Below are 72,089 nucleotides of genomic sequence, written 5' to 3'. Positions count from 1 at the left end.
TATTACGGATACCATAGTTAAAAAACCTTTCATTCCCAGTAGAAACAAAAATAGAAGAAAAGAAACGGAAATAAATATTTGTGTTTTGTTTTAAGTTGCCGAGCCCCTTATGTTGACTTTAAAAATTTTCAAAATTAAATAAATAAGGAATTGTTAAACTAAAAAAGCAAAACAATTTGTTACCCGTTTTATAACTTTCTTTCAATAATTCAGAGTTGCCCAATTTTTCATTTTTCATATTTAAAATAAAAAATATTTGTTTTTTTATAGTATTTTATGTTTATTAAGGTGAAAGTTAAGATATATTCAAAAAAAAAATACACAAAAAAAATTGTATTTAACAGTTATGGAGGTGTCCTTTTTTTAGTACAATAGGGTCATGCATACCATATTAATTTTCATTAACATGAACATTTTCAAAACACCTTTTCCAATACATAGTGTTACATTACACATTTCCAATCACCATTTCGATTTTAAAGAACATTGGCGACATCTTATATGATTTGAAATTTTTTTGGGAGAGTGATACCCTTGGTTCTCCACAATGCTTCGCTTGGCTGTGAGTCTAGGTTGTCCTTGGTTCAAAGTATGAAACTGGAGTTAAGGTAGTGTTATTGATCTCGTGAATTCTAGTAGATCGCCTTTGTAGCTGTTTGCTAGCTTGTGGAGCCTCCAGGCATTGGACGTAGTAGACGAGATCATGGCTGTGAATAGGTTAAAACACCACTTTTTACCTCTTATTTCAATGGAGTAAGTGTTGACGTTCCTGACAACATTACTCGCACACAGGAATGGTTGAGAGTTGTAAGTCACTAGGCCTTGGTTCTCAATGGACTGTCGCGCCACCCAATTTTTTTTTTTTTTATTTTTTTAAGTGTTGATGAACTGGTCATGCAGATCATCACCACCCATGTTCGTTTTGTAGTTTTTGAAAGGAAGTGAGTGAGGAATATTCACTTTCTTCTGCTCGTCGTTGCTCCACCATTTGACGATGACGTTTGTGGCCATCGTTACGATGCTATTGTCCTTCCATTTTACAAAAAGCAGAAGAGGACATTTTTTTAACCGATTATCCCGAGCTGTTCCGGTTGCTCTAATTTTTTTTCTTTTAAAATCTTCATTAGACTATAACTAGTAAAAAAAGTTATCGAAATAAATAACATGGTCACTTGGACAGTCAACATTCCTTAGAAGGTCGAGAACCACTCTGGACCTTAATGGTAGGGATTTCAATGAAGGCCTTACGTTTTAAGCCCCGCAATATGTATCGAATTCATACATGTAGCCATCTTTGCTGCAAAGCATCCAATTTTTGAAACCAAATCTTACAGGCTTTCCTCTTATAAATTGCTTAGAAGAATGTCGACCGAAATTTTGATTGATTCGTCTATAGATAAATGCTCATGCATATATTCCCACTTTTGAAACTTTTGGCACAAAATTTACTGAGCGGACGGAGTTTTGCCATTTTATCGTTCATGTCAAGGGTATTATTATCAGTAAAATTAATGAATCGTTTTATTTCCTGAAATCTGTTCCTGGACATACTGTTTGCAATAAGAGGTACATGTGTATCAGCTGCTTGTTTCCAGTACATGAAGGATTCCAATAAAAAATTTTAAGAGTTCATCATTGAACGAAAAGCTGGGTTTATTTTTTTGGCCTGCATACAACATTGTTTGATTTACGATATGTTGCCTTACCTCGACATCAAACGGTTTTTCAAAGACTTGAACTTCGTTGAGGCCAACCAACCTGACTTTCTAAGCTCAGAATACCATCTTCGCTGTCGAATTCACCGTCGTCTTGGGCTAAATAAGATTCCACAAAAATCTCAACCTCACCTTGAACATCTTGTGGTAACTCTATTGTCTTTAAGTTATCTTCATCGATATCCTCTTCATCCGTAACATAGTCCACTGGTGGAAGAATCATGACGATATCAGCGTTGACGTTGACTATCTTCGTATTAATATCAATTTCTTCCAGGGCGGAATCGAGATTGTGGAAACGTTTTCCATAAAATATTTTTGTAGAAATAGATCTAAAATCCATTTTGGATACTTAAAAGAAAAGTGTATGCATGAACGCACTGTCCTTTTTAAAGTACACCTAACCTAAGCTTTATACAAAACTACGTGGGGACTGATTTTTAACTGATCTTTATGTTTATTTTTAATAAATTCTGCAGAAACAATCAAGTTCTCTCGTTGATTGAATTTTTTAAAAACAAACATTTTTGATGGAAGCGAAACTAAGAATATTTTAAAATGCTTTGCGCAAAAACACAATGCAACACACGCCTACTTCCATAAAAAAAAATTGTTTGAAAAATTCAAAAATACTCAATAAAGCCGAAAAAAGCCTTTAAACAGATATTTTTTTATTTCATAGCCTACTTTTATATGCACGTAAAGTAACTGCATTTTGCTGTACTCTAAAAAGGATAGTGGGAGAGAATGGGTTAAATATAAACAAAAAAGTACGCCAATAATAATCAGGGTCGCATATCGGCAAGCTTGTAACTGATAGATAACATGCAAACATGGGCCCCATTGCGAGAGTTTAATAATTTTAAATTTTATGTTGATGATGAATACAGAGTATATTGACAAAAAAACACTTACCTAATTCCTTTCAATTTAATGGGACCCTAGAAAGCCCAATGCCCGGAGGTTTCCCCTTCTTTCACCACCCTCTACGTAGCTGCCACAGCAGCGATATTTAAAGCTGTACGAGCAAAACGAGATGCATAGGCCTTACAATTTCTTCACAATGTTGCCAATTGCTTGCGTTGTTGGACGATTATGTAAACCAGAGTTGAGCGGTCAATTTTTGTAAATATTAGAATTTCAACTGACTGAAAATGGTTTAATAACTTAGTTTGGCCGATTTCGAATTCCAGTCCCATACTTTTAAAACTCCAAAATGGATATGGATGTAATTTATAAAATGCAATAATTCACCTTTGTGTAAAATGGTTAAATAATTCTACACAGAAAGAAGCACTATATTAATTGCTCTAAAGGTACTTACATATTTAATTTAGAATTATGTTTATGTTGATTAGTTAATATATTCAGCAATTTTCCTATAATTTAAAACCATAAAATGTTGAATTAATGATATCGAAGAAAACTTAAATCATCAATTAGTCTTAAGTAGTCCCAGTAAAGATTTAAAGATGACATCTTAACATTTTTTAGTATACTTTAACCTACCTAACCTATCTACACAACATAACTATGGGTGATGGCAACCGAAAATTCAAATTATCTAATTCTTTAATATATTTCGTGTAACTATAACCATTTAAATAAATGAGCCTATTTAACAATAAAACATCACTTTATATTTCATTTATTTAATTAAAATACATAAATTGTTAGAGTTTGTTTAGGCTAAAACCTAACTTATAATGGTTTTGGTAAAACATCAGCAATCCCATGTATCCGAATGGGATTCGGATCGAAGCCATTATTCATCATAACTCCCAGAAGACCCATCTGAACTTTCGTTAACATTTTTAGTACTATATTGACTTGGATACCTACATATTTCTTATATGGAAATTTAACATGGAATAAATTGGTTTTATTTTGTTAATGTTGGAAATTATAATTTTGCTATAAAAATTGATTTCTTCGTTTTTTTTTGTTGAAACATGAATATTTAATAACCACAAATGAAAGACACATAATCTAACTCATTTGACAATAACGGCTACGACGACGACGTTAAGATTTGCTGTCGCAACCCAGACCTATCAATAAATTGAAACGAACAAAATCAATCGATTAGAGCTTTTTTTTAAAGGCACCCTGTTGCGAGCTGGATTTGGCACAAATGTATAAATTATTTCTTTGTTTCGACTTTGACACGTGTGTGAGCTTCGATTGATGTGAGACAGCCAGAAAGAGCCTTCGGGTCCCAAAGCCCTATAGAATCTAGAACTACTTTAGATTCAAAAATAAAGACTTTTTGTGACAATAAATATGGTTGCACTAATTTTGAACTCATTTATCAAATGTAAAACAGTTGCTTAGTGGACCCCTGCTGGTTGCTGCTTAAAAAGTATAAACCCATAATCATGTGAATAATTCAAAACATGGCGAATTAAATTTGTTGTCTAAATTTATGGAAATTGTATAAAATGTCAATTTGTCAAAGCTCAAAATACAATACCCAAAAAATATAAGATCATCACCATTATCGGAGGAGTCCTCATAAAAGTTAGATCATTAGGCCAAACGACCACGTGTGTGTGTTTTGTTTTTCGATAAAAAATGGTATCTGGTCAACAAAGGTGACGGTTGGTGAGGAATCAATTCCAAAATTGATATTGAGAGTTTTTTGAGAAACAAAAATAAAACCATATCCAAACAAAAAAAAGATATAATCGGTCCACAAAAATTTGTGACACTGATGAAATGCACCGAAAGATTGCCCATGGTTTTAGTTTTTTGGATGTGGTCGTCTTCTCTTCTTATTATAACGAGATTGCTTCTTTTGAGCATCACAATAGGTTTTAAGTGAGAGCATTAGTTATTGTCAGGAAAAAATAATAATAATAATCTTGAAACGAGATACTTAGGTGACCAATTTTGGATTTATATCCGCTTTGATTTCGATGTGTCTTTTTCTTTTAGTTATTGTTTATTTTTTTTTTTTTTCGTAAAGCCTTTGTCTGAAAGTCTTTGTCCACATCTGTTATTGATAAATACAGGAAATCAGCATAAGAATATCAAATGCAAAATACCAAAAGTTCTAAACAATGAGTTTTATGTTAAATATTTAGAATAGAATAGAATTAAATAAATAAAAATGAATTCAAGCCAAATAGGAAGAGAAGTTCTACGTGTCACAAATTTTACTTCATGTTCTTTTAAAGTTCACTAAAAACCGAAACCAAATGCTTTTTGATTTATATTACCAATAAAACTGTCATCCAATTTGATGGAGGGTTTGAAAATTAGGTTTGAAAGCAATGTGTCACATCCGATGGTGCCTAAAACCCATACAAAGTTCATATATTGACGTTTCGTCCCGTACTTCCTCAACAGTTAACGAGTGAGAAAACCATCTTAAGACGCTACTCTTGTTTACGTTTGTTTAATCTTAAGTTTCTTGGCAAAAACTTAATGTAAACAATATCTAACCAGTACCTTATTCCATTAACATTGACAAGTGACAATTCTATAAATTTGTTACACTTGTATGACAAGTTTTTGTTTTACGCTTCGGATTCCTTGGGACTTTTTTTTGGTCATCACCTGAGTAAGTGTGCCAAGATTCAAAAATGTTCGATTTTGTTTGAGGTGAAGGCAATTTTTGTCGTTCATGGACTGCACTTAATGACCTGAAATCATTGTTTATTTTTTGTCTAAAAATTTGAGGCACTATCACTTTTACTTTCAATAAAATTGTCACCTTACGACCGAAACTCAATTGCCTGTCACAATTGTCAACTACATACTGACAAAATTGTAATTTGTATTATTTTGTGTGTTGCATACGAAAATTGTGACTACGAATTTGTCGGGGAAATTATGACAATTTTCAAAAAATCCCTGACATTTCATTGTCATGATAATTTTGTATGATCCGAAATCTTGACAAAATTTGCAAATCCCACGACAATTTTACAAAATTGACAATTTTTAATAGGACAGAATTTAAAAAATTGCCATGTTTGACATTTACAAATTGTCACCTCAGGGTATCCGTCCCGGTTGTCATTGTTTATGGTTTTTTGATTAGTTTGAGGATTGCTGGCAGGCGCAGCAACGTTGCGTCGGTGAGATGAACCAGGGTCAGCGTAGAATGCTTAAGCATCTTCGTTGTTGATTTGTATTTTGTGGCTGGATGAGCTACCTACTAGCTTTTTAGTCAAAAGTAGAAGAATAAATTCGGTCGTTTCTCTAATACTTTTGACGCTCACTATTGAAGACGAGTTCAGTGCAGATTCTCAGTATCTTCCTTCGAAATCTTTTAGCTGTCATTGGCAAAGCTGTAACCAATGACTGGTCTCAACAGCTGCTAGTACATCAATATCTTAATCTGTGTGCTCAGCTGGCTTCCCTTCAAACTTTCTAACATGCGGGTTAAACCTTTGCAGATCATATAAATAAATTCTCAGGTACTAAACGGTTCTATTGTTTCTATCGTTTATGAGTTTTAAATTTAAGTTTCTGCAGTTTTTCACTTTTTGCGATGTTCTACAGGCGACAGTTGACGATCTTCTGAAGCAAATAAGTTCCGATTGTAGCACACTTTCCTCACGGCTATAAGTGGTGAGGAGCAGAAGGTCAAGAAATCATCAGCGCACAGAAGTTTCTCGCAAGGGTTAAGTTGGTCGGAATCTATGATGCTATATCGAAACGGGATGAGCTTTAATAATTGGAAAGCTCCAGCCCTGATGTTCTTCATTGACGATGAGAGTTTCTCCAATTGTACGCATAATTTTCTGGAAATAAAAGAAAAAATAATTCCAATAAAATTGCTATAGTAAAACCAAGAGTATGAAGCTTATGGATAAGACCTTCAATCCATACGCTATCAAATGGTTTCTCGGCATCCACAAGGTATTCAACGTTGACACGATGGCTATTAAGGGCTGAGTGGATATTGTGTTGAAATTCCAGCAAAGGATGCAGCATCGAGTATTTTTCCCGAAAACCATGTCAGAAATATTGCTGTTTTCACTGCAGAAGTTTTTGAGTTTCGTGAGTATGAGTTAGCCCAAGAGTTTGCTGATTTTGCTAAGGAGAGATACGGGCCGCCTATAGTTGGAGATGTAATTTCGATATTACTTCTTGGGAATTGTCATGTTTTTAGAAGTTTTCTGTTGGGGAAAGTAGTCATTGTTGGGAAATTTGTTGAAGACGCTTGCCAGGAATACAAACCCTGCTTAACTTAAAATCTATTACTATAGGCTTTTTTTTGGCTCGGGTAGATTTTGGCGCTTCGTGGTGGCCATTTTGTTAAAGTTATATCTGTCAAATCTTTTTTTTATTATTCAATTGCTTATGCCAAATTATCATGGCAAGTTACCCGATTGAACAGAACGTTCAAATCATAAAACGTCATTATCAAAATGAATGTTCGTTAACGCATACGTTGTGAGCATTGCGCCCATTTTAGAATCCTCGACGTTTGGTAGTAAAATATGATAGAACCGGTTCAGCAAGCAATCAGCCAATCCGTTCTTTTAAGGAACGCAAGATCATCCGAGAACATCGCTCCGTGAAATGTACAACAGAACCCTAGGCAGTCTTTTCCTCACCATCCACAAGAACTATGCCTTTCGTAAACTTCAACTTGGTGAATTATCGTCGTGAGTTAGGCCTACACCAGTAGAAGATCCAACGGACCCAGTAGCTCAATGTTCATGAACATAGACAACGCCACCGTTTGTTCACTGACTGGGCTTGGAGTCGTTTGGAAGAGGACCCCAATTTTAGCCGTAAGATCACCTTTTGTGACGAGGCGCATTTTCGGATGAATGGCTGTGTTAACAAGCCAAATTGCTGTATACGGGAAGACACCAACCCACGTGAGGTTCACCAGGTGATAATGCATCCTCAAAAAGTTGGTGTGGATTTTGGGTCGGCGCAGTAATTGGTCGGTACTTTTTTGAAAACGAAGTTGTTGAGGCGGTCACCGTCAACAGTGAGTGCTACATAACGGAGATAACTAATTTGTTATGGCCGAAATTGAACCATACGGACCTAAACAACATGTGGTTCCAGCTGGATGGGGATACGTGCCACACAGCAAACGCCACGACATCTGCACACAACATCTACCCGCCCTTATTGAAAAACTAACTAATTTGTTATGGCCGAAATTGAACCATACGGACCTAAACAACATGTGGTTCCAGCTGGATGGGGATACGTGCCACACAGCAAACGCCACGACATCTGCACACAACATCTACCCACCCTTATTGAAAAACCCTATATACATTTTCATAGAAATTGGAAAATATATACGTAAACAATTTAAAAATCCCATGCTTAACAGTTTTTTTTAATTTTGTAGTTACAGTTCTTCATTATGATGTGCTTTTGTCACATTCAGGGTTCATTCCCTGCCTGTGAGTTTTCTTAACGGATGATACCTCTTATGAGAAATTGGAAAATCCTCCAAGAGTAATTTTTGTCATGAAAAGTGCTTTCTCAAATTAGCCGTTCGGATTCAGCATTAAATCAGTTGGTCCCCTCCATCCCTGCAATGACTCGAAAACAAGAATAGTTGAGAGTCTTAAGTCACTATAGGACCTGGTTCCCTATGGGCTGTTGCTTTACCTAATTTATTTATTTTTTTGTAACAATTTAAAATTAATTTTGTGTGGTTATGTGAAAAACCTTGATTATGAAAGTACCCAACACCTTCATGATTAAAGACCACTTTTTAAGCTTACACCTGTTTCTGTCCAATTTAAATTACAATTTACATTTTCTAAACTTTCTTAAAATTTCTGTTTAACTCTCACTAATTAAGCCAAACAATTAAGCCCATGATCGTCCCCCTATATATTTGAATTAAAACTATAACAACTTGCCACTTAAACACTTTTCTACATGACATTACTTCTTGATTTGGCTGACATTTTAACACTTTCATATATATACACAAGATTGCATTGCTTACCGTTTTGGTACATTTTACCTAACACGTCTCCACCCTACTTAACATGGTTGTTGTTACACCCAATATTCACCGCTAGTATGACCATTGCTGCCGCTTTTTACCCGCTTCTTGCAACAACTCCAACATATCACCACAACCGAGCCGAAGTAGTAGGAAAATCCCAATACCATATGCAACTTGGCATACATCATCAGGCTGTGTGCTTGAGAGATTTAGTCCCCTTTGGCGTCTAAGTCTCCATCAAGACTGCACTATCACCATCTACCTCCAAAATAAACAACAACAACAACCTCAGCAAATGTCCCGCAAAACTAAGTGAAATAATTATAATTCTCGGTGTTACTGCAAAATCAACTAACTTTTCAGGTGCGCACCACCACCCCCTCCCTAGTTTCGTGTTTGGACCAATGCAGTTACCACAAAGTGACACACGAAGATGGTGTTCCGCACTTATGGTGGGAAATTCACACTCTCGCGCTCTATGGTCGAACCATACCTAAGCGAAAATTCCTCAGGTGGGCTGGATTGGCTTGAGTTATATAGATATACCTATGTACCTGGCTGCGCTGGTCCGAAAACCATTTCCATGTGACATATGTGTGTTTGCGAAACAACCCGAAACAACAAATATTATTTGCGAGTTAGATGAGAAACTCAAAAGAAAACAAAAATACGACGAAAATAAATAACTGGAGTTAACTGTCCCACAACTATCGCCGGGAAGTCTTCGTCGTCGGGGTCGGTCGTCGGAATTGGAGTCTTGAAGCATTACGGTGGATCCTAGAAATGGATATGCCAGGTGAATTGAAAATATATCCAAGACGACGACCGACGAGACGATCGCGGACGCACGGATGGACGCAGATAGACGCTCCCATCTCCCATCGCAATCGGTCGCTCAGATTCAAGTCGGTCGAAGAAATTCCAATCATCGCATCGACCAAATAGCCAAAACAACATCTTACCACAAAAAACATCAACAAAATGCGAAGAAGAAGTTGATGTTGGTGCTGTACTGAGTGCATCCCATCATCACCGCTATCACTGTACCATCGGATGGGATGCACTTCTAGGAGGTTAGGATCCTCCACCTTCTTCATCTTCATCTTCTTCTTATTTTTATTCTGCTTCATCTTGTTTTTTTGTTGGTCTTCACACAGGCGTTACGGTGAGAAACGATTTCTTATTAATGCGATAAATTAAGGAAACATTACAGTCATCTGTGGGGTGACCGTTGATACTAAATTTTCTTAACAGCATTGCCAGGACAAGAGGATAAACAGTAATCTTACTTTTTTCACTCAGAATTGTCAAATCATTTTGTAAAACTTCTCAAATTCCAATGCATTAAAAAAAGTGTGTCTATTTGAAGGCAAGCGTCTTGTTTCTGTCTCTTATTTCTATTTTTTACCTATCTCTCAAAACGTTTTTAAAAATCCTAAAATTCAATCAAATTTCTCAACTCAACAAAGACTAATAAACCAATGTCACAAAATCCATTAAATCCATCCATCTGTTTTGCTGGCCCTCAGCTTTTCATAATCATTTCTAGATTCACATCGTTGTCCTTCGGATGTTTTGCAATATTTTATAAACATTAAGTCTTTTGGTTTGGCAATAAGCCCTCTAACAGATTGACATTTTTGTATAGTTAAACATAGTTTAAAATAAGTTAAATTCAAAAAAATATTTAATTATAAATGTATGGTATTGGTTTTTCCAAATAATGTATATATTTTCAAAAATCACCTTCTCTGACTCGTTTTCTATAGTTTAGAGCACTTGTAGCTAGTCCAGCCCCAGTCACCATTCAAAACTGCCATGAGGTCCTCCTTTTGAAGTGTTCTCACTCCAAAGTACATCATTCGAAATTTATTTAAAATAGTATTGTGAGGTGAGGACGATGTGGCACGTAGTTTAAATTGATTAATTCACCTCTTAACATAAAAATAGTCCTTATCATCTCCGTTTTGTTAAGATTATAGTTGACTTTACTATAGTACAACATGTGTAGTGACGATTTAGCTCCATTAACATACCGGTTGTATAAAAACGGTGCTGAGTTTTCCAATATGTTCTGTTAATTTTAAGCTGCGTACTATTTATTGTATCGGAGAGAAAAACAATATCGTCAGAATATATAAGGCCCGGTATTAATACCCTATTGATTTCCACCCATCGTCGTTGCAAATTCTTCAGACAAAAAGTTTCCATCCCACATCGCCGGTATATTATTCTCATACAGAGCCCTTATGACGTTTACTACTCTACTGCTTATACCCATCCTAAATAGATAAATAAAAGAGTGCTCCACATGGGATGGAGTCGAAAGCAGCTTTGAAATCTACAAATAGGGCGTACAGTTTTTTGAACTTTTGTTGGTATGTTTGTTGAAAATCTGATCTACCGTCGAATAATTTTCTCTGAAGCCTGCTTGAAATTCATTCAAAATGTTTTTATTTTTAATCCAGTCTGTAAATCTTTTGAATATAAGCGCTGTAAATAACTTAGAAGCAGTATTCAGGAACGATATCCTTCTGTAATTTCCTGAGTTCCAGAAATCTCCTATCTTATGAAGTGGGTATATGATTGATTTTTTGAAACTCTGTGGAAAATCTGCACTCTCAAACAATCGGTTGAATTTTTTTGTAAGGTTTGAGCAAATTCTATGGTACAATTTTTGAAGAACTCGAAAGGAATTTCGTCTTCTCCTTGGGCTTTATTGGTTTTTGCGTTTTTGATAACTTGAAGAATTTCCGCAAGGTCAAACGGTTGATCAGGATGATCGTCAAATAATTGAGGTTCCACATACTGAATTTTGGGGGAAATCTGTGGAGTATTTAAGAGAGTTCTAAAGTGCGTACATAAATCGTGTGATTGTAGGCCAGTTGCAATTCGTTTTTTTCTCCCATTTAAGAGTTTGACTGCTTTCCAAAAGTCTGATGAGGATCTGCTACTATTTATCATTGATATGTTCTGTTGCTCGTTCTCTAATTTTTTGGCATTGCAGATATTTTTAAATTCTTTGACAGCCTTAGCGTAAAGACTTTTGAAAATATTATTGTTGCAACTACTTAATAATTTAAGGAACACAAAACACTTGATTCTTGCCAACATGCAGCCTTTGTCGAACCACTTTCGCTTACTCTTCCAATTATTTCCTCTAAATTGCGGTGGACGTGGGCGGCTTTTTCAATTATGTGTGTAAGTTGATCGATACTCGGTGTACCTTCGACTGTAATAGATGTAGGAGCTCAAGGTTTAAAATAGTTTGGTAAGTATTTGACATTCTGTCATTCCAAAATAATTTCGGTAATAGATTAAGCTGGTTTGTATTCGAAAAATGTCTATTATTTGCCTATTCAATTGTAACCTCTAAAGGCATAAGGTCCGAGAAAATGTGCTTACCAATCCGAAAATCCAAAATCAGGTTACGCCAGTCTCCAGTTGCAAATTAGTAATCTATAACAGAGCATGATGTTCCCCTAAGAAAAGTATATTCACCTCGTAAATCTCCATCACAACTTCCATTCAAAACTTGACAGACGAAAGCATCATTGACTTCAAGTATTTTGCTTCCCTTGTTGTCACACACTTCATCTTTGGATTGAGGTTGGGAATTCAATATTGCAGAGTTTATTCCGGAAACAAAATTATTTTGAGTGAGTCCTATTCGGCCGTTGAAGTCTCCAATAAGAATCAAGTTTGTTGAATTGAAATTATATAAAAGATCACTCAGTGTGTCAAAGTCATGTTGCCATTTGTTGCAGTTAAGATAGATAGGCAATATGTAGTAATTTTTCTTATCAATTTCAAGCTTAATGAGATAAAAATTACCTATCACCTCGAACTTTAATTTTACTCCTAGGTTCATACGGTGCGCTTAAGGTTTCACTCCACTTGCTCGTCCGAAGATGTTTCTTTTAACAGTAGGTAACCATTTTAGTTCATAATTCGACTTCGTTTCTGATACTCACAACTTTATAAGACTGACTAACCCCTGACTAACCCCTGAGTACCTCTAAACTATAAAAACAAAGCTATTTGTGATAATGGCAAATCTGCACAATTTTTACGAATCCTAAATTGACAGCTGTCATACATACTTGTTTTCATCGACTTCCAAAATCATAAGTACATAAAATGGCGGCAACATCAATTGTGGCATTCAATTCCAAATAACCACGGATGATTTTTTTAGGCTTATTAGTTTTGTGAAAAACCGTTTAAACAACGAAATTCGAAACTGACAGCTGTCAAATAGTTTGACATAAAATCGGGACACATTAAATATGGCATTGTTAAAAATATTACAATCTTTCAAAAACTTATGACGAAGTGTCTCTGTTGTGCAAGAAGTAGATACTACGTCCGTCAAAACAATATTCTGACACCTGGCAACTCCCCAGATGTTGGGGTTAGATGCTGATACAGCTCTGGGAGGAAAATCTGACGAATAGATATGCGTTTTTGAGATTTTTCGTTTTTTTACGGTTTTTCTTTTTTTTTGTCTGATTATCGCACGTAAATCAAGTGACGAATGATTGCAGACGAACGGTAAGCCGCAATATCGCATATAGCACGCCACACGGATGGACACGGACGAACATAGAACTGCAAACTGTAGTGATTAGGATGAAAAACGATAGATGTCGTGTTAGATTTTGCACCGATAAAATTCACTCGCATTCGGGGATACCTAAAGTGTTGTTGTTAGTGGTGGTGTTGTAGCATGTTACCATCTCCCCTCGTTAGGTGTCGCACAATCTGTTGGATATCTGTTTGCTGCAGAGGATTGTGTCACCTTAACGGGTTAACTCTCTACAGATATCCACGAGGATGCGTAGCATTTACTATATCAGGTATATTGTAGGTATGTGCGGCTTAGATGATGATGATGATGATACTGATGATGCTATACACAGGATGGGGAGGTTATGTCTTCTTGTCGCATAAGTCTACCAGTGTATAGTGCAGGCAGGTGTGAGCGCGAGAGAGGGTCATTCGAAGCACGACTTAAACAGAGTTTTCTAGCTTTTGATTGATTTTTCTGTTGTTCCTCGCCAAAAGAACACAACGGACAACGCAACACAAGACCCAACACAACACTTTCAAGCTCGAGAGCGGGAGGAAGAGTTAACACAAATCGCGCCTTTGATTAGAGGAGGGGCTTTTCGTTGGTCGTTCTTGGTGTCTTCAGCGAGTACTCTAATCATTTGTTTAGTCGCATCTAAAGGCTATGATGTAGTTTGATGATTGTAAAATCAAAAACAAAAGACCTCTACTGGTGATGTTCTCTGTTTGGAAACATATTACAGTATCTAAGCTCGCAATGGTTAATGAGGTCATTATGAAACGACCGACCCGACCGGGCGCATAAAGGTACCTTACCTATACTCATCTTGTGCGAGATGGATGTCATTGATGGGCGAGTATAGAAAAGAAGATGCGCCTTTTGATGAGATCAAAGATATTTCTCACAATGGATAGTAAGTTGATTTCATGTTATTTTATTTATGTTGACCTCAAAACTCTGGGACTTCTGCACCAATGTGAGCCCATCTATCCATCCACATCATAATCATAATATAAAATCGGAAGGTAAAGTGAGAAGTGAGAAGTAAGAAGCGAAAAGCATGAAGCCAGTGAAAAATCAGCTTGCTTTTTGCAAAATTACAATTTAATGACAATCTTTTATAATTAAACGTTTATGATGGTGCTGAATGAATTAAAGGGAATGTCTGATGCGATGCCATCCACTGGATGCTTAATGAAAAGTTTTATAATTAATAAAACAGAAGCATTAAAAGTGCATCTGGGTGATGAAAATTAGCAAAGCAATATCTTCTTAGGTATTTCTATATCTATACCTTACCTACGGAGAGCGCGGGAAAATTGTATATTTTTGTATATTTTTTTGTTTTGACTTTAATTGCACGATGCCTAATGGACATGCCATACTGAATCATTTCTGTTTTTGTTTTGCTCAACAACAAAACACTGTGCTTAATCCATGAAGTATTAGTGTAAAGGAAACCATAACGATTTATAAAGTGATTATAAATTTAATGAATTTTTTTTAGTTTAATTAAAAAGAAACAAAATAATAAAGATGAAAAATCACCACTGCATCTGGAAATGTTGTTTTTATATTGTTTTATTGAAAAGAGGTGTTATTTCAAATTTAATGAGCACACTCAAGTATATAGAATTTGTTTAAAAAAAATATAATAAAACTATAATTGTTCTTTTTAATTTAATAAATCACTTCTAACTATTATGTATAGTCATTGATTTGATTTCTGTGAAATGTTAGATCCGTGTTCAAAAAACGTCACTAGAATTTGGTGTATTATAAGTCATTATTGTTGTTGAAAAGGTTACCATCATTGTTATTATCAACTACAATACCATTGTAAGATATTTTAAGTTTTTAGCTTTCGATTGAGGTAATGATTATAAAAACGCACGATTCACTTTTGCATTATTAATACAATTATTTCGGCACCTAGTCTAAAAAAAGCGTAACGAAAAACTTCACTTTATTTTTGAAAGATCACATAATGCGGGATTGAAGTTTAATAAAACTAAATAAGTTTTTAGAAAAGAAAAAATTAAGGATGTGGCGTATTTGATTTCGAGTAAAGAGTTTAGTAAAAGTAAATCAGGATGAAACTATAACGAATTTATTAGTTTCGAAAAGTATCTGTTACGTTATATATTTTTGTGGCTTCGTTATTGTTTTGGTCGGTTTAATCTGGCTTAACTTAAGGAAATTTGTCCGATTTACGGAGTGTTGAGAGGCAAAGGTTTTTCGTTGAAATATTTCCAGTCACGGACCACGGTCTTAGTTCACTTTAATCCGAAACTAACTTAAAAGCTTCACCTGCGATGCAACAAAACAGTTTAAGCGAACGTATTTCCGGAAGAATCTGAACGATCAATAGAATTTACCTCACGTTACCATGGAGATAGAAAGGTATACCACAAATGTCCGCAAGTTAATTACAAAGAAGGGCTTTTCATTTGTCGGCTTTTCAGCATAAAAATGCCATATTATTATTATACGATAACGTACCTAAACCGAATAAAGACTAATTAAAATATTTGAATGAACTTTGAATAAATAACAATGAAAACGGTACCTGATGAAATCAACCATACAATGGCAGAGGCACTAAAGTCGGAAAATAATTAAAAACTTCAAGTAATTGAAGCTTTTGCTCCTTTTTTGAAACGAAAAAATGAACTTTTAGTTGAGAAAATGGTTATTCGACATTCTTTACGGAAATTAATCATGGAAAAATGTTATGATACTAACTGAGCGACAAAATCGCACTTGCAATCCCACGTGTAGCGGCCAAATCTTTACCATAAAGTAGAAGAAATGATGATGAAGATTGCAAAATTTATTTCTATTAACTGGGAAAAACTTATAAAACCGTGTGAGCCATACAAGTTTTTCGGAGGTTATTGTTTCCGGTAATGGATCACAATTTGCCTCCGAGCGCGGTGTATGAAATCTAATGGTATCTTTCGGTAAATTTAAAATTGTTAAGATTAAGAAAAATCTGAAAGACCCGGAATCCAAAAATAATGTCATATCTCGTGCTAGGGGCGTATGTGAAGTATTCATTTGGCAACACCAAACACTTTCCACAATAAAATGCATTAAACAATTTAACGTTTGGATGTCAACTCTTTGGTTTACACGAATTTCTCACTTCTCATCCAGAAGTCAAGTAGAACACTTTTATTTAAAGTGAAAAATAGTTTATGAAAATAATTTATATTAATATCGTTCATTTTTTATCTTTACGACGATATAAAATTTTCCCAAATGATTTGTCTTTGAATGAACAAATTAAAAAAATAAGGGAACATTTTTTAGAATATGTTTAGAGTATTTTTTTTTAAATAACTCCTTTTAAAACAAATGTTTATGCAAAAGTAATTAAAGAATTGTAAGTTTATTTATCTATTGTTTTTAAAATATATCTTGTTATGTATTATTCTTTATTTTTTAATTTTAAAATGGAAAATTCAAAAAGAAACATATTTCATATTAAATTTAAAATAAATAATTCACTTATGCATAAATGAGGAAAATTTTCATTTTGATGTATTCAAAAGTAAGATAAGAAGAATTGGCGTTTTTAAATTTTTGTTTATTTTAAATTTTGGACTTGCACTTTTTTATAACTCTGCAGTTGCAATTATAAAATAATGAAAGATGAAATTTATAAAGATGAGTCTTTGTAGTTCTCCACTCTATTTAATTGCTTTTGGTAAAAGTACCTTTGCGCTCTTTAAAAAACACATTTAAAACCAAATAATTTGTCGGCTAAAATTGTTTAAAGAAATAAATTAACACTAGCTGACCCGGCAGACTTCGTGCTGCCTCAATCGATAAATAAAGGACATAAACTTTTGTATAAATTTATTTCAAAACAACCAAAACATATTGAATGAAAAAGCATTTTTTTAATGAAGCATGAAGTTTTATTATTATTTTCGACACATCATGTTGCTTACTTAGAAGAAAAAACAGAGTTTTCCTGACATACTGGCTATTTATAAGGTTTACATTTTTACTAACAGACACACACTGTTATGGTACAGTTTGCAAATCAATTAAAAGCTTTCTCATAAAATTTGTTTTTGTTTTGTTATGTGGTGCGTCAATAAACAAAGAAGACGGTTTTCTGACGCGCGAACAGGCGACGTATTATTGTCCATGCGCGAAACAGGGAAACTACCAGTAAGTTCCGCAAACTTATAAAGACTACCCTTGCGATTTATTTATTGTCATTGCAAAGGACAGACGTACTGGATATTGGCAGCGTTTAAAAACTCCTTTTTATTTTCCTTTTATGATTGTTGCCTCAATAACGTTATTCATCAGCTTTTTCACAGCCAGTCTTGTTCCATTGCATAGTAGAGATTGATTAATGTTCCGCAGCATGATGATAACTGATCCTCATTTTAACTGCAAACTGTGAGGTGGCCATCCAGGCAATTCCAGTAAATTTAAAAACTCCGTAAAATAGTTGACTACATCATCCTGGTTCATAACGGTATCGACTGATTTGAAGGAAACCAACTGTACTGGAAGACAATTCTGAATGGTCGCATTGAGATCTTCGACATCTTTATTTTTTGCTGCCAATATTGCTCGTTCACCCAGCCAATTATGGTTATTGAACTTTTGTGCTATATCTGTGAAAACACGGTGAATAAGCTCCTCTTTTGAATCGGTTATGTGACAGAAGTCAGTCGGTAATATGATGAATCCGGTCGAGGTGTCCATTGAAACTTTATTATTTCCAATATCTTACAACTAATCGGAATGTCTTTACGTACTGCCCCAAATTCGTTGATTTTAGGCATGCATTTAGTTCATCAACAGCATTTGACCGGAAAAGTCTGACTAAAACCACCAGCTGTCAACAAAATCATGGTCCCACCAAAAATATATTGTTTGTTACGAAGATCTTTCAATGTTCTGTCCAGCGCTTCCAGTGACCTCTTATGGGCCATTGTGCATTCATCACAAACAACTAATTTGTATACCTGTAGGATCTTGGCCACTGCACTATTTTTTGCGAGGTTGCAAATTGGTGTTTCGGTGATTTGCACGTAGCTGTAATCATTACTCAAAAATATAGAAGGATGCACTCATAGAATATCGTAAGGGAACTTTATTGAATAGCAATAAAGTATTGGAAACGCTAAACGTTATATATTTCTCAAAATTTAAACTAAAGTAGTTTATCTATCGATTACATTACTTCACCTTCATAATTTGATGTGTTCAAAGAGTCTTTTATAAAAGTTCTAAATAAAGCAGCTGAATTATCTATTCATAAGATAAAATCCTTTGATACGAATCAAATTATGTTATCCGAATATATGTATCTTACGATTGTTTCACATGCGTTACTTGAAAAAAAAAATGGATTCGATTAGAATCGATACTTTTAAGAATAATGTTAAAATTTTGAACACAAAAATAAAGAAGGAGATAGATACTTTCAAAAATAAAAACTGAAATAACCTCTTATACAGTTTTGATTAACCTTTTTTCCATTTTTGTTAACATAGTTCTGTGAAGGAATTGATTAAACAATTAAAACCCAAAAACTCATCTGGTCTTGATAGAATGAGGTACAGGTTGCTTAACGCCTTATTATCAATGGTTTTTAGTTGTTGCATGATTCTTTTGCATTGCCCCAATGATATCAAACATAATATATAAAGTTACAGCTACCTGCAAAATTGGTAAGGCAAAGGATAATCCTTATAGTTGTAGGGCTATTAGTATATTACGTAAAGTTGCTGTTTAAAAAGCTTATTAATTTTATTCAGGATGGAAACAAATACCGTCATATACACAAGACAGCAAACTTTAAAAATTAACAATCACGTCAAAAGTAACCGTAATTCTAAATTATCGACTGGTCTGGTACTTTAGGACATCCATAAAGCCGTTGACACTGTGTGGCACCTCGGATTTAAAAAATTGTGATGTTTGGTTTTCCGATATGTCTTATGAAAAAAATATACAAAACATAAAATTTGATGTATGCACAGAAACTCTTTTCTTTAGAACTTAGTTAGTGAAGTTCCACAGGAGTCTGTGCTGGGACCCATACTTTTCAACTTTTATGTGTCCGACTTACCATCTTTGGACGTATATACTAAATTTGCTATTTTTGCTGATGACACAAACTTTTTTTCGTCTAGCCAATCAATCGCTTGGTCTAAAACTGGAAATATACTCACTTATGGTGTTCCAGCGTGTTTCTGAAACCCATTTAAAAAAACTACGGAGTGCATTTTTTAGCCATTAGTTTATTAAAACCGATTATAAGAACTAATTAAATCGAATTAACTGAATATTGCATATTAATTCAATTTAACTCTAATGGACACATACCAATCATAACTTTATAAAATCTTCAATTTGAAACTTGGTGAGGTTTAGTTTACAGTTCGTTAATTAACGCAAAACAAAAGGCATTGAAAAACTGACTAACAATAAGACCGATTTAATTGATGAAACTAGGGGTTTGGGTTTTAATTATATTTAAAATGGTCGGTACTTTAATTACAATAAACACTTGGCTTAAATAAATAAATACAGAAGCAACCATTAAAGACCTTAAAACGGGAAAAAATTCCTAAAATATCCTAAACTCGCTTTGCATACCAAAGCCATTACGTAATTCCATATTCTTCCTCTGCCTCCAAAAACATTTTGCCTTAATTTTGGTTTTAATTTAAATTAAGCTAATAAAATAACAGTTTACAGCATCCACACTCAAATACTTAACTATACATATATTTGGGACCAAAAACCCAGTCCCCATATACCAACCTATCCACTAGCTCGAACCCAACCCATCAGACGCATTAAGTTGTTCAATATTGTGTTCCCTAACACGTTAAAAACCATAACAGATGAGCACTAATTACGTGAAACATGTATCACTTTGTTAAGCTTTAATCAGGTCTTGGGGTATCATATTAATTTACCAAATTTTGAAAAAATACCTACAAGCATTTCAGTTCAAAAAATACAACAATACAAAAAAACACATTGTGATGTCCCTGAAACGAGATAACTAAAAATGATACTTCTTCTTTCCGCCTACTTTTCTACCCCGATTCCGGTGACACTGAGGTTAATTTAAATCGGATTTCTTTTCTTTTCGTTTCTTTTTCTTATTTTTGTACCTTCAAAAACTTTGAATATTTATTTCGAAAGATTAAATTAGGAAAATTAATTGGTTCAAATAATTAAAACAGTGTTCTGCGGTTGGATTTTGGGAGGAAAAGACAAGAACAGAAATAACGAAGTGTCTCAAAAGCGACAACACCCAGGTCCAGCGACAAACTGACAGACTGAATTATGATTTCGATTGAAAAATATCCATACAAGGCGTGTTTTTGGACCGCAATTTTGTATTTTTTTGGGATTTTTTTTGTTTCCCAGATCAGACGGTCTTAATGATCAGAGAAAAAAAACTTGTCGTACGATTAAGACCCGACGACCGACAACGACGCCGTTAATTTCAGGGATATTAATTTGATGTGTGATATAGTTTTTGAAGTTACATTCTGTTTTTTAAATGAAATAAACTGACGTAAAAGTTATAGAGGTAGGGTTCTTACTATTCTACTCTATAGCTGCCAACGAACTATTTCAAGACATTTTTAAATTTGTCATATTCTTCGAAAGAAGTTTTTTGCAACTGTTTGTATATGACTTTTTTTTCTTCAAACATTTTGAGTTTTGAAAGTTTCTGAGGCTTTTAAAAACGCCTTGAACGACGTCAAAACCTGATATGTTTGTTTAAAGAATATTGCTTTTCTTTGGAATTCAAAAAGAAAAACACAAAATCTAAACATATATTTTAAAAAGTCTCAAATATAGCAACATATTTTCTTGTTGTTTCTGTTTTTGTTTTGTTTTGATTTTTTAATTTATTTTTTATGTCAAGTTAACATTCGTTATACGTTGTCAAAATTTTGAATAATTAAAAATTATGACAAATGAGCTTTAAAATCGTAAACAAAAACATTCATATTATTTATATATTTTATGGAATTAAGTACATACATATAAACATATGTATTTTGAATTATTATGTATTCGTGTTGTTTTATTAAAGGTGTTGATTTTGATTAAGTATATTGTAAAAATATAGAAAATAAAAAGAAGATGATCTTGAGGCACAAGTGGCATTGATTATATTAAGTCATAGTTTTTAACACAGATTTTTGAAATACTATACAAAGTAGACTCTAGGCTCAAAAGCTAAAAGTCTATAAGTAAACTTGATTAAAAAAGGGTAGGGCATCAATATATGCAAATTAAATGGAATCGTAAACAAAAATTGTTCCTAAGTTGAAAAGTCTTTTGGTTTTTATTACCTGAATAAATCCTTAATTAGGATTTTAAAATAATAATCAAAAACTTTCGTAAGGGGATATTTAGAAGACAGTGTTCTAAATGTATTTTGAAAATAAAAAAAAAAGAATACGTTTTTAAAAGCACCATCTATAGAAAATCAGTCAAGTTAACATCGCTTGCAAAATTTTCTGTTACGTAATGTCTTAAGATCATCGTCAACAACCTGATAACTCCTTATAACTATGGTCTTAGACCAGCAAAGGATAAAGTCGGAAAATACCTAAGAATCCACGAATATCAAATCGATAACCACCTTTTCTTCATTGATTTCAAGGCTACGGGGACGAAGTGTATAGAACCATTTCTAGCTTTGGTATTTCTGCGAAGCTCGTCCGTTTGCTGTCATGGAGAAAATGTTTACAACACTAACGTAAATGTCAAAACACCAGCATTCACAGACGTAGAAAAAATACTTTTACTATCCAGTATTTCTTTGGATTAAGAACGCCTACATTATAAAGCCTCTTCATAATCTTACTTCTTAAGACTTATAAAAGCATGATTTTTTAGCTGAAGTACGTTTCGTGTTTCGTTTCACTGTAAAACAACTTCAGTTTGGTCTCTAATTTAAACATGCAAATTATTGATTATTGTTATTATCAAAATGCGTGCTCTGTTAAGAAAGTTCATAGCGCGCTTTTAGTGTTCAGCGAAGAAGCTCATTTTGGGCTCATTGGGTACTTTAATAAGCAGAATTCTCGATTTTGAAGTGAATATCAGTATGATGCATATATATGTGATGTATAAGTCACAGTTTGGTGCGTTTTATGGGCTGGTTACATCCTTAACGCGTACATTTTCGAAGATGATGCGAATCGTAACGTAACTGTGAATGGTGAGCGCTACCGTGAGATGATATTCAACTTTTTTTAGCCAAAATTCCAGAGCTTGATTTGCATGACATGTGGTTTCAACAAGACGGTGCCACAAGCCACACAGCACGCGAAAAAATGGACTTATTAAGACGCAAATTCGGTGGCGCAACAGTCCGTTGAGAACTAGGTCATAGTGACCTAAAACTCTCAGCTATTCCTCTGTGCGAGTACTGTTGTCAGGGATCCGAACGACTATTTTGAGGATTCACTTTTCATAACAAGAATTACTATCGGAGGATTTGTCAAATCCTCGCAAGAGACAGTACCCGTAAACAAATCATTGGACTGCAGAGGCAGGGATCGAACCCAAAACCTCTGGCTTGATAGTCCAAAGCATTTTTTACATTTATTTTTATCAATTTAATCTTTAACTTATCTTAAAGCTAGACAAAAATTCATAAAACTAGCCTAAATAACCATAACCTAAGATCTATTAAACTTCAATTCAATTTTATTAACTTCCCATAGGAAGTTTTTGGAATGGGTCCGATTTGTCAAATTGAAAATTTTGACATTTCTCGACGTTTCAAGGTCCCTAGAGTCGAAATAAAAGATTTTTTGAAGGATGTCTGTGCGTGCGTGTAAACGAACGTTCGTACGTCCGTATGTCCGTACGTCCGAACGTCCTCCATAGCTCAAGAACCAGAAGAGATATCGATTTCAAATAAATTTTGTTATACAGATAATAAGGCAGAAAGATGCAGAAAGGGCTCTCAAGAAAATTGCGTGGGTGGTTTTTTTACCATAGCAGTTTGACAAAAGGTGAAAATTTTGGTTAACCCCAAATATGTTACGAACCAAAAACGCTAGGGATTTGAATTATAGTATGTATAATATATTGTAACGTGATACAAAACAGGTATATTTTTTGAAAAAAATCAATATAACTGTTTTTTTATAAATCAATAAAACTGAAAAAAAAAAATTGTCACCTCAAAAATTTTACGACTGAAATATGATTTCATCTCTTAAATAATTTTGTGCAACGAAGAATAATGTTTTTGACATATGATAAAATTTTGAGAAAAATCGAATTCAGTTTTTTTATAAAAAATAAAAATCTAAAAAAAACATTACTTAAAGTTCGTAAAAATTGAATATCGATTCAAATATCTTTTCAAAAACTTGAAATTTAAGCTTCAAGCTTATTTTAACTTTTAAGAAATATTGTTTTCAACATTTTGAAAAATGTTGAGAAAAATCGAATTAAAAGTTTTTTTACAAAAAATTAAAACCTAAAAAAAAAATTATAAAAGGTGGTAAAAATTGATTTTCGACTCAAATATCTTTTCAAAACTTTGAGATATTGGCTTTAATTTACTTTTGTCTTTCAAAAAATCTTGTTGTCAACATTCAGTTAAAGTTTAAAAAAAATCGAATTGACAGTTTTCTTACAAAAAATTAAAAACCGAACAAAAAATTAACAAAAGTTGGTAAAAAATGATTTTCGACTCAAATATGTATCTTTTAAAAACTTTGAAATAATAGATTCAAACTAATTTTATGTTATAAGAAATATTCTTTTCAGCATTTGGTAAAATTTTTAAAAAAAATCGAATTGCAAGTTTTTTTTACAAAAAATAAAACTCTAAAAAAAAACAATACTAAAACTTGGTAAAAATTTACTTTCAACTCAAATAGCTTTTCAAAAATAAAAATATTGGCTTCAAACTTATTTTATTTCACATAAAATATTGTTTTCGATATTCAGTAATTTTAATGTAAAAATCCAACAGTCCAAAATTGATGCGAGTACATGTAGAAAAACTTTTAAGCAAGACAAATCGACAGACGGGATGAGAAGTTATCAGTGTGGGTCGCATCCCAGCCTCTTTTTTATTTTAGTATTCATTAGAAAATACAAAAAAAAAATATCAATATCCCTTTTTATTTTTACTGAAAAACTACTTAAAATTAGGTCCTTAAATAAAACATAAAACTGACTTAAACTACGTTTTATACCTATAAACTACCTAAACCTAGAACAACCACAACAGCAAATCTGACTATCTAACACATTTTGTTTTTCATTTTTCATTTTCTATTATCCTTTTTTTTCTTATTCGATGTTATTTTTTATTATTATTTTAATTTTTTGCTGTAATTTTTTTTTGTGCCACTATGCATATTCTACTTAAAACTAAACCCTAATACTATTAAACAAGTATGCAAGCTGGCCAAGGCTTTAAACATCATCCTGACTTCCCACTATCAAGTGCCGATTGAAGCCACCAAAACTGGTTCTTCTGCTTCACACTATCAGTTCGGTCCCGTTCGGACACAGCCCTACTGAACCGAAGGATCTCTGCTCCGCCTTGTTCAATGACGTCCCGATTGTACAGGAGTCGCCTATCCACGGTTCATCGTCTGGAATGGAATGGAACTGCCAATCTATCCTGTATCAGACCGTATCTATCTAAAAAGAGGAGTGCCTCTGGTGGAATGAAGGATATCAAGCGTACACTTTTAAAATACTCGTCGTTCGGATAGAACGCCCGGAAAATTGAATTGTTAGTCGAAGACATAGCTCTTGCAATGTGACCTCGAACGAGTTTTATCACGAAATTGTCAATTCTGTTGATTCGAGGACCTCGTTGGAAAAATAATGCACATAAGAAGACTCGGCTGTTCGATATAAGCCGGTACAGCATTGTAAACACTGCCGCTCGAACACCCGAAACTTCTCCATCTGGGAAGGGGCAACGTTGAACCACACAGGACAACCATAAACGATCATTGGCCGTATGAGGGCCATGTAGCAAATTACCTTCACTCTGGGGTCAAGCCGGCTGCTAAAAAACAGAAGTTTCATAAGAGCGAAGGCTCCTCTGGCCCTGGTCAGAGCAGCATTTATATGTCTGTCGAAATATAAATACCGATCTAACCAGATACCGAGGTCCTTCACTACACTTTTGAATTTTGAAACAAAATTTTCCATGACTTCTTGACATTTATTTCCAGTTTCAGGTCGTCGCAATATCGCTGAATCTTGTCGAAATCACGGTGCAAGAGAATTCTAATAACCTCAACCTTTCGAGTCGTTCTGTACGCAATTTGATCGTCGGCGTACGCAATTGTCTTTGCAAGACTACCTATCAGATCGCTGGTGTAAATGCTGAAGAGAATCGCCGAATTCACCGCTCCCTGTTGAAGACCATTTTTAATTGAGAATGTTGTGCTAGAAGTTACATTGCCACTTTTGACAACAAACTTTATACCGTTAAGCATGTCATGTAACAATGTCTTGCTTATGCCAAGCCTGCTCAGTTTTAGGTAAAGACCCTCTAACCATACGGTGTCAAAGGCCTTCTCTAAATCAACCAGAACAGCACCTGTGCATTGTTGTTTTGATTTATTCCATTGGATGTCAGAAACGAGTTTAGACGCAGCATGAATTGTGTCATGACCCGCCTTGAACCCGAACTGTTTATCCGGAATTATTTTGCTGTCCGCAGCCCACTTAGTCAGAGCCCTATTAATGATCTTTTCGAAAACTTTGCTGATGCTCGGAAGAAGACTAATCGACCGAAGATTAGACGGGTTGGAGTTGTCCTTTCCCTTTTTCGCGAGAGGATGAATCACAGCGGTCTTCCAATGCACTGGATAATATGAGTTATTCAGTGTATTGTTGAAGAGTGTGGTGTAAATGTCGATTGCCTCCATCGGTAAATGTCTTAGTACAACGTTGGATATACCATCGACACCTTCTGACTTTATATTTTTAATTGATTGAAAATGATCTGAAGCTCAACCGGAGTCACTATCAAGGGACTTGGTCCCGTTTGATCAGCGGTTATGGCATTACCAAAGAATAATAATTGAACCTCATGAAACCGCGGTTCTCAAGTCCAACGCACTAACCATTATGCCACGGTATCTACCAAGACTATATACAAAGGATTACAAATTCTTTTAATTCCTTAATAAATTTATGTTTAAATAATGGTTTTATTTCGTTTTACATGAAAAACGAAGGCAAGACAAAAATGTCAATCGAATTTTAAAGTATTAAGGGTCAGCGCATTATGTAAAGTGCGGTTAAATTTTAAGGGCTGATTTTGACACAAGTTGTTTAAGATATTATTGTAATTTTGTATTTATTTTGATAATATAGGAATAGTTTAATTATGAATGGAACAAAATATATGCAAAATGGTTGCCGAGAACTCAGCGGCACGAATCATGCGGCATGCATGAATCAACAACGTCTTCAGGGGCGAAAAACGTTGTCGTCTCATTTTTTTAATGTGCGGGAATAAAAAGAAGTCATTGGGTGCCAAATCAGGACTGTTCGGCGGATGACTAATTAATTCTATTTTTGGGCTGGTCAAAAACTCCTTTGTTTAAGCTGATATGTGAGAGCTTGCATTATCATGATGAAGAATGATTCGCCTCTTCTTCTGCGAATTTCTCCGACGACTTCTGGCTAACAAATTGTCGTATACCATTCTGAATTGACCGAATTGCGTTACTCTAACGCTACTGTCGCCACTTGACCGGTAATGCCGAAGAGACAGGCAACCACTTTCTTCGATGTGCTTCTTCTGCTAACTACTTTTGTTGTATTTGGCTCACCTTGGAAGAGCCATCCTTTCGATTGCTGTTTTGTTTCGGGCTCATACGCATAGATCCATGATTCGTCACCTGTGTAGATATTATACACAGCCTTTGATGCAACTTGACCGTATTTTTCAACTTTTTCCTTGCAGCAATCGACACGAACCTTCTTTTCAGCGTATTATTTTTGTTGCTCGAATTTTAAAGATTACATAACAGAAATAAAAAAAAAACTTCTTATTTCAAATCAAAGAAAATCAACACCGTTTGACTTTCCTACTCAATTTTAATACATTTTGTAAGTTTTAGGGAACACACAAAAAATACTCTTCAATATTTTAATCCAATTTGCAATATAAAATACATATGTATTCTCAATTAAATATCACCAAAAAATATTAATTTCTAAAGTCAGAATTTTTAAACTTGTTTTCTCATTCAACTTCAAGCCCACATTCATAACTCAAATTCTGATATTTTTAAAATAGTGAGTTCCATTCAGCTCAGTCTGATAGCTTTCATTTTATACCTGAACATCACGTATTGTGTTGCCTTGAAGTCATCAGCTTTTGCAATTGACATAGGGTAACTCATATTTGAAAGTTAACTAAACGTTGAATGCAACTTCAAGAATGTGAAATGCTTTGGTCAACTCAATCTCCCTCCAATTTTGATGTTCAGAACTTTAAGACCAATGTGGACCGGTATTTCCTCTTAAATCCTTTCCTATTTTCCAAATGCTCGTACTGTGTTTAAATATAAACATATAAATGATACTAATAACCCCTTGAGTGCCTGTAAATTATATATGTATACAAAAAGACCACATTAAATCTCTTTGCACAGCTGCCAAGTTAGCGAGTTGAAAATAAATTTAAAACAAATTATTTTGGTTATTTCAATACTAATCAGAAAATTGAGGCAACATGAAACTCCATTAAAAAAATGGAAAAATTCAGATTCATAATGGACTCATATCTTCGAGATTCAAAAAAAGAATATTCTATACTCCAGAAATGATTGGGAGCTCCATCGATCCTGAAAAAAGAGGATTGTTGAACTTAAATTAAATATCAACATCCAACATAAAAGCGAAATTATAACCAAAATATATTTTATTAACTTTCCATAGGAAGTTATTGTAATGGGTCCAATTTGTCAAATTGAAAATTTTGACATTTCTCGACGTTTCAAGGTCCCGTACGTACGTACGTCCGTACGTTCGCGACGTTTTTTCGTCGTCCATAGCTCAAGAACCAGAAGAGATATCGATTTCAAATAAATTTTGTTATACAGATAATAAGGCAGAAAGATGCAGAAAGGGCTCTCAAGGAAATTGCGTGGGTGATTTCTTTTACCATAGCAGTTTGAAAAAAGGTGAACATTTTAATTTAATTAACGCTAGAGACTTGATGTAATTTTATATAATAATAAAACAATTTTGTGCAACAAAAAATGATGTTTTTGACATATGATAAAATTTTGAAAAAAATCGAATTAACAATTTTGTTTATAAAAAATAAAAACCTAAAAAAAATTAATAAAAAATGGTAAAAATTGATTTTCGACTCAAATATCTTTTCATATCTTTGAGATATTGGCTTTAATTAACTTTTATCTTTCAAAAAATATTGTTTTCAACATTCAGTAAAATTTTGAAAAAAATCGAATTCACAGTTTTTTTACAAAAAATTAAAAACCGAAAAAAAATTAGCAAAAGTAGGTAAAATATGATTTTCAACTCAAATATGTTTTCAAAAATTTGAGATATGAGCTTCTTTGTAAATTTTAATTATAAGAAATATTGTTTTCAACACTAGGACAAATTCTGAGAAAAATCGAATTGACAGTTTTTTTTACAAAAAGTAAGGAACCTAAAAAAAATGTATAAAAGTTGGTAAAAATTGGTTTTCGACTCAAATAGCTTTTCAAAAATTAAAAATATTGACTTCAAATTTATTTTATTTTACAGAAAACATCGTTTTCAATATTCAGTATTTTTTATATAAAAATCCAACAGTCCCTTTTTTCATAAAAAATAAAATCTACAAAAAATAGTACGCAAATTTGGTAAAAATTGATACGAGTTCATTTAGACAAATTTTTAAGCAAGACAAATCGACAGACGGAATGGAAAGTTATCAGTGTGGGTCGCATCCCAGCCTCTTTTTCCATTTAAAATGATCCTATTTTTAATGCTACAAGATTATTGACTTTAAATATATAGTGAATAATATACCAAAAGCCGAGAACTCTTATCTCAAAAAATTGCGTTTTAATAAATAAATAGTGTATCTCATACCTTATGGCGTTAGCTCTTTTAAAGGGTGCCATTCTTCGTAGCATTCCCGATTTGATCTTGAATACTGACTGAGGACACGTTTTGAAAATTTTACACGTTTTTTTTTATAAAATAAAAATTAAATTGGGTGGCTCAACATTCCGTTGTGAACCAGGGTCAAGTGACTTACAACTCGCAACCATTCCTGTGTGCGAGTACTGTTGTCAGGAATGGAAGGGACCTACAATTTTAGGCCGAATCCGACAGGCAAATTTGAGAAAGCACTTTTTCATGACAAGAATTACTCTTGAAGGCATTGTCAATTCCTCGCAAGAGGTACTGGCAGGGATTGAACCCAAGACCCCTTGCATGACAGTCCAACGCACTAACCATCATGCCACGGGCACTTTTTTTTTAATAAAATGGTTAAATACATCGAAAAAAAAGATCCAATTCTGTTCTGCAAGGAAAAAGATAATCTCAAAAATGTTTGGATTTTAGACCATCCGTAGAGTGTCACATATAAAAGCAATATTTAAATAATTTTGTCACCTTTGAAAGAACCATATGATGAGAAATAGGTCGTTCTTTATTTGAAATTTATAGTAATTCAAAAAAAGAATCACATATTTTCACCTCTTAAAAACCATTAGGTCATAAATCAATTAAAATTTCACCATTTTGTCAATATTAAACTCAATACTGCGTTTTGATTAACATAAAAATATCATTTCCTGATCTTGCATCGGATAAGATTTAAGAAAAACAGATAAAACATAAGAGGTTATAAAACCAACACTAAAACGCCTAAATTAATTTCATTTTAATTAATTTCTTATGTTGATTATAAGAACAGAAGAACAACACATATCATATTTTACTCGTATATATACAGCGGAACAAAGCACCATCAATATTTTCCAAAAGTCAAGGTTTTACGGTACCGATACCGATACTGATACCTACCTAATGTAAAATGAACCATTTCCTAGAGAGATCTCATAAACTAAAAACTTCTTGAATTTGAAGTTCGAGATGAAAACAAAAGCGCCTTATGACTAAGGTATTTCTATCCCACTGAGCGGCTAAGTATCTAGTTTCCCAACCAAACCAACGAACTAACATCTCAGAACATTAACTTGGTTTTAGTCCAATGCATTATTGTGGTAAAGAATACAAAAAATAAAACAATTATTTATTTATGATGCTATACAATATACATTCAAGTCGCTAAAGGGGTTTCGATTAGCACCCAACTTTATCCACCACCAGCTCAGAAGCAGCACCAGCAGCAGCAGCGATAGCAGCAACGGGTCAAACGTAATGTCTATTAATAAACATTAGCTAGAGCTGTGTGTTATATTGTTTTCACCTTTTGAATTTTAATTATTTCGATTTCTAAATTGGACTTGGAATTGGAATTGGAATCCACTATATCCACACTTAGACTTTAGACTTCAGACTCACAGCTCTCAGCATTTTTTCTATGTCTATGAACATTGGTTCTGAATAAAGTTATGTAAATTAACATTAATCCATATTGCTTATGATGGAGAAGAAGATTTTCAAAACTGAGGAAAAAATATTAAATTTAAAATTTTTTGTTTATTAATAACGCTATAAAAAATACGCCCAGTTTTATGGAGAAAATTCATCTTGAAAAAATGTAGATTTAGTCTGATATACCTTCGGGGCTGAATAAGAATTATTATTTTAATTTCTTATTTTTATTGTTTAATTTTTAGGTTTTCTAGTTTATGACCGAAAAAATAGGGAGCTCAAAAACTAGTTAATTAGAAACACAAGCCCATTTAAATCAATGTAAGCTTTTTTGTGAAGTTATTGAAACAGGGAGAAATATGAATAACTGGACATAGATTAAAGTCAACCTTTAACTATTAAAAGAACCAGTAGCCATATCGTAGATTTTTAAAGTCGTGCTTCCTTATTCTCATGTTTAACCTGTTTTTTGGGGGCCATGCAAGATGTTTTTTCTTATTCCTATAAATTAAGTATCACTTGGGTGATGGACTATCATGTCATCCCCAGTCATTTTTCGGAAATTGACAAATACTTGATAAATCCTTCAATAAATATTGGCAATCCTACCACAGAAATAACATAAATCTTTAACAATAAACGTTTCAAATAAGACCTGTTGTTGAATCGGCTAAGTTGATAGTTGAGTGTGGATTTGTTGAGAGTCGTTTTGACAATTACTCTCTAGACATTTGTTATTAAATAAAAGAGACAGATTTCGTCAAAATCACTATTCTTTACGTGCTAACCAAAAAAAAAATGCATGAAGAGTATGGCACCGTCCGGATAGATGAATTGATAAGACCATCATTTTCTTACGCCTTAATTGGTTTGGACCTTAAAATTAATCAAACCTCTTGCAAAACAACATTTCTAGAAAAAGAAGTCATAGCTTTCATATCACTAACAGGACCTCCAAAGGCTTCTGGTTGCAGACCCAACCTTCTCGTACACTTTTTCTTTCAAGAATTTGACAAAAGAATTACTTCTATCTTGAAAAAGTTAATCCCAAATAACAATTTCAACACATTGTAAATATATTTCTTTCATATCCCGAAATCATGATTGAGCACTTCATTTCATAAAACAGAGGCGTTTATTAAATTTAAAGTTATGTCACATAATTTTTGGGTTCCTGGAAATTGCAATTCTTTTTATAAAGAAAAATGGCTCATTTTTGTATATTGTTGAATAAAAAGAATCATATTATAAGAAAACATTATTGTAAAAACAATGCAGTTGCGTGACGTCTTCTTAGTAAGAATTCAAAATTTTTACATATTTCGAATTTGTTTTCTGGCTTTTTCTAGATTCGTATCTGGAAGCATTTTCAACATTTTTTGCTTACTTTTCAAAACCATCATCTTCTTCTTCTAATTTACATACTTACTTAAGGTGGCACTACAGTCCGGGGCGGACCTGGGCCTCAACCAACAAGCGTCTCCAGCCAGCTCGGTCCCTAGCTAGCTGTCTCCAGTTTCGCACGCCAAGTTGGTTGAGGTCCTCTCCCACATGCGTGCGCCACCTGAGTCGCGGTCTTCCTCTACTGCGCCGTCCCTCGGGATTGGATTCGAAGACCTTCCGGGCTAGAGCGTTGATGTCCATCCCTGTACATGACCTAGCCATCTAAGCCGTTCGACTTTAATTCTGCTAACTAGGTCAGTGTCGCTGTACAGCCCGTACAGTTCGTCGTTATATCTTCTCCTCCATTCTCCATCTATGCGTACGGGACCAAAAATCACTCGAAGAATTTTTCTCTCGGAGCATCGGTCCAGGCCAGGGTCCAGGCCTCAGCGCCATAAATGAGAACCGGGATGATGAGTGTCTTATAGATGGTGATTTTACATGCTCGAGAGAGGACTTTACTCCTCAATTGCCTTCTAAGTCCAAAGAAGCAGCTATTTGCAAGAGTTGTTCTTCGTTTGATCTCAGCGCTGGTGCCGTTGTCTGCATTAATAGCAGTGCCTAGGTAGACAAAGTTCTTAACTACCTCAAAGTTATAGCTGTCCATGGTGACGTTTTGTCCAAGACGTCGTTGTTCAGTGTCCTTTTTTGATGACAGCATATACTTGGTCTTGCCCTCATTGACCACTAAACCCATCTTCTTCGCTTCCATCGCAATGCTCAAAAACGCTCCACTGACATCACGCTTTGGTCTTCCAATTATGTCAATATCATCTGCGTATCCGAGTAATTGGATGGATCTTTGGAAGATTGTGCCTCTAGTGTTGACGGTTGAGTTTTGCACAATTCTTTCCAGAACGATGTTGAAGAAGTCGCATGACAGTGCATCGCCTTGTCTAAAACCTTTTTTGACATCAAATGCATCGGTAAGATCTTTTCCGACCTTGATAGAGCAGCGTGCATTTTCCATCGTCATTCTGCACAAACGGATAAGTTTGACAGGGATGCCAAAACTAGACATTGCTCGGTAGAGCTCTTCCCTCTAGATGCTGTCATACGCGACTTTAAAATCGATAAAGAGATGGTGGGTATCGATTTGAAGTTCCTGGGTTTTTTCCAAGATCTGCCGTAGTGTAAATATTTGGTCGATAGTGGACTTTCCTGGTCTGGAGCCACACTGATAAGGACCAATCAGGTTATTGACGAATGGCTTCAGACGTTCACATAATACGGCAGAGAGAATCTTATACGCAATGTTAAGGAGACTGATGCCTCTGTAGTTGGCGCAGTTTAGAGGGTCTCCTTTCTTATGTATCGGGCACACTATGCTGAGATTCCACTCATCGGGCATGCTGTCTTCCGACCAAATTTTGCAGATGAGTTGGTGCATGCTCCGTACCAAGTCATCGCCTGCTGCTTTGAATAGTTCGGCAGCAATGCCGTCAGCTCCAGCAGCTTTGTTTGACTTAAGATTAGATATATTCACTTCGTCAAGGTCGGGTAGGCGGAATTTTTGATCTGCGTCGCCGAGGTTGAGTGGTTCCATCTCCCTTACAGCGGAATTCGGTTCGTCATTGCCGTTATATAATTTGGAGAAGTGATCTTTCCATATTCTCAGCATGGACTGCGGTTCTACTACGATGTTCCCCTGATCGTCTTTACAGGCTTCGGTTCGTGTCTGGTACCCTTGGGAGGTTTTTTTTTACCTTTTGGTAAAATTTACGAACCTCATTCCTGTTGTTACATCCCTCTATATCCTCGATCGCGCGCTTCTCATGCCTCTCTCCTCTTCTGCTCGTAGAGCTCGCGAGCAGCTCTAGTCCTTTTGTGCAGCGCCGTTTTGTATGCCTCTTGTTTAGCTGCGTGAGCTAACCGGCATTCGTCGTCAAACCAGGGGTTTCGCTGTGGTATCCGTGTGAAACCTAGCACTTCAGAGGTGGCATCTCTGATGGCTGCAAGGCAATGTTGCCACTGGTTTTCAATGCTTAATGCAGGCGAAGCATAGGACTCCTTAAGAGGTTATTAGAGACTCGATCGGAAAAGGATATGGCAGTCTCTTGCGATTGTAGCCGTCTAACGTCGAATCTTCTCACAGTACTTCCTTGTTTTGGCTTGGATCGGGATATCCGTAGCCGTACCTTGGCTACAACGAGGTAGTGGTCCAAGTCAATGTTGGCCTCTCGGAATGTTCTGATATCCTGGATACTGGTGAAGTGTCGTGCGTCGATCGCAATGTGGTCAATCTGGTTGACCGTCGATTGATCAGGAGATTTTCATGTCGCCTTGTGGATATTGAGATGCGTGAACTGCGTACTAGCTACCAGAACCTCTCGCCCCGCAGCGAAATCGACCAGCCTGAATCCGTTGTCGGAGGTGGTGTCGTCTAGGCTGTATCTCCCGATTATGCCACCAAAGATGTCTTCTCTTCCTAGCTTGGTATTAAAATATCCTAAGACAATTTTAATGTCATAGCGAGGGCATCGCAGTCTTTTAGTTTGCGTTTGCCCGGTTCATCCCATCGCACTTCTTGGATGGCTGTAATATCTGCCTTGCAGCAGTTTAGGGCTTCCGCTAATTGTTCGGCTGCACGTGGTCTGTTAAGGGACCTAACATTCCACGTACATATACGAAGTTCGTTGTCCTTATTTCGTTTGCGTGGGTTGTCAACAGTGAATCCGTCCGTATCCGAGGCCTATTGGTGCTTCGAAACTCAGGAAGTCACCCCGACGGCACAACCCCCAACCTGGAGGGCCAGATCCTTAGTATAACTCCAAGGAAGGGGAGCCGGATAAAACCGATCATTATAGGCCTGGGCTCCGAATAAGTCGAAGAAGCCCTATAAGGTGTTCACTAAGTAGTTCAACCTTACTGGAACTGTAGACTCCACCGTTGATTCCATCTCGAGAATTCGTCCGCTGCCGCCTGTGTAATTAGAGGTGCCTTAGTGGAAACACCTCTCCACCCCTCTCTCGGTTGCTGCCCCCAACACCTTTCCACTGGGGTTGGAACCCAATCTCCAGTTGAGGTACTAGGCACCCGATGTGAGAGTGAGAGTAGGAGTTGATAGACAGAGGTGGGTTTTGAGAAAAACCTGTGGACGCTTGTGTGCTTTTGAATGCACATGTCTACCATTTGAACATCTTCTAATTTAGATCAGAAAATAATTTCTTTTCGGGCGTTTCTTACAAAAACAAAATTCTGGCTCAATTTCTGGAAGCTTCATTTTTGTATTTGACAATATAACACATTGTGTTATCCTTTCTGAGATTTTGAACAATGTCTTTCCCCTTTATCTTATGGAATTAACATTCCATAAGGTATTGTGGTCCTATTTTTCAAATTTAAAATTTTGACTTTTGAAGACGTTTTATGTTTTAAGTCCCGTAAAACTAATGATTTTTATAGATAAAAGTTCTATGTGCCCTTAAGCGAGTTTTTAATAACTGGATTAGTGACCATCGATGATCAAATGATAGACAGGTGCGTGCATTCAAAAGGACCAAGCGTTTAAAAAATCCACCACTGTTAACTAACTCCTTCTCTTACTTGTAAATCAACTGGAGATGCGGTTTCAATCTCCTTTCATCCGAATGGAAGCAGAGCAAACCCCTAAATTTAATCAATCCCTGGTTTGATGAGGAATGTCGGCAGGCAAATGAAGCGAAAAACAGGCACGCAAACCGGAGCCACATAGAAAGACGGGAGTTGCTCACAAGCTCCGTAAGCAGAAAAAAGCGAGAAACAACGAATTTTCAGAAGAAAAAAGACTGAGCACGAGAAGCGTTGAAAGGTTCAAATGTAGAAATGAACCTCGAAAGTTTTATGAGCAGTTGAAATGACATTCACAAAGACGAAAGTGGAGACGTCATAGCAGAACCGCAATCAATGCTAAGGTTATGGAAGGACCACTTCTGCAGCTTGTATAACGGGGACGACGAACCAAATTTCGCTATCAGGTAGGACGATCCGTTTAATATAGAAGAGGAAAGCCATAACAATCTCGTTTTTCCGACTTAGACGAAGTAAAGATTACCGTATCTAATCTGAAGTCTAACAAAGCAGCTGATATAGATGGCTTAAATGCCGAGCTTTTCAAAGCAGTTTGTGATATTTTTTGTCTGATACTGACAAAGGAGACCCTACAAACTGCACCAGCTTTAGAAGAGTCATCGCTTACAAAATCTTCTCTGCCGTAATATGGAACATATAAGGCAAATCGTCAACAACCTGATAGTTTCTTATCATTGTGATTTATGATCAGGAATGTCCACAGGCAATATTCACATTACGACGGATCACTTCATTAATTTCAAAGCCATATCAATAGCGATGAGCTATATTAAGCAATGTCTAGTTTGGGCAATCCTGCTTAACTCGAACGTTTGTGCAGGATGGCCATGAAGAACTTGCGCTGCTCCATAAAGGTTGGAAATAACTAAACCGAACCTTTTGATTTCAAAAAAAAACTTAAGGTGATGCGTGTCATGCAATTTTCTCAACATCGTCCTTGAAATAATAGTGCAGCTCCCAAGGCAACACTAGAGGCACTATCTTTCAAAAGTTTGTCCAATTACTGGCATATACTAGGAAATTGACACAATCGGAAGTACTCAGCGTGATGTCAATGAGGCTTTTGCAAGTAAAGAGGTACATTTCTTAAAAAATGGGTTAAGCTGTTTATGAGGGCAAAACAGAATACACGTAAGCATGAAGAAAGGACAACATCGACGTCTTGGTTACCATCAAAAGACGTTACTTTAAGGTAATGAAGGACTTTGTCTGCCTAGGCTCCACAATGAACAAAGAAAACAACACCTGGCTTAGATCGAACGAATAATTACTCTTGCTAACCACTGTTTCTTTGGGCTAATAAAGTAAAATGGAAACCAATAATTCGGAACGAAAAGTCTTCGAATAAACTGGGAATTAAACTTACTTAGCTTGAAATGCGGAACTGAAGACATCTACCTATTGACCAAGCTGAATGGATAGTTTTGCTAAGTGAAGCCCTAGTTCACACAGAAATGAAGTGCCATCAAGTAAATAAATCAATAAATTTGAAGTTAAGTGTAAAAACTTTTCAGATCACATGCATATTGTTGTGGAATTCTTATGTGAATCTTCACCAAAAGAAATAAATCTTCACCTGCTACCTCGTCTTTCTTGGAAAAATGAACATCGTAATTTGGACAATTTCTTTTCTAAAAACGAGTTGATTACAGAACTCACAGAAACACTTTCAAATCAACTTTCAGAATATACTCGAAGTTCAGCATCAAACAAAACTATAAGTCAGAACACTTCCGATAAACAAAAGTGTGGTTCAATAAGGACTGCTGGAAAGAAAGGACAAAATCTTATGCTCTTCTGCGAGCCATGCGAACCTCTAACAATCACCGACTAAACATTTGGTACATCGAAGCTAACAAATATTACAAAAACATTTTTCTTCAAAAGAAAATTGAATTTGAAAATCTACAAGCAATTGGGTCAAACAAGATTTCTGGAAAATCGAGAGGGAGATCAATGGGATGAAATAAAAAATAGGCGTAGGCGTATCTGCTGAAGATCTTTCTGCTCAATTCAGGCTCCTTCTTTACAACAATTCTAATTTAATGTTCTCCTCCGCTGAACCATTCACTGTTGATGACACATTAGAAGCTGATATATCAATAGATGATAGTGATCTTAAATACGAAGGATGGAAAAGCTCCAGGTGAAGACGGGATTCCATATGAGTTTTTAAAAATGCTACTCCTACAATCTTTAGCAATCTTCAAAATCTGTTCAATAAAGTTTTCTTCAGAGCTGAAATCCACTCTTCTTTTAAAAAGTCTTTAAAATTTCCTATTCACAAAAAGGGCACTGTGAAAAATTAGAGATTAATTTCTTAATGAATGTAATAGCGAAAAGATTCTGTGCCGATCTTGTAGAGGGAGCATGAGAAGCGCGCAATCGAGGAGATAGAGGGATGTCACAACAGGAATGAGGTTCGTAACTTTTACCAAAAGGTAAAAAAAAACCTCCCAAGGGTACCAGACACGAACCGAAGCCTGTAAAGACGATCAGGGGAACATCGTAGTAGAACCGCAGTCCATGCTGAGAATATGGAAAGATCACTTCTCCAAATTATATAACGGCAATGACGAACCGAATTCCGCTGTAAGGGAGATGGAACCACTCAACCTCGGCGACGCAGATCAAAAATTCCGCCTACCCGACCTTGACGAAGTGAATATATCTAATCTTAAGTCAAACAAAGCTGCTGGAGCTGACGGCATTGCTGCCGAACTATTCAAAGCAGCAGCCGATGACTTGGTACGGAGCATGCACCAACTCATCTGCAAAATATGGTCGGAAGAAAGCATGCCCGATGAGTGGAACCTCAGCATAGTGTGCCCGATACATAAGAAAGGAGACCCTCTAAACTGCGCCAACTACAGAGGCATCAGTCTCCTTAACATTGCGTATAAGATCCTCTCTGCCGTATTATGTGAAAGTCTGAAGGCGTTCGTCAACAACCTGATTGGTCCTTATCAGTGTGGCTTCAGACCAGGAAAGTAAACTATCGACCAAATATTCACACTACGGTAGATCATGTAAAAAAACAGGAACTTCAAATCGATACCGAACAACTCGTTATCGATTTTAAAGCCGCGTATAACAGCATCCATAGGGAAGAGCTCTACCGAGCAATGTCTAGTTTTGGCATCCCTGTCAAACTTATCCGTTTGTGCAGAATGACGATGGAGAATGCATGCTGCTCTATTAAGGTCGGAAAAGATCTTACCGATACATTTGATGTCAAAAAAGGTTTTAGACAAGGCGATGCACTGTCATGCGACTTCTTTAACATCGTTCTGGAAAGAATTGTGCAAAACTCAACTGTCAACACCAGAGGCACAATCTTCCAAAGATCCATCCAATTACTCGGATACGCAGATGATATTGACATAATTTGAAGATCAAAGCGTGATGTCAGTGAAGCGTTTTTGAGCATTGCGACGGAAGCGAAGAAGATGGGTTTAGTGGTCAATGAGGGCAAGACCAAGTTTATGCTATCATAAAAAAAGGACACTGAACGACGACGTCTTGGACAAAACGTTACCATGGACAGCTATAACTTTGAGGTAGTTAAGGACTTTGTCTACATAGGCACCGCTATTAATGCAGACAACGACACCAGCGCTGAAATCAAACGAAGAATAACTCTTGCAAATCGCTGGTTCTTTGGACTTAGAAGGCAATTGAGAAGTTAAATCCTCTCTGGAGCATGTATAATCACCATCTATAAGACACTCATCATCCCGGTTCTCATTTATGGCGCTGAGGCCTAGACCCTGTCAAAGAAAGATGAGAGCGTCTTAGGCTGCTTAGAGAGAAAAATTCTTCGGGTTATTTTTGGTCCCGTACGCATAGATGGAGAATGGAGGAGAAGATATAACGACGAACTGTACGGGCTGTACAGTGACACTGACCTAGTTAGCAGAATTAAAGTCCAACGGCTTAGATGACTAGGTCATGTAGAGCGGATGGACATCAACGCTCCAGCCCGGAAAGTCTTCCAATCCAATCCCGAGGGACGGCCGACGCAGTAGAGGTAGACCGCGACTCAGGTGGCGCACCCAGGTGGGAGAGGACCTCAACCAACTTGGCGTGCTAAACTGGAGACAGCTAGCTAAAGACCGAGCTAGCTGGAAACGCATGTTTGTTGAGGCCCAGGTCCGCCCCGGACTGAAGCGCCACCTTAAGTAAGTTAGTTAGATCTTGTAGAGAGACTTGAAAAGCGGGTCGAACTGAAAAATAATCAGATCTTAAAACTGGCTTCAGAAAAAATTATTCAGAACATATGCAATTAATGATTAATCGCTTATCGTGTCACTGCAAAATACGGGGACTAACAATTAATACAGAAAAGTCGAAATAATGGTGTTTGCGCGATACTCAAGACAATGAAAAGCAATGGACTTATGATGGTCATTTTCTAGAAACAGCTTAAGAGGTCAAATATTTGGGAGTTAAATAACTAAATCCGGCTTTAAATTTCAACAAACGCCTTATGGAAAAATGTGTTTTCCAACAAAACAATAATTTTATCTGCAAAATATAAGATATTCAATGCAGTAGTTAAATCAACTCTTTGCTATGCATCGCAAGCTTGAAGATCACATGAGTGAGGAAATTGAGAAATTCCACCCTCTTGTAAGATAGGTGAAATTGAGAAATTCTCCAAGGGTAATTCTTGTCACGAAAAGTGCTTTCTCAAATTAGCGGTTCGAATTTGGCCTAAAATTGCAGGTCCCCTCCATCCCTGGCCACATTACTCGCACAAATTAATGGTTGAGAGTTATTAATCACCAGACCCTAGTTCTCAACGGACTGTTGCGCCGAAATTTGTTTGTATTAGTTTTGGCAACCTATAAGTTAGTTATTTAAATGATATATCTAAGATTAAGGTTCTATAATAAGATGGAAGCCTATAATGTAATTCAAATTCAACCTTGAGATTTCTTTGGGGCACCTTTAAGTAAACCTTAATGACTTTGACGAATCAACAATTGCAAAACTGGACTAAGTGAAAAGTTTGTGACATTTTTTGCTTGACATTATTTGGAAGATCTCTTTGTCCTATTTTTATCATACTATCAAGGGAACATCAAACTACTATTGTCAAACATACATAACCCTTTTGAATTTCAAATCGTAAAAAAGAACAAGAAATAACCGACAGCCCATCACTCTCAATCATGACTTGTACCTTTTAGTATGTTGATTAAGAGATTCATTAATGTTAATCCTAGTCATGTAAGACACAAGATACTTTTAAAATGTTAATTTTCAATAATATTAATAATCTAACGACATCGACATCGACTTCGACTGACTTCGATATATCGACAGTAATTTATTTTAAAGACCACTAATTGATCATTTTACAAGCTTCTATTCCACATTGATCTCTATCTGCATTAAATTTAAAATATTCTTCGATGAGAAAATAATATTTCCCATCATCATTGGAACTGGACATATTAAAGCTGGCATGAAAGATAAATTCTAATTCTATCTATTTTGACCGGATAAGCTAATATTTTATTTGAGACTCAAGCTCAAGAACTCATCTTCATCAAACAATGTATTCAAATCATCTCATGAACTTGACCCCATGATATTTCTCTCCTCTTGAGAGACATTATTGTTTTGTTTTCTGATAATATGGCACCTTTAGAGAATTAACAAATTTCAATGGAAGGTCGGTCGCATTCGGAACAGGTGTTCTCAAAACATTACTCAAGGAAGATGCAATTGGAATTACTATACTATGACCCACCTTATGCCCGTTGCAGTCGCATCGTTATCGTCATACCGTCAATTCACAATCGAATCGCATTGTCTATCGACACACTATGACCGAAATCGTGCACCACAATTCCTTCTCCGGAGGACTCAAGTCGGACATTGTTCTAGATGCCCCCAAACACACAGAATATGAAGCCGATTCATCCACAAAAAAGTAATTCTGTCCAATTCATGAAAACTCCAATTGAATGCGCATTGCGAGTAGTCTCAGCTTTGACTCTCAACTTTTAAAAACGCTTCTCCATCGGATCGAGGGCAAATCGATCGTCGGCGTTCGTCGTAGTCGTAGTCGAAGCTGAGCTGAAGCTTATTAGCTTCTTGGCAGCTATCAACGATTGTTGTGAGTTATGATGTCATGGTGGTTGGCATCCGGCACCCCATTCATACATTGACTCCTACACTCAAAAAAAAAAACATTGTTGTCCGAAGAATTTTCCATTCTTGTAACATTGTAATTTAAAAATTGTTGGCTCAACAAATAGCTGTTGAAGCAAGAACTCATTTTTGATTTTTCTAGAATCAAAAAGTCACTTTAAAAATAAAATTCTTGAAACAACTATTTAAACATTTTTAAGCATTTTCAAAAATGGAAAATTGTTAGTCTAAGAATAAAAAGTTTGTTTTAAATATTTTTTCATGCAAAATATCCTATTAAGAATCAAATTTTTGAGTCAACAATTCGTTCTTCAGCTAACAATTATTATTAAGAATGAAAAAAGTTGGAATAACAATAAAAGTTGTTGGCACAAGAACTGCATACTTGAATCGTTTTTTGTGTATTATAATTGCAACTGTTTATTTAACAATCAATTTTTGCGATTTAAGTATAAATTGTTAATTTTCCAACAACTAGTTCTTGGCACAAGAATTTGTTCTTGAAACAACAATTAGTTCTTGGAACAACAATTTATTCTTAAACTCTTGCAAACGTAACTGTAAAATTGTCTCGTAAAAGAAATGCAAAAAGCAATGAAATCATTGTCTTGTGAAATGCGATCGGTACAACATTAAATAAATTAAAGGAAATAAATTAAACAAATAAAAGTGCGATCGGCGCGTGCAAGTGTTATAAGTGGAAAACAATTAAATTAAAAATTTAAAATGGCCGAAGAAGAACAAGTAGTGATAAAACATATCGAAGCTGAAATCCTGGAACTTTTTTTAAGTTGGGGACTATCCTGCGCTGGGATATCTGCACTAGAGGAGTGCCGCATAGCTTCTTTTGATGTTATCAAGATTCTTAATGGGCATGATATTGAAAATGTGTTCCAAAAAAGAGAACTTATGGCGGACAGAATTAAATTTAGGTACGGTCTAAATAAATGGAGGGAAGCTAATCATGTAAGTACGAACTCATATTTTGAAATAATAAACGTAACTATGCAATACTTTAGGTCGACGTAATACCATGCTGCCAGAGTGACAAAACACTTTCCATGGTATCACAATGGCTTTCATCGGATGCAATGCATGCCAGCTCTTCAACGTCTTCTCAAAATGTCTTCGAATTTCGAGGAAAAACAAATACAAATATCGATTTTAATATTAAAGAAATATTGCAAAAAACTGTTGCTGGAGACGATATGATTAAAGCATACCAACAAACGCCAAACCTATCTAGCACTGATCAAACCATCATATCTAGATGCATTGTCGACCATTTTCATCACAATGGTCTAAAAATGTGTCCAAAAACCATGAAAAGTGTAGCTAAGGAAATAGTAAAATTATTTCCAAATGAAGACGAACGTACGTATTACGTTCCGCGGGAAAATGGAAAGCAGCCATCGGGAAAAATTTTTGACAGGTACTTTAACGTCGGATACAATCGGAAGAGAAAAGCTGACTTGTCAGTAACAGAAAAGATAGCCAAAAGCACTACTGATATTGAAAATGATGCGAGTACTATTTCCGAAGAAAATGACAACATGGAAGTCGAAGAGTTTTTAAAGAAAAAAGAATTTCTGTTATATAACTCTCCTGAAAACGCAAAATCTTTGTGGGAAGAAACATCTAAAATGAGAATGAAGGAAGAAAAATATCCAATTTCTTCATTTTTAACTGCATGGCCACGGTATAAGGACACAAATGCCGAACAGCTAATTAATGTTGACTTCAACACATTACACCCGGGAAAATCTAATAAACTCTTCGAAAAGTTCTACGAGTTAAAAAAAAGGGCAAACAAGGTTTTTTTCCCATCATCAATCAAGGAGAAACTCTTTCTTGAAATGTATAAGAAAATGGTTTCGCCCGAGCTTTGTGCCGGTAATTATATAATAAAATATAATAATTTTATAATTTGACTGATAAAATTCTTTTTTCAGATTCGAAAAACTTTTTCTTTTTTAATTTGTTGCACACCATCTTAATTCCGCCAAGGATTAGCAAAACTTGCAAACCATCAATTTCTGATGCACAAAAAGATATGTTTGTTCACTTGGTAAGCTTAAATAATTTTAAACATAAGGAGGATGAGCTGCAACTCCAAGCTATTTCGGAAAAACTTAAGTTGCAGCCAAAAATTTTTGTCATTGGGGAGTCTTTGGAAAGCTTGAAAGAATTTTATGTTTATTTGGAAGGTATACGCTATAAAGTTTCAACGCTGCTCGATGCTATAGATTTAGTTGTTAAGATTTGTTTCGTTTTTAATTTAGATTATACTCAAAAAAGCAAATATGTGTGGTTCTTTTTGCAAGAATATATATACGAAATTGTCCCTGACGAAAAAATTTCAAAAATAAAAAACATTATTTCAAAATTAGAAAATGTCAACATTGAATAAAGATAATTATAAAAACACACATATTTGCTTTATCTGTAAGAAAACTTTTCAAAACTCAAATAAATTTCTCATTCATTTAAAAGATGATCATAGGACTCCAACACACTATGAATTTTCTTGTAAATATAATTCATGTAACAAATTCTTTCAAACTATTTATAAATTTAAGCATCATATTTTAAAACACGATAACAAACCAGACAGTTGTAATTTTGAAATCAGTCCTAAAAGAGTAAAGACCATAGCACCTACTATTTCAACCAATGAAATTCATCCGAATACCCAACCACGTAATGATTCTGAAGAATGTAATGTTTTGCTACAAGCCCAAAGTTCTTCTTGTCAAAAACCACCTCAAATTGATCTTAATAAAATAAAAACTAACTTAACTAAAGCAGTAATTTCCTTTGCACTCCAACTTCATACAAAAGCCAATGTAACCAGAAAAAGTATTCCAGAAATTCAAAATGCTATAGAAGGTGATATCCTAAAGCCGTTTGTAGATACATTAAGTGAATTTATGCCATTTATGGAGCCCGAACTTCAATCTATATACCAAACCATTCTTAACATTGTAAATAACCCGTTTGAGGACATAGCATCCGAATACAAATTTTTTCAAAAAATTGAATCTCTACAAATTTTTAAACCACCCAAATTGTTTACAATAAGCAGACAGTTAGATGAAGTTTTCGTACGAGGTGAGCCAACTTTAAAAGAAAACACTATTGAAGGATGTCTCAACGACATACATTTTCAATTAAAAAAGTATTTTGAGTCACCATTAGTTTTAAGTAAAACCCTAAAGAACATCGAAAATATTAAAACCCAAAACTTATTGAATCACTTTATAATGGGAAATATGTGGAAAACTAAAACTGACACAATACGTGATAAAATAATTTTTCCTTTGTTTTTATATTTCGATTCATTTCAAACAAATGATGCAAATGGGCCTCATAATGACTCGATTTGTGGAATTTATTTTACTGTCCCTGTTATTCCTCAACACCAATTATCCCACTTAAGTAACATTTTTGTGGCAGGATTTGTTAAATCAAAAGATATAAATCACTTTGGAAACAGTGCTTCTTTGGCTAAGTTAGTTCAAACTCTTGAAGATCTTGCTTTAAATGGCATTGATTTGAATATCGATGGGAAAACTTCTAAAGTATATTTTTATCTAGGACAAATACTTGGTGATAATCTTGGACTCAACGAAGTCTTAGGATTTGTTCCAAGTTTCAATGCTAGACACTATTGTAGAATTTGTACGAGGGACAAAAAAAATTGTCAAAATGATTGTGTAGAAGTTAAAGAAAGTATTCGAAATTTATCTGGTTACGTTCGTGAATCAACTTTGGGATTCAACCAACCGGAATTTTCTTCTGTAAAAGAAAATTCCATATGGAATACTTTGACCCATTTTCATGTAGTTGATAATAAGGCATGCGATATCATGCACGATATTTTTCTGGGTGTTGCGAAATACAACTTGTCAAAAATCTTAAACTACTTAATTTTTGAAAAAAAATATTTTTCTTTAGAAGCATTCAATTATAGAAAGCAGATGTTTCCCTATGATTCCCATTTTATTAATAATATAAGTCGTCCAATTGACGGAAACCAAATTAAAAATTGCAATATAAAAATGAACGCAGCTGAAATGAAAACATTTTTACATTTTGTTTTGCTCATCATTGGAGACTTAATTCCAAATACAGACACAGTTTACCAATTTCTAATAACTTTTATAAAAATAATTGATATTGTAACTCTTCAAGACGAATTCAATTCAGCTGTTTTAACAAAACTTGATAATTTAATTGAACAACACAACAATTTCTATGTTGATTTTTTTAAAGAAAAATTAAAGCCCAAATTTCATTTTATGTTACACTACAGCACTGTTATAAAAGAAATTGGTCCTTTAAAAAATGTTTGGTGCTTCAGATTTGAAGCAAAACATCAATTTTTTAAGCAGTATTGTCACGTTATAAATTCAAGAAAAAATGTTCCATACACTTTATGCATAAAAAGCTCGCTTCAATTCTCACATACGACTCTACAAAATTTATTTTTTCAGGACGATTTTTCCAAATTTTGCAACTGTTTGCCTATTGATTTAACGAAACTACCGTATTACCTTAATCTTTGCACACATTTTTCTTTCGGTAGCCAAGTTGAAAGTTTGATTTTCAAAGGAAACCTTTTTAAAATTAATTGCTTTGTGAAATTTGAAAGTTCAGTATTAAAAATATTAAACATCTTTTTGGATTCTGAAAAAAATATTTTTTTAATATGTCAATTATACAAATGTTTGTATCTAGAACAATTTCAGGCATATAAAATAGAGCAAAATGTAAATTGCTTTTATATGAAACATATTGTTAATTTTTCGACGTGTGTAAAGAGTGTCACTTTAAATAACTCGGAAGAAGTTGTCCGTTTTTATTAATACTATATTTTGAATTAAATTTAATATTTATGTACATTATTTTTAAGTATGGCTAATATAAAAAAAAATAAAATATGAAATTCGTTGCATTCGAAAACTTTTAGCGTTTTTTCTTTTTTGTTGAAGAAAAAAATCTCCATTTACTGAAACCAACGGGTGTTTTAAAGGTAAGTTGAATTTAAACCTACACATTTTTATATAGAAATCAACTTTATTCTTAAAGTAATTTGATGAGCAATTTTCAACACAACAATTTCCGGAAATCTCATATTTTTAGTATTTAACCCAACAATTTCATTTTCATTTTTTATTGACAATTTGTTCTTGGGTCAACAATCTATAGTTTTTAAAGTCTGACATGTTTTGTTCTTGATCTAACTATTAAATTGTCAATTTTTATTAACAATACATTTTTCTCGCAACAATTTTCGCTCTTGAAATTTTAAGTATTTTAGTATTTGGCCATACAATTTAATTGTTGAGCTTTTTTAACGATTCTTTCTTGAGGCAACAATGTAAATTTTTGAAGTTTTTACATTTTTTATTTTTAAATCAAAAATAAAAGTTCTTGTTGCACGTTCAACACTTGCATTCTTAAGTTAAGAATTTATAGTACTTGGGTTCATTTTAAAGTACGAAAATTGTTGGGCCAAAATATAAAATTCTTGATATTACAATTTTTTTTTCTGAGTGTAAGGCACCTTTAAGCCCCAGCTCGAGAAGAGCCACCACTTCACCTGTAGTATACCTTTTAGCCTGGTGTGTATATGGTAAAAAGTAGTGATGGCCAGAAGAGGGCACACTGTTGCGAGGCGAGTACGAGTTCCGTTCGCGATTCGCGAAGATGATGGGCCACATGGGCAATCGGCACTCCACTCTTGAAAAACATCACAATGCCAATAACTAAAATCACGAATTTATTTTATTAGTTTAACATCGTTTGTAAGGAGTGGTTTTTGTGTCAGTGCGCGATTTTCAATAACATGGGTCGCAGTCGCAAGTCGCACATCAACTTCAACTTCAACTTTAGCTAACTACATACCGGCTACCTTGGTTTATTGGGACCTTACCTACCTTTACCTTACGTTTACCTATTGAAACCAACTTTATTAAAAAACAATATTTATAAAAATAAAAAATACAGAACACAACAAAAGATGAATTAAAACAAAAGGTCCAATAAAATATGAGTAAAATCGATGTTAGCCGTTTGTTTGATGATGTCTTGAGCTTGAGTTTGAGTTTGAGTCTGGGTCTGAGCTCTGAGATCTCTATGGGAGGTGTGATAGTAGTGCTAGTTCGTGGAATATTTTTGATCTGTGTGGTATCGATGCGATGGCTATGACGATGGCGATGGTAGTGCGATGTCCCGCGAGAGATGTTGTAAGCTTAATGGCCAAAGCGTGCCGTTCAGCCCCCTTGATGATGATAATAATGATGATGGAATGAGACGCTGAAAGGTAGGTTTGCTCATAAGACTACTCTATGGTCATTCGGATTTATAGATGGGAAGACAACATTATGGGTTTGTGATTTGATAGTCAGGACAATAATTCACATTGTGACAGGTCAATGTGAATTCAAGGCGGCAACTTGTACAATCTACAATGTGTTCAGCATCAAGTAGGAATTTCTGTAACCTCTGTGATTGCAAAAACACGAGTACATGCGCTGTACATGGCACACCACGCCGGCACTAACTGGTGTTTATAGTTCTTTGATATTTCATTTGATATCTGGGCTAAAATTTCCATAAAACTTATGACAGCTGCTTATGATGGCTAAAGATTTATCAGTGACGTTAAATTTGATGACCTTACAAGATTTAAGATATTTGTGTACAATATTGTACAAGGTAGCAACTATTGAATGACACTTCATGTTCCTGCATTAAAGAAGTAAACATATCAATGGTAATTCAAAATTTGGAGACAAAATATTTGTACTGCTGTGAAAATTGTAGTCACAATTAAAAAGGTCAAAGGAAAATTGTATCAAATGTAAAAAATTTAAGAGAGAAAGGTTCCTTGAACAAGGCTTAAAGACTTAACTTTTTTTGTATGTGCTTAAAGACTTAACTTTTTTTTATGTGCGAATAACTAGAATATGTATTGGAAAAGCGATTTGAAAACATTAAGTGGTGCTTTTTTATAAGGCTTTAAGTACAAAGCTTAAAACTCAGTCGTTCTGAAATATCGTTAATACTATTGACTTAAAAATTATTTTTTTTGAAAATATGTATATAAATAAACAAAAACTTAATTAATGTATATTTTACCTCTACAATTTGAAGGCCAGACAAAATGTTTCATTCCAAAGATGTTGGTTTAGTATGAGTTTTAAACAAATATTCGTCATTTTCTGAGTCTATGGACTACATAATGTTCAACTTAACAGGCTTTTTGTAAGAATTTTTAATCATTCATGGAAATTGAAAAGTCAAAAAATCTTTTTGATCATGGGAGACTTTAATGTACATATTTTGGAAAACAATGAGCAAATAGGAACCTACTTTGACTTTTTAGCCTCACATTGTCTTGTTTCTTTTGTCAGAGAAATTACCAGAATCAAGATGCGGAAAATGTTTTGATTACGTATTTGGCCGCTTCGCTCTATCTTCAGTGATGTCTTGTGAAAAATGTGTTTTTGAATTTAGAAATACTGATCATTCAATACCTGTAATTTCGGTAGATGCAGGAGTAAAAAATATTAATTTCGATTCTTGTTTTTCGAATGTTGGACTAAAAACTATTTGAATCATGGGATTAAGTTCTTGCGTAAAGGGTTTCTTTGAGGTACTCTATGTAGATGTTAATCTGAAAATTCTTCTGCATTTGCCTCAAAGAAACCCTGAAAAACGTCTTAAGCCATGGATCACTCATACTTTTTTTTAAAGCAAGATATAAGAATAAGTTTAAAAAAAAAGTTTGAAATATTTTTGCAGTAATCACTTAAAAAAATAAATTAAAGAAAGAAATTTGTCGTGGTAATTTTTAGACTAATAAATTCAATCAAGCTGTAGAAAACGTTGTATTGTCTCCGATAGAAATGGAATGGCAAACGATTTTAATGAATACCTTTCAACGATTGCATATGATATTATTATGATGTGATATGTCACTATGCTTCTTCGATAGTGACTTGGATTCCAGCGCAGCTATGGTAACAAATTGAATTCTTTGTGGAATGAGAAATTTTACCCCGAATAGGGTGAAATCTATCAAACCCAAAGAGCACTCATGGTTTGATTTGAGCTGTAAAGAGGTTATTAGGATCAGAGATGTAAGTTTCCGTTGATACAAAGCCAACCAGACTGAGGAAAACCGGAATAAGTTTGACCAAGCTAGAAACACCTGTAATGGTCATATTCGACGAACAAAATTTTTGCATGATCAGAAATTAAGGCAAAAAATACTACAATGACCTAAAGGTAGTAAAAATGTCTGGTCATTTGTAAAAAAACGTACGAAACACCACATCATCCTCGGTTCCAACACTCGTCCACAATGACACTCAATATGTAAGCTCGATTGAAAAAGTAAATTTGCTTGCAGCACAGTTTGCTGTTAACTCGACGTTACAGGATAGTGTCATGAGTCCTCCTGTTCTTGAGAGCGTAAATGATTCTATGGGACGAATCTTCTTTCGCACTCGTGCAGTTGCAAGAATACTGATATAACCAAATCCGCTGGCCCGGATAGCATTCCCCTATTGTTCTGAAGAGGTGTACTTCAACGCTGGCAAAACCACTGCGTAAACTTTTCCATCTCTCCTACTCTACAGGTCTCTTTCCGAGCGGATGGAAAACTGCATTTATCCAGCGTGTCCCTAAAAAAGGCGAATCCTCCTCCCCCTCAAACTTTCGTCCAATAGCACTCACGTCCCTTCTTTCCAAGGTCATGGAAACGCTGATTAATTTTCAGCTTAACAAATATCTCGAAGAACGAAAGCTTCTTAATGACCGACAGTATGGTTTTCGTAGCAATTATTCCACTGGTGATGTTTTGGAGAAAGTAAGATTATTGCACTTGATATTTCAAAAGCATTTGATAGCACCAAGCTCTCTTATCTAAGATACGTGCTTTTGGTATTGATGAATCTCTTCTTAGTTGTATTATGAATTACCTTTCTAACCGTTCAATACAAGTTGTATTGGATGGTTACAAGTCTGAAATTCATAAAATAAATGCTGGTGTTCCTCAGGGCTCCATTTTGTCTCCGACTCTCTTTCTTATATTCATAAATGATCTTATGTCTGCCACTTCTAATCCATTAACCAGTTTCGCCGACGACAAAACCCTTAGCTTCTCATACTCGTTTATTGATTCACATCCTCGTCCTTCGGATGTGGAACTTAAACGGCAGCGATAGCTTAATTAAATTCTGATCTTGACAGCATTGTACAATGGGGAATCAAAAACCGTGTAGAATTTAAAGCTTCGAAAACTCAATGCTGTCTCCTGTCGTTAAAGCGTAACACAATACCGATGCCACTATCTATGAGTGGTACTTGCATCCAAGAAACTAATCAAATGTCAGTACTTGGTATGTGTATCACAGATCACCTTTTATGGAACGATCCTATATTTGATATTGCCAAAAATGCTGCCAGGTGCTTCAGATTTCTCCGACGACGGTGCAAGAAATTTGTCACCCCTTCTGATCTGGCTGTAATTTACAAAGCCTTCATGCGTCCAAAGCTTGAATATAATTCGCATATCTGGGCAGGTGCCCCTAAAACAAGTTTAAATCTCTTGGATAGAATACAAAATAGGGCTTTAAAAATGATAGGCGATAGAACTATAATTGAAACATTTACATCGCTAGAACACCGCCGCAATGTTTCATGCCTTTTGTTGTTTTATTGATATATGATATATGCCAGTTGCATTCCACCTCTTAAACAATTTAGTCGTAATACTTGCACTTCTGGGAATGCTTATCAGTTTTCCCTTGAGCTCAATTTCGGGCGTACTGTCAAGTATAGAAATTCTTTCTTAAATCGCACATCGAGAATGTGGAATGCTTTGGCCAACTCTGTTTTTCCCTCCCATTTTGATGTTCAGAACTTTGAACTTTTAAATCCTTCCCTATTTTCCTAACCCTCGCACTGTGTTTAAATATAAACATAAAAAGGGTATTAATAAGGCCTTGAGTGCTTGTGAATTTAAAAAAAAAATATTCAAGTGTCTTACATAAGTGGACCAAATTGTTCAGTTTGTAATGCTGATGAACCTTCTCAAAGGCTTAGTTTTGAAATTTTAGAAGTTATTAGCACCTTCAAAAAATCAAACTCTTCTGGATCGACTGCAACTCCAATTTTTGTTTAAAAAATGTAGCTTCTTTCTTAAGTGATGTCGTGGCACACCTCTTTAGTAAAAATATTGTTGATTGCCCTTAAATATGCTAATGTTGTGCCCCTTTTTTAAAAAAAATCTTACAAGTGATTTATTCTACTATAGGCTGATTTCATTTTTACCGTCTATAAGTAAGGTATTTGAAAAGGCTGAACAAAATTGGTTAGTTTTTTGAACACAAAGTTTCTGCTCTCAAATAGTTGTTTTATTTATTAATATTTCATAAGTTTTTAATATGGTAGATTAGATCACAAAATACTGCTAGGTAAGTTTGAGAATGCAGGGTTTTGAGGTTTTATTTGTGACTGTCTAGTTTCATACCTAAAAAAAAGAAAAAAAAGAGTGAAATTCGAACAGGTAATAAATTCGAAGATTTAAAATCAATTAAATTATGAGTCCCACAGGGTTCTGTTCTAGGGCCAGTTCTATTTTTGATTTACATGAATTCCTTGTTTAGATTGCCTTTCCAAGGTGTATTGACTGCATTTGCTGACGATGTTGTTTATAGCTTTAGTGCAAATAAAATAGCTGATAATGAACTGCTTGTTTATTAATAATCTGCTCAAAAACCAAGGCTATGTTTTTCAGTTTATCAGAAAATAAAAATGTCGATATCGATTCGATTTCTTTTTTACATGCTATAGAATTCCAAAAATTCAAACTTCTAAACTGCACTTATTTAGGGATTGTTAATGAATTTAATTATTTGGGACTAGTCATTGATTCCTTAATCTGAGACAATAATTTTGTGGCACTTTAAGATTTGTATTACAAAATTGGATTTCAAGTTGGGGAGGTATTTATGACAAAATAAATCCAACACCTTTTGGTGTGTTCTGAAAACAATAAGCTGTAAACCCCGCATGTTCTCTAGTTTTCACTTTTTAAGGAATTGAAGGTTTTTCCAATACGACATTTGTTAAGTTAAGAGCACATTTTTTAAAAAATATGAAAATCTGAATTTCAGAATCATTGCAAATTATAGTTTACGTGGGAATTTATAAAATCTAGTTTCTAAACCGACTTTTGTGGTTTTCATTTTCAAAAAGCTTCCACACTCTATCAGAGATCTTAGATAAAATTTTATACTTTTGAAACAAAAAAAAATCCTTTTGATTATGATGATGAACATTTTAATTTTTTCTAATATTTGATAAAATAGTTAAATATTTATGTAAATTTTCTTTTCTCATATAATATCAATATCACAATTTTTGTTAAAATATTTGTTTGTACTCAAATATTTTGACACAAAAATTGAAGTGAACTTATTTCGTTTTCAGTACTAAAAGTACGTTGCGTCTCCAAAGTGTCAAGAGCAAAGACAAGATATTAAAGTTAACCGAATTCAACTTTATAAACAAAAGCGTTTTAAATACAATGAGTGATTTTGGATTGAGAACAAGTTTTAGATTTTCGGTGTTTTTAAATTAGGAATGGAGAAGTATTTTCTGTACATTTTTCATACTAAAAATCAATTTTAAGAAACAAGTCTTTGGAAAAATTTAGAAGAGCCCCGGAACAATTGGGAACAAGTATTGGAATTTTGAATTTCGGAGAAGATTTACCAGAATATGGTTAACAGAATGGTACACTGTTAAGTTTAATTTGGACTTAATATCATTATTTTTGAACATGTTTGAATGAAATAATTGGATGTGAGTGATTATGCTTTAAAACACATTATTTAAATGTGTGTGTTTGTAAAGGGGGGGTTTGGGGATGTTTTTTTTTAATGTAGGCATAATAATTATTAATTTCATAGAGTCGGAATCTTTAAGACCTTTTGGTCTTTGCTGAAAAAACATCTTTGGCTTGAAATTTTAAATTTTTTCAAGGGGTGGCACTAGAGAAAATATATTTAGCTATATTTGCTTATGGTTTGGACACGAATTGGGGAAGTATGGTTTGACTTGGAACAATCTTTGAATTTTTGATTTTTGAAAAAGGGAAGCTAAAAATAATTTTTGAAAGATCGATAACCAGCGTAAATTTAGGATATAAGTCAAGTTTTGGTTGCTGTACATGTGCTTGTTCACGTTCAATTAAAATGTTGGCTTAAAAATAAGAAAATAGGGATACGTATTTTACGTTTTTTAAAAACAAAAATTGGGGGAAATATCTTTTAAAATATACATTTCACGACTCTTATTGTTTGGACCAATGATTAGAAAACTTTTTAAAATATAAAAATTGGAATTTCGATTTTTTTACAAATTTTGCCAATATCTTTTGAAATTTTGATCATAGAGGTCCAAAAATTTGGAACGATGTTCAGAACAACTAGAACAACCTGGAACAATTTCAAAAAGATTAAGTCAAAAACAGTTTTTGTGGTCGAACACCCCCATTTTTGGGTATTTTTCAAAATAAATTTTTGAACAATGCGGAACAACCTGGAGCAACTTTCCAAAATTTTAAAATCGAAAAAGGGGCGCTAACTTCACGCACTCCGGTCAAACGCACTTACCATCATGCAACCCTACTAAGTGAATATACATATAGCTGCTGTAAGTAAATGTTTTGCCCAAGACCAAAATGGGTGGAATCCTCGTCGTTCTCAGGAATAAGGACTGTCGTACGGCACATAAAGCCGTATTTTTCATTTGGGTCTACACCTACATCACACAACCACTGAAGCCAGCTGACCATTCACAATGTCATAGGTACGTCGAATGGGTGCTTAGACAACATTTGGTAGACGGCGATTTTTCGAACAAAAAATTTTCTTCATAAACCTTTAACTCTTGAGCACTTAAAAACCAACATTCGTGAAGTTATGGCTGAGAAATCGCCCAATATGTGTCAAAAAGTGGTCAAAAGTTAAATCAAAAGAATTGATGCTTGAAACAATTCGCGTGGTGGTCATTTATATGATGTAGTCAACGTTCAAACTTTGTAACAGAAAAGAAATATCATTTAAAAGAATATTTAATGTGTGTTTTATTTATGCTTACTTTTGAAACCACAAAATGAATTACCCTGTTGTTTAAGGAATCAATTTATTAATTTTAAGAGAAATGTTAATGTTCATCAAAATATGTTTACTAAACATTTGGTTGTTGACAAGAACATTAAGGTCCGACCAGACCAAAAACACATTTTCAAATTATTTCAGAAACATTGAAAAATTGTTTCAGAAAAAGAGAAACATTTCTGAAATGTTCTTTTTTTTTGGTCTGGACGTACGCGAAACTTTTTTGAAGCATTCACGATACCTATTCCAAATTGCATTAACATAGATCGAAAGTCGGTAAGTAGCTTTCAATATACAATACATATATATAAAATGTCGCGAAAATTGTGGAGCAACGAAAATTTTATCCAATGGATACAAAATTATAAAATAAAGAGGTTTTGTAGGATTAACTTTATAAAAATTTTAATAATAAAATCAAAAACCCTGATAATTCTTCTAAAAAATCTAGAATAATATAATTTAAAAAAAAAAAACCTGATAATTCGTCTAAAAATTCGAATAATGTAACTTTTGAAAAAGATGAGGTAAAAATTTAGGATGACACAACACGACACTATCAGTGCTGATTCTTTAACACTTCTTTTTGCACAAAACTGGATTCTTAAATGGGAAACAAAACAACATTTCAAAAATGTTTTTTAAAGCGTCCAAATCAAAAAAATTGGAAAAATTTCAGAAACGTTTTCTAACAGTGTTTCGTGAATTTTTGTTGGTGTAGAATTGTAGACACACCTCAAAAGACAAAAAATCATATCATGTGTCACGAAATTATGTCAATTGATTGATCAAATGATTTGATCTTTTACCATTATTTGACTTTATGTATTAACATTTTCAAAAAATTGTTTACATAATAAGTTTTTTTAGGAATTAATCATCGGACTATGTAAGAAATTAACAATATCGAATGAGGCAGCTTGAAGAAATTTTTTAAAACAAATGTAAACATAAATAAATCAGGTATCGAAATAGTTCGTTGAAAACTAGGGCCAAGTGATTTACAACTCTCAAACACGCCTGTTTCCGAGTCATGTCAATGATGGAGTGGGCCTACAGTGTTATGCTGAATTCGAACGACTAATTTGAAAAAGCACTTTTAGAGACAAGAATTACTTTTGATGGATTTGTTTCCTAGCGCCTTCAGTAGGAAATAATAACAAATATTTACTATAGGCACAATAATTATAATCATGATAAGAACATTAAGAGAAAAAACTAGAAAAAAAGCAGACTAAAAAATGTACTGCCAATAATTTTCGAACAATGAATTGTAAGTAAACATAATTTTAAATAATTAATTTTTTAAATTTCATATCAAAATGTAAGAAACTACAAAAATTGAATCACTCCATTGATCAATCTTATTTTAAGCTCTATAGATACAAGTACGTTTACAAACATGACAATTGCTGAAGACTGAAAAAAAACTGATCTTCGACCCTTTTTTAATTTAGCTTAGGTACTCGCACACTCATGTTGCCTCTAGCATTTATTTTGACAAGCAAACAAAACACGAATGAAATTCAAATCAAAATGATATCCATGAAATACTTACATCCTTTTCCATCATCCACCAATCACTGCCAACAAATTATCATTAATCACCGATTTTATTTCCATTGTTATACAGTACAGCATTGCTCTTTATATTCTGTGATTCTGTGAAGGTAGGTATACCTTTTGGAACTGATTATACCAATACCAAGTTTCCAATGAACCTAGATCCGAATAAAAAATATCTTAACATCAATTAGGTGTAAATATGATGGATGACTTATGATGATCCTTATAAAATATACAACATCTCTCGAACTGTGTTCCTCATCTTTACTCGAGATACTCTCAATATATGTAAGCGAGCTGTGTGATGTGAGTCAAAACTGACAACAGCAAACAAATTTGAACGAATTTTCGACTCCAGGGAGTACCTATGATATACGAACAGCAAGAATCCATCCAATCTCCTGATGCAATATTACTCACTCCTCTTCCTGATGCTGTGGCTGTCTGTCTCTGGGTCGACTGTGTCGAGGAGTCTTCTATATGGGATCGGGATGATATTGGAAATATGGACTTATTGTATGCCTTAGCCTGCCCGGCTTGACTGCATTCATGCCCTTTGGCATCCATCTGTTGGACACCCCGATCAATCCATCCTTCATTTTGTATCTTTATGCGGATTTTACTTAATCGTCCATTCGTTCTTCTTGTATCTACATATAAAGGTTGCATTGCGTTACTTCTTCCAGCATATGATATAGAAGGTCTATGGCATCTGTACCGTATAGGTTAGATACGTATTATGTGAAAGTAACAAGCCGTGATATGCACCCTAACGCGATGATGCCAATAATCGATCTTTTTTTGAGTGTAACATAACTAAAACGTAATCCCGTTGATCTCTGGCGCTGGTTAATGGTTGATGGTTGTTCTTTTTCTGACTTTTTCCTTTTGGGTTTCTGAGATGTGTGCGGAATTTCTCAACTGAACTGAAATAGATTTTGAAAAAAAAAGAAAACCAAGCTCTTTGAATGATTGAAATGATGCGAGGGCAAATGAGAAACAAAACAAATAAATTGAAGTCTTGTGATAGATTAGATCGTGATATCAATTAATCATAACAAAATTATTGATTGAACTCTAGAGATTAGGGCTTATGGAATATGTGCCATCAGCAATAGGTATAAGTTATATAAAGGTGGATACATTTGGAGAGATCTCTTGTGATGTGTGGAATTCAAATTTGGCGCCCAAAGTGTCTGTCATACAATATGTTACATGATAGAAAATTAGGAGGGATCAAAAGATGTACATTATTCAATAAAATGTTTCGTAATTTCACATAAGACGAATTAGGTTATTGTCTTAGAGGTTTGAAATGTTTGATATGTAAGTTTGAGTAACTTACTCTTATATGCCTGAAAATTATGTACCATATAAATACACGGACTTTCATAAACAAAATTCTGATTAAAATGAAATATTGGATAAATTATTAAAAAATTATTTTGCCAAAAAATACAAACAATTCTAATTTTTAACAATTTTAATAATAATTAATAATAAAAATGTTAAGAAATTTGCGAAATTTTAACTCAATAAAATGGACTATTTTAAAAAGAATATCGTATGAGAATATTAATATCAGAAATAACTTATATTAAATTTGTACTGAGTAAAAGGGGTTTGTTCGTAAATTATGGTCCAAGTGAAATGTTTCTCCAAATGCAATAGATGGTGTTGTTGGTGATAAAATGTAATGTTTTTTGCTGAAATGAAACTTTTTACAAAATATCAAACAATAATAAAGCGTGCGTCTTGGGTTCGAACACTGCCTGTGCCACCTAAATTTAAAAAAAAAAATAATTTATGCGGGTACTGCCTCTTGCGAGACATTGACAAATTCTTCAAGAGTAAATTTTGTCATGAGAAAGTGCTTTTTCAAATTAGCCGTTCGGATTCGGCCTAAAATTTGTTCCCTTCCATTCATGAAAACAGTACTCGCACACAGGAATGGTTGATAGTTGTCACTAGGCCCTGGTTCACAACGGATGTTGTGCCACCCAATTTATTTATTTTATGTCAAGATACTTTTGTAGGTTTTATTTTGACAGGTAAGCGGTCACCCCAAATTTTTTAAAACTATACAAAATTTGAAACATTTATTCAAGAAAAAAGACTTAATAAAATGAGTCATTCAAAAATCATACAAGTGAGTAAATCAGTAAGTGACAAATTCATTTATTTATATTCTTATATATACAGATAATATTAAATATACAATTTTATGAATTGATATGATATGGCTTAGCAATCAGCCTTTCATACAACTTATTAAATTACCAAAGATTGAAATAAATTAAAAAAGCAATTTTGTTGAAACATAAAAGTTTTGTTTGAGTTTTGAAATAACGTTTTATTGTTTTGTATATTAAACACAACCTTACGAACACATCCAACATGCATCAAGGACGGATCAAACAGAACCAACGTCTAAGAATGAAAAATTTTAAAATTGATTTCAATACGAATAAAAGTCAAATATGAATTCACAGCAGAATTTCGCAATACCTTTTATCTGCAGTGAATCTACTGCGGGTGTTGTTTTTGTTATTCATATAATGTTCAATTTTACTAACGACGGATTTTTTTAAAAACTTTTTAGTTTTCAATAACGGAAAATTTGGTTATTGACGCGTATTTTTAAAAAGTACTTAATTTAAATTAACAAGTTATTACTTTTAAAGATTATAACACTTAGTTGTCTGAATTTTAAATTTCCCCAAATTTAAATATGCCACATTGATATAAATGTAAATACTTTTCTATGCAAGATAATTAGTTTTAGATGCTCTAAAAGCCTAGCCAAAAAAGATTGACTTAATACAAGACAAAAATCGTGTAGAAGGAGGTATATTTCTCCCCGTTTATGCGGGATGGCAACCTTCAAAAAAAAATTAAAGAAAATAAAGTTAACACTTAAAACTGCCTGGCAAAAATCCTCGTTTCAAACCCTCCCAGTGGGTGCCGGGCGGTAATGATCACCACAGTTGTCTTTCACGTTGTCAAGATGGAGATCAGCTAAGGTCAGGTTGAATTGCTGAAGTTTGCTACTCCTTAATAGTAGCAAGCTATAGAAATGAAATTTGACCATAGATACGGGGTCCCTAATTTCAGTGGTGGTGTGAGAGTCTTACATAATCCGTGCCGAAGAATGAAAGGCCTGGGGGCAAACCAGTCGCTAACGAGCTCATTCGGATGCCTTGGCAGGGTCCGTCTTATCTTCTGCCTTACCCCGATATATCGGCTCTGCCGGGGCTGACCTATTTTTTCCGAGCTACTCGTGGGACCAACATTCAAAAACTTTCATAAAATGGACGAACTAGACATGACAAACGTAGAGACATCCACAGACTTGGAGGATGAACTTTTTGCCCCTTTCCTAGTTTTGACTCTGGCGAGATGCTCAGGGGGTATAGGGTAATTAAGTGTGCGGACAGGTTTTCTAGGGATTTCCTTAGTGAAAGCATTGCTAAGGATAGCAATGACTGGGAGGGCTTGAAGGCTCGCATTTAGTTGCCGCTCATGAGCATAAAGCCAAGCGGACAGGACCTGATCCGCGGTCTTCAGAGGCAAAATCCGCTGGTCCCCATGCACGATTGGGCTGTAGTTAAGGCAGAAGAACCGCAGAAGACCAGCGCCTCTTACCTTACGAGGATTAGGGAGGAGAGTTTAGGGGCTCTCGAAAAGGCCGAATACAAACTTAGTTTTAGCATAAGGAATGCCAAAATTAAAATTCTGCAGAGTCGGGGACACACCGACAAAGCTGATGACAACGTCGAGGTTGACGATGTTATAAGCGGAATCGAGATCTTCAGCTAGTTGCCGGTCCTCAGTTCTGCAGCTAAAAATAGTTAAATTATTATTAAAATTAAATTAAAAACGCGCTGAAAATCATCCAGATTAATCTGTGCTTGTTAAACCCTGAATCTGAAAGAAAAATTAAAAATTCTATTGTTTGATATTTTTAGCGTCTGTTCATCGAAAAATTCTTTATGTAAAGTTTTGTAGAAAATAAAATTCTCTAAATTTGTGTAAAGTTTGGTTAAATTTTAAGGCCCAGTGTTGATTTCAATGGGGCTTCTGTGAGTATTAAGGCAGAGGCGGTTGGGTTTAACGGGTAATGAGGGTGAAACAAAGTACATGCTGTCGTCAAGAAAGGGAATACAACAATGACATCTTGGTGAAAACGTCACGATCGACAGACGTAACTTTGAGGTAGTCAAGACCTTCGTCTACTTAGGCTCCGCTGTAAACGCAGAAAACAACACCAGCGCTGAGATCAAACGCAGAATAACTCTTGCTAACCGCTCTTTCTTTGGACTAAGAAAACAATTGAGCGGTAAAGTCCTCTCTCGAGGAACCAAAGTGTTGCTGTATAAGACCCTTACCATACCCGTCCTGCTATACAGTGCAGAAGCATGGACTGTGACAAAAGCGGATGAAAGCACCTTGGGACGGTTCGAGAGAAAAGTTTTTCGTTTGATCTACGGTCCCGTATGCATCGAAGTGGAGTGGATTGGAAGATGGAACGATTTATAGTATAGTAAGTGCTGTAAGGGCTGTACAGTACAGCGACGTAGACTTAGCCAGAAGGGTAAAAGTCCAATGACTAAGATGGCTGGGTCACATAGAGCGCATGGAAACCAATGCTCCAGCCCGGAAAGTCTTCGAATCCGAGGAAGACCGTGCATCAGGTGGAGCGCACAAGTGCAAAGTGACCTCACCCAACTTGGAGCGCGAAACTGGAGACATCCAGCTAGGGACCGAGCTAGATGGAGAAGTTTGTTGGGTAAGTAAGTTGATTTCGAATAATTCAAAGCTTATTTTGGAAATTATTAATGTTTTTTTTTTATGATAATATTGGTATTGTTCAATTATGTATAAAACAAAACAGCGGCCAAATAGACCATGGGACCTTGGCGCCACACCTCTATCCGAAATTCGAAATTGTTAATAACACTGAGCATAATTAAGGTTATATCCCGTTACTGTGCCGAATTATATCATCCTTTAGCTCTTGAATTGTTGCTGGTTTGTCGGCGTACAACGCTTCTTTGTCAAACTGTGTCAATTGATAATTAATTGACATTGCCATCACGTGCTATAACAAGGCCATTAAATTTTTTTCACAAAAGCTTTTGTTTCGTTAGCTGTATAGTAAGTGCACTGTCTCTACTGAAACAACATATCGTCAATATCCATATCTTCCAATTCGGCTAACAAACCGTAATAAACAATTACTCTTCGTGAGTGCATTGGTTTTTACACAATCACTCTGGTCCGGATGGTATCCCCGCTATTGTTCTGAAGAGGTGTTCCTCATCGCTGGCAAAACCACTGCGTAAGCTTTTTCATCTGTCCTACTCCTCAGGTCTCGTTCCGCGCGGATGTAAAACCGCATTTGTCCATCCTATTCCCAAAAAGGCGAATCTTCCTCACCGTCTAATAATCGACCGATCCCTTCTTTCCAAGGTCATGCAAACGCTGATTAATTACCAGCTTAAGAAATATCTTGAAGAAGGAAAGCTTCTTAATGACCGACAGTATGGCTTTCGTAGCAATAGGTCCGCTGGTGATCTCATGGTTCATCTCACCGAACAGTGGAACAAATCTTTACATAGTTTTGGAGAAAGTAAAATTATTGCACTAGATATTTCAAAAGCATTTGATAGGGTTTGGCATCAGGCTTTCTTATCGAAAATGCGTGCTTTCGGTTTGCATGAATCCCTCCTTCATTGGATTAGTAATTACCTTTCGAATAGTTCAATACAAGTTGTATTGGATGGGTTCAAGTCTTAAAACCACAAAATAAATGCTGGTGTGCCCCAGGGCCCTGTTCTATCTCCAACACTCTTTCTCATTTTTATTAATGATCTCCTGTCTGCTACATCTAATCTAATACATTGTTTCGCTGAAGATAGTACTCTTAGCTTTTCATATTCATTTTTAGATTCACACCCCTCTTTTTCGGATGTGGAACTGCAACGACAAAATATGATAAGCTCATTAATTTCCGACCTAAACAGCATTGTACAATGGGGAATAAGAAACCGCGTGGAATATAATGCTTCGAAAACGCAATGCTGTCTTGTATCATTAAAGCGAAATATACCCCCCCTGCCATTATCCATAAATGGCACTTGCATCGAGGAAACTGAACATCTGGATATTCTTGTTATGTGTATCATCAACCACCTTTTGTGGAACGATCACATACGCGATGTCGCCAAAAATGCCGAAAGATGTTTGGGTTTTCTAAGGCGATGCAAGAAGTATTTCTCCCCCTCTGATCTGGCTGTTATTTACAAGACTTATATACGTCCAAAGCTTGAGTATTACTCCCATATCTTGGCTGGTGCTCCTGCAACTTACATAAGATCATTTACGTCACTTGAACATCGTCGAAATGTTTCTTGTCTCACCCTTTTTAACCGTTATTTTAATGGTTTATGCTCTAGAGAAATAGCCAGCTGCATTCCTCCCCTTAAACAGTTCAACCGTCATACTCGCGCTTCAAGGAATGCTCATCAATATACCCTCGAGAACATCTTCGGTTGACTGTCAAGTACAGAGATTCGTTCTTTAGCCGTACTATGCGAATGTGGAATGCCTTGCCACGCTCTGTCTTTCCCAGCTATTGCAATATTCAGGAATTCAAAACCAATGTGCACCGACATCTCCTTTCAACGCCTCTCTCCCATTCCCAGTGCTCATACTGTGTCTACATAATAAGGGTAATATATCCCCTTGAGTGTGCGCTTATTATAAAAAAAAAACTCTGAAAATAAAAGTAGCTCAAATGCGTCAATTCTTCTTATTGAAGAGTACACTGAGCTGAAAATGTCCCTCACCACTGAAGATTTTCTTCAAAAATCGATCATCCAGTGTTGCCATTTCTTTGCCACCAATCTGACCATTGGCGAAGCTTGAACTGGTCAAGAGGCTTAAGTTCTTTAGTCAATTGCACCTTGTAAGCATGTTAATGCAAACCTTTATGCATAATATTTATCAATGGCGATGGTGAGAGGTGCCATTTTTGGACACAACGACGAGTTGAGGTGGACTGCTCTTCAGCCACTCTGTCGCGAACAGCAGCAATATTTTCTCCAGTACGAGTCAGGCGGGCATGCCCTGGTGTTTTCAAATCTCTTACAGACCCGGTTTACTCAAATTTTTGCACGATTTTTCCGATTGTACTCACAATTAGGCGATAAAATTGACCGAAAGAATTACCAAGTTCACGAACGCCCATTTTCATTATAAGTCTGAAAATCTTAATCACGTTGCTAGATTATGTTTCTTTATATGGCTTAAATTGAATTAGTCTGAAATTGAAAAATGTCAAATTTAAAGCTGAACAAAACTTGACGTTCAGCATCGGCCCTTAAAATTTAACTATTTAACTATCCTTTGCATACATATATCATATTTTTACATATATATTGATGACAAATTGTAAAGTATTTTTTGAAGGAGCTAGATTTTATAGTTTATTATGGCATACATTGGTCTGAGCAAAACATTTTGTTTCATCACTTTTTTAGAACTTTTCCTTTTTTTTTAAATATACGTTAAAATAGTGAACGCTCGTCTGTGTCTATTATAATCTATAGTTATGAATTCAAAATTATTCACAATTCTATGTTAACTTCGATTTTGAGAAAATTTTCAATTCCATCAACATGACTCAAGATAAACAATAAAATATAACTAAATTATGTATTAAAATTTCTTATGTAAAGTATTAAATTTAAATCCTTCCCAAAAACTCTCACATTTAGTTCCTGCCAAACTTCTTTGTCCAATGTAAATTAAACATAATCATCAATTTCCATTTACTTTTAACCACATAAAGTATTAACGTTGCTGCTCTATTTAAATTGAAATCAGAATAAAATTCCCATGGCTTCAAAAGGATTTCACATTGCACCCAACGCAGCTTAAACTTTACTTTCTGTTAAACCAAACCATTATACTGAACCTATACCAAAGATACAAAAAATACGCCCGCAGCATTTTTCTGAAGATATGAAAACGCTCAAACTCATATATCTGCTTCACAATACCACATTCTTCTCTCCATTGAGATCGAGAGAAGACCAAAAAATGATGTTAACAATCCTTTCTTTCTTGAGACTATTGTCCATCAGCTTCCTTACATACAATAGGCGATCTTAACTGTAATTGTTATCTTAAAAGCCCCACGTCAATATGGACATGCATAACATGGAAAACAGAACAACAAACGAACGCCTCCATCTTCATCTTCATCTCCATCAATCCACCTCGAACACAGCACCACTTGACTTAATTTCAGAGCAGTTAACATGTTTGTAACTCCTGAGATTCTGAACCATGATGGCGAGAGTATGGAATTCTCCTTCAAAAATTGTTGTTTGTGTTCAATAATTTTCGAACCAACAATCGACCACAAATTGTTAATTGTATCATCAAACACAAGATGTGACAACGTCCAACAACGTCCCACGGGTTTGAGGATGACGAGGCCGAGGGAGCGGGACGATACCCGCTGTTTTCTTGCTGTAACCAAAATATCTGAATGCAGTCACAAGTTCAACTCATCGCGGTCGTCTTTTTCAGCAGTTTCGGAAGAAGGCTCAGGCTTATGCTCTGGATCTGGATTTTCCCAGAAGTGCGTTGTTTATGTTCCACACACCTACTCCAAAGACTGAACTTGCCTATCGCTAACACACAATTCATGCTCCAAACTACTATAAACATAAAAAAGTTGTGGCTTGGTTTTTGTCCAACAATCGTTACAATTGTCTCAATATTTTCATCAATAAATACTAAGATTTTGGGTTCGAGTGCTTTGTGTGGCAATTTAATGGCTTATGGGCCCAAGAGAATATCTGAAGTGTTAAAATTGGGGCTTACGGATTCCGACAACTCGTTAATCTGTCATGGATTCGATAATTACTGAATTCATTTCATAGAGAATTATTATTTTTTGGAATGTGAATGGTTTGAAAATGTTGTGTCTTGTGTACCTTTGATGTTCTTTTTTTCGTGTGACGTTGTGACAGGTGGAGGCATTGTTCGGCAACTTAACTTACTATCTTGTATATGGTTATATGAACTTTTTGGTGTTGAGGAAATTTTAGGTTAAGAGTAGGATGCATATCTTTTCACGCTGTCAAGACCTAGAAATTTAGAGGATTAACATACGTATTTGGTGTTTAAAAGGTGATAAAATGTGGAGGCAGTCTTTGTGAGAGCGCTTGGATGCGCTGCGCTAGGGAGCTTATAGTTATTGGGACAAAATATTTATGTTGTATCTGTTATACATATGGAATAATAGGAAGAATGCTGTGCTAAACAGTGGTTTATTGGACTTTAATTTAAAAATGTTGGCACTTTTACGTAGAGATTATGTCAGCCAACATCGATTCATGCCTTTAACAATGGATGGTTAATTTTTGAATATCTATGAGAAAATAGGTTTTCATAAATATCTTTGGAGCCATAAGTCTTTGCGGATGTTGAGAGCAACTCGATGGGTGTGAGAAATGTTTAAGAACATTCTTTTTTATTTTATTCGAATGCGTTGAAATAAAATGAAGTGGCAATCGACGGTAATCTTAATTTTATAGCAAATTTATTATAGATGAGTTTTTATTTTAATTGCAATTAAAGTTCGAAATGAAGACGATATATAAATTTTTATGAAATTTTTAAAACGGGATTTTAATATTGAAGATAATATCAGTTTTAAAAATTGTCATATTTCTTTAATTCATTTTTAAACCAAAAAAGAGGCTGGGCAGTGGCTATTCCAACCCGTCTGTCCATTTGTTTTGCTTGATAAAAAAATTTATTAGTTGATTTATTTTTACAAATTAAAAATGTTCAACAATATTTTGCGTATAATAGAAACCAATTCCAATAATAATAGCGATTCTTTAAATGTTTTATTTCAGAAGTTGATGTAATTGTGATTTATTGAATTCGTTAAACAAACTAATACGCTTTTCAAACTAAACCCAAAACCGGGTTTCGGCAAAAAGTTTTGAAAACCCGAAAATCGTTCACACCGAACATGTACACGATTTCATTTGACATTTAAATTTGTTTAACATCGGCTGTCAAATTTTGTAATTATGAAAAAAAACATTTCAGAATGGGCCGCAGAACTTTCGATATACTCTGCAATGGACTAAAGGATCTGGAAATTCAAGATACAAACTTTAGCCATATGTAGGTACTTATCAAGTTGAAAAAGGAAGGAGCTTTAAAAGAACGAATATGATCCGGTCATTGAGTGGTTCTACAAACGTTTCGATACGAACATACAAAAAACTCCCAGTATATCACCACCCCACCGTCTCGGATGCGGATAAAATAAAAATATCCAAGTGCTTCCCTTCACACAGTGAAGATGTTCTATATATTATGTATTTTCTCAAGATTCAATTTTTTGAAAATTCTTGAAGTGCAAACATTCTCCTAAGGATTTTTCTTTGCCATCGACACCCTTGAGTCGATAATCCTCTTCTGTGCTGTGATAGAGCAGCATATCAGCGCAGACAAGTCCGTAACACCAGCTCGTCTCGAAGAGGAGTTTCAACTGAAGTTCTGGGGACGGGTGGAATGGGCTCACGACATGAACCAACAAGATTTAGAATCTCGCTGCATTGCAGCATTCCTCTTTGTTCACTTCAACCGGTCAGAACAATTCACCAAAGAGAAGCTTATTGTGTAGAATATACACGATCAAATAAATAAAAAACAAAACTTTTACAACAAAAATTAATTTTATTTAAAACATTTTCTTTCACAACAAACTCAATTCAAAGTTCCAGATTCGTACCAAAATCACACTCGCCTGGCTTGTCCAAAGCACTGAGGATCTTCCTGATGATACCAGACTGTTTTGGTTTTATTCACTGGAACTATGATTCCCACATTGTAGAATGTTTTGGCGCAAATTTTCCTAGCTCGCTGCAACTTAGCCTCCACCAGAGATTACCTTTCATACTTATTCTCCTCCACAAATTAACTTATCGCCTTTCTCAACGAATTGCGAGAAGCATCCCTTGGAAACGTCGTGCTTGGGGTCGTAACGCCAGTAGCCATAGTGAATCCCGGTTCCTAGCTTAACAAAGTGCGTTTAAAACTCTGTAGAATCATAAAAGAACTGCCAGTGCCGCAAATAGTCACCGGGGCTTTTGCTCTCGACGTTGGCAAATTTTCCATTTTCTGTAAATAAACAACAACAACTAATAATTCTTATTTCGTAAGGAAATTATATAAATAATATTACTTACCATACGATCAAATTTATTTCAAAATGAAATGAAAAAATCGAAAGATTTGTTTGTTTAGTTCAACTTTGAATTGCAACTAGTTTTCGAGAGGTTTTATATAAAACTTGTCTTTTACGAAAACTTGTGGTTTACCAAAAATGTATGGGAAAACTTGAGTTTTCGATGTAGGTTTTCTACGAAAACCGATATTTTCGCGAAATCCGGTTTTTGGGTTTGGTGTGAAAAGCCTATAATGTTAGAACTTAAGGCTATTACATTTATTCTTAGATTTATAGATTTTCAATGCTTTAAGCAATTTTCAAAAAAAAAGCTAAACTGAAGTATTGAAAAAATGTACTTTAAATGTTTTACTTTTAAAATCATAGCTTGTGGAATATACCAAAAAGTAATACTCGTTGTAAACTAAAAGTAGTTGGTTGAGGGGACTGCTTTTACCATAGTTCGATCTGCTTGATATTGTACGTAAAGGAACTTGTCTTCTAATACTTGAACGGCTATAAATACAGTTTAATTGTTCCAAAATTGATGGTGATATGAGTGACCCATTGATTAATTTTGTAATAAAGCACAGCTGAATGTACTCTCTGGTTTGGAAAGCGATGGAAGATTTATGAGCTTGAATATACGATTTTAGGGCGGAAGTTCGAGCCTATTCTACCATGGGAAGAAATGGAGGCAGAAACGCATGAATCTTCTTCGTACTCCATCTATTCTGTTTATATGAACTGAATAAAAGGGAGCCAATATTATGCAGCCATATTCCAATATTGGTCTTACAAATGATATATAAAGAAGTTTAAGAATATAAGGATCGCGAAAATCATGTGAAAACCGTTTTATAAATCCGAGTGTCTTATTTGCTTTTTTAGTAATATATTCATAATGATTTGTAAAAGTTAATTTTGAGTCAAGAATTATACCTAGGTCAGAGAAAGTAGAGAGTTTAGTCAAATAAGAAGAGTCTAATTGATAATTGAAACTCATTGATTTGCATTTGTCTATGTTTAGTAAAAGCTTTTTTATAAAACACCATTCGCGAAAACCATTTAGATCATCTTGTAGGAGTAAACTGTCGTCAAGAGTGAGTCAATACGTTTGAAAATCTTAATTTCATCAGCGTAAATTAAAACAGATGAGTGTTTTATAATAGAAGGTACGCAAGTCGTCCCACGGGCATGGACAATAAAATAGACACAGAGACAGTTGCTAAGAGTAAAACCAAATTAAAACAACAACATGCATTAGAAGTAGTTTTAACAGTTCTCAAAAAAAGTTAGTCTTTCTTAAGCAAAACAAAATGGGTTTTATTTTTTGTTTGCTTGTTGAACCGTTGTTTGGAGATAAACCATTCCTTAGGTAAGACACAGACCTTAATATTTAACTAGTATCAAAAATATTAGTTTTTGATGTTTTTTTAGTTTTATAAAACAATAAGTTCACTTTTGGAAGTAAATTAAAATTATTGTATACAATTAATTGTAAATAAAATATGGGTCGCGGTAAGCATTGTTCCCTAGAAGAGAAGCTGTCATTTTAGTTCCAAGTAGTGAGGAAAAATCTTTGAGGTAAATAGCCAGAATAATGAGCAGATCTCTCAAGTTGATTGCAAAAGCAAGCAAAGATAATTTGGGCCTAAAAAAAAAGTCTTCAAGTGAAATAAAAAACAAACTACACCTTTCAATAACTACCAGAAATGTTCATAGAAGACCTTAGCTTACTTGCTCAGAAGGATCACAAGAAAGTTGCCCTTTCTAAGGTAAACAAAATATAACAACGAGGGTGTCAGAAGGATTCAAAAAGTAAAGGAATATCTTGTGGATTGACGAAACAAAAAAACATTTGTGATTGAACTTGAAGTGATGGCAGACAAACCGTTAGAAGGCTTAATTGGAAAGAACTGCATCCCAAATACATCCAGAAAACGGTCAAGATTGGTGGCGGCAGTATCATACTTTGGGGTTAATTTTCTTGCTATGGCGCGGCGTTGCACCAATACATTTGATTGAGTGTAAAATGGATCAAAATATGAATAGGAATATGTAGGTATCATGAATGATACGATGCGGCCTTATAGGGACGAGAACCTGCTTCTCAAATGTATTCCTAAGCAAAACAACGAATCTTAGCACACACCCAAATCTGCTTCAAAGTATTTTAAGGACCAAAAAATCAGCGTATTGGAGTGGCCATCATAATTGCCTGACTTAAATCCCATAGAACATTTTGGGATTTAAAATGTGCGGTTGGGAAACATTTAACAAAAAATTAAACCGCACAGTGGAGGATGGTTCAAAAGGAGTGATACAGTATTTTATTTGTCCCTTTTTTTACAATTATGTTATAATTTTACTACAAATAATGGTTTTTAATTTGAAGGAAAAAAATAAGAAAAAAGAAAAACATTTTTTAAGTCAATAAAAAATTGAATTTTTAAAACTCTGTTTGGAGTTTCTGTTTTATTGTCCATATCTGTGTAGTGTATATCCGGGTTTCCCAAAGTGTGCTCCGCGAAGAATATCCAAATGCACAAGGAATTAGGGATTTCTAAAGGTTTTGAGTTTGATAGTTTGCCTAGTACTAATTCCACGCTGAATGCTGCAGAAAAAAATCAGTTAAAAGAAAGTATCAGGAATCATATTTAAATTTTGGATTTGGTAAGACAAGTGATAATAAACCTCAATGCGTAATTTGCGGCAAAGTGATGCTGAACAGTGCAATGTTTCCAGCAAAAATGAAACCTCACTTTGTAGGGATTCATCCAGATTGCAAAAGCAAACCGACTGATTTCTTCAAAAGAAAGTATGCTGAACTTATTAAATCTCAAACCACTAATACTCAAGACAATGAACGAAAATGCGTTGATGGCGTCCTACTTGGTAAGTTTCGAAAAGCGCAAACTATTGAAACCAATACCATTGCTGAAAACTTAATTAATCCATGTGTTAAAGACATTGTGTGTTAGGTGAAAAGGCCAAAAAATTAGTTTACACCGTTCCTTTGTCAATTAACACAATATCAAGACGTATCGGAGATTTAGCGGAGAATGTGAAAGCTACTTTACTTTTACGAAGAAAAGTCACAAAATTTGTGCTGGAAAAGGATGAATCAATGGATGTTACAGGGTTGGCTATCTTAATATTATTTGGAAGCTACCTAGTCTTTTCAAGGAGACCTCTTCTGCAAGCTGTTGCCAACTAATACAACTAGTGCTGAAATTTTGAATTCGATTGACAATTTTGTTATAGTAAATGAAACACCATGGGTTAAGTGCGTGGATGTATGCACGGACAGTGCCAAGGCCATGACTGGAAAAATGTCCGGTACTTTGCCTCGCAAGAATAAAGCAAATTGTTTATGGATACAACAGTAGCCATTGCGTTCTACAACTCCATGCCCTCGCAATGAAAAAAATACCAGTCTCTCTTTAGTGGTGTTGGACGAAAGCGTGAAAATAATTAAGTTTATTGAATCACGGACAGAGAATACAAGGCTTTTTCAAGTATTGTGTGATGACATAGGTAGTCTACATACGAGTATGTACGTCTTTACTTTTTCACGCAGAAGTACGGGAAAACACTGACGCGGCTTTTCAAAATGAGAGCTGAAGTTAGAACCTTCCTCATTAATAACAACTTTTTTTGTTGGGTAGATGTTGTGTAATGAGCGTTAGTTATAGAAATTGGCGTATCTAAAAATAAAAATTATTTGAGTGAAGATATCACTTCAGGGAAAGGCAATAACTATTAATAAAATCCAGTTTTGGGCTACATCTATAAAAAATCGAAACCTAGACATTTTCCCAATGCTCGAAGAATTTAAAGGAGAAATATAGATTTTGACATTCCCGATGATATTTAAAATGAGTTTCATATCCACCTAGTAGGTTTATTGGAAAGCTTCATCCACTATTTTCTTTGTCGCGTTGTCCCTGATATCGCTGAAGTTTGAGTGCTTGATTGACCTGACAGCAGTATCTTCAATAAAAGAAATTTTTGCAACAAA

At 34.8% G+C, this 72,089-nt stretch overlaps 1 protein-coding gene across 1 annotated transcript; it reads left to right on the top strand.

Moving 5' to 3' along the window:
• Positions 1 to 42,090: 42,090 nt before the first annotated feature.
• LOC129943034 (uncharacterized) lies at positions 42,091 to 47,547 on the top strand. The gene is made up of 3 exons (XM_056052236.1): positions 42,091 to 42,997; positions 43,051 to 43,924; positions 43,984 to 47,547. The coding sequence occupies exons 1-3, from the start codon at positions 42,758 to 42,760 to the stop codon at positions 44,439 to 44,441; spliced, it is 1,572 nt and encodes a 523-aa protein (XP_055908211.1). The 5' UTR covers positions 42,091 to 42,757; the 3' UTR covers positions 44,442 to 47,547.
• The last annotated feature ends 24,542 nt before the right edge of the window (positions 47,548 to 72,089 follow it).

This window comes from Eupeodes corollae, chromosome 1 (genome assembly GCF_945859685.1).
Source record: "Eupeodes corollae chromosome 1, idEupCoro1.1, whole genome shotgun sequence".
NCBI classification, from domain to species: Eukaryota; Metazoa; Arthropoda; class Insecta; order Diptera; family Syrphidae; genus Eupeodes; species Eupeodes corollae.
This window is presented reverse-complemented; position numbering and strand designations above follow the sequence as displayed.

What these genes read in the sequence shown, in the direction of transcription:
- LOC129943034 (XM_056052236.1), top strand. Translation starts at nt 42,758, where the DNA reads ATGGCCGAAGAAGAACAAGTAGTGATAAAACATATCGAAGCTGAAATC. An exon ending in AATGGAGGGAAGCTAATCAT is followed by an intron (nt 42,998 to 43,050) that starts GTAAGTACGAAC and finishes GCAATACTTTAG; the next exon opens with GTCGACGTAATACCATGCTG. An exon ending in TTCGCCCGAGCTTTGTGCCG is followed by an intron (nt 43,925 to 43,983) that starts GTAATTATATAA and finishes TTCTTTTTTCAG; the next exon opens with ATTCGAAAAACTTTTTCTTT.